At 43.8% G+C, this 72,089-nt stretch overlaps 2 protein-coding genes and 2 long non-coding RNA genes across 5 annotated transcripts; all 4 read left to right on the forward strand.

The window, feature by feature from the left end:
* Window positions 1-40,013: 40,013 nt before the first annotated feature.
* Window positions 40,014-49,245, forward strand: LOC112559792 (dendritic arbor reduction protein 1-like). Of its 2 annotated transcripts, none has more exons than XM_025231197.1 (4): window positions 40,014-40,144; window positions 45,090-46,323; window positions 46,516-46,575; window positions 47,051-49,245. In XM_025231197.1, the coding sequence occupies exons 1-4, from the start codon at window positions 40,106-40,108 to the stop codon at window positions 47,236-47,238; spliced, it is 1,521 nt and encodes a 506-aa protein (XP_025086982.1). In that variant the 5' UTR covers window positions 40,014-40,105; the 3' UTR covers window positions 47,239-49,245. The 2 variants fall into 2 exon arrangements, with proteins under 2 accessions (XP_025086982.1, XP_025086983.1); XM_025231198.1 differs by lacking the exon at window positions 40,014-40,144 and adding an exon at window positions 41,809-42,466.
* A 12,584-nt stretch (window positions 49,246-61,829) lies between these two features.
* LOC112559264 lies at window positions 61,830-62,283 on the forward strand. The gene is made up of 3 exons (XR_003098308.1): window positions 61,830-61,915; window positions 61,992-62,108; window positions 62,233-62,283. It is a non-coding gene; the product is annotated as an uncharacterized LOC112559264 (long non-coding RNA).
* A 1,286-nt stretch (window positions 62,284-63,569) lies between these two features.
* Window positions 63,570-65,982, forward strand: LOC112559565. Its single transcript, XM_025230896.1, has 7 exons — window positions 63,570-63,660; window positions 63,796-63,907; window positions 64,021-64,250; window positions 64,990-65,118; window positions 65,286-65,360; window positions 65,475-65,635; window positions 65,838-65,982. The coding sequence occupies exons 2-7, from the start codon at window positions 63,901-63,903 to the stop codon at window positions 65,980-65,982; spliced, it is 747 nt and encodes a 248-aa protein (XP_025086681.1). The 5' UTR covers window positions 63,570-63,660; window positions 63,796-63,900.
* A 49-nt stretch (window positions 65,983-66,031) lies between these two features.
* Window positions 66,032-67,097, forward strand: LOC112559269. Its single transcript, XR_003098309.1, has 3 exons — window positions 66,032-66,218; window positions 66,635-66,717; window positions 67,042-67,097. It is a non-coding gene; the product is annotated as an uncharacterized LOC112559269 (long non-coding RNA).
* The last annotated feature ends 4,992 nt before the right edge of the window (window positions 67,098-72,089 follow it).

Consider the following 72,089-nt stretch of genomic DNA (forward strand, 5'->3'; position numbering starts at 1 on the left):
CTCCTTTTATTTTAGTATTTTTTTTATTAATTTGCCAGTTTATTGTTTATTCTTGTTTGTACTACTGTAAGCTGTTGGTCTCACACACACACACGCGCGCGTACAAACAAGCGAGAAAGAGATATGCATGGGAGGATGGAAACACGAACTGATAGTGATAGGAAGTGACTGAATAGGGACACAAGGAAAAAACAATTTTTGAAGGAAACATGTTTTGTTCTTAATTTTGCAAACACGCACACACAAACATTTAGGCATGCAGTCTCTCTCTCTCCAACACACATGGACGGCGAAGGTGAATGCGGAGAGAGAGAGAGAAATATGGGAGGAAGTCAAACTATATAAAGCGAAGAACCGCTGGCAAGAAAAACATGTTTTCTTCCTGTTTTCGCACAGCGAAAGAAGCCGGCCATGCTAGGTTTTTGTGAATTAAATCGAACAAACAGTTGCTGATGCTTCCAGGCTGACGCCAGGCAAGGTTTGTGGGCGCCACACACGTGCCAACACGCACGGCACACGCACAGCAACGCGCGGCACGTGGTCCTGACGCTACACACCTCACACCTCACTTCTCTCGGTTAATTGTGACACTCGTTATCACATTTCTTGAACTCTGTGTGTATATGTGTGTCTGTGCTTGTCACAAAGTGTGTGTGAACACGCTGATGTCTGTCATGTAAGTGAATACATTTCTGAATCCTCCTCTGTGTGAGCGTTTACACATCCACTTAGTGTGGTATCTCGTGCATTTAATAATTAAAACAAATACCAGCGATAATCAGTCAGGTCGCTATACATTAGGATGCAGCTGTCAACGCACTTCTGTCGAAAATTTTTCCCGACAGGCCAGCAATAATTTCGCAACCGCCAATAAAAATTCTGCATCATGCCATTACGCACGTCAGCGCCCGCCTTCCACACAAAAATAAAATTAATAAAATGTATCAGAAGGACGATGACCCGACGACCTCTCCTGGGAGTTGCAGTGTTTTGGTTGGCTGGAGGGATAAAGGATGTAGCTCAATCACTCGTCTATTCGTACTCATTTTTTAAAACTTTTAGCGATAGAAAAACCATCTTGCGAGCTAACCCACGTGACATTCTAAAGATAGTTGTCTTCATTTATTTTGCTGTTATTAATATTACAAGTTCCTGGAGGGTTTTCAGTATTATGTCGATGTCGGATGAGGTCAGAGCGGCCCAGAATTAGCGGAAAGTCAATCAAGACACACGATGGATCGACCTGGATGAACTGTGTTCGTTTGCAGCTATCCAGCCGTTAAATTTGTGGGCTGGTTTGTTAACGGGCCGCTGGCCCTCAAATACCGCGAGTGTGCCCAGAGAGGCGGAAATGACAACACCTCATTAATATGTATTAGTCAGGGTCAGCATGGTGCAAACGCTTGAGTAGTAAATGGAGCGAAACGAAGAAGAAAATAACAGAGAAAAAATTGAAAAGAAGTGAGGGATGGAGGAAATGGGAGGGGAAAGAGTGCGAAAAAAAGATCATCAGGAGATGTGTCTTAAGTTCAGAGGGAAGAGAGAAGTCAACAAATCGATTCGATGGAGACATCTCTGAAAGCGAGGGGGGGAAATCACTGAAGCGTGTTGGTCAGTGGGCGCTAATGACGCTGCAACTGACATAGATGGGATTTAATCGATGAGAACACTCAGTGCACCGCGCTGTCACGTGGTAGAACGGAGACCGTTACAGCCACGCATGGTTCGCTGCTGACGGGAGTTAACTCTTGTCACAGTTGCTGAATAATGGAGATGAAGGAAATGTGTCCTCACATAATTTTGAGCTCCAGACTCGCAGTGTGATCAGTGTGACAAGGTACGGCCTTCAAACGTCTTTTGAAAAAGAAAACTTTGTTCCCACCCCATCCTGGTCTAGAGGCATACAACACAAAGGACAAAGTAGAAAAGCCGTTTCTATCGTAGCACTCATCTTCCACACGACCAGCGACTGCACGCCCCTCTGCCCAGCCAAAGAGAGTTGTCTTCCCTTCTGAGGTGAACAGCAAAAGATGAAAGCGATGACAGCTAAGAACACTATGAGAACACCCAGAGATCGATGAAGACATATCAACGGCGAATAACGATGGCGATCGAGTTTTCGGGTACTCGGAGGCGAGTCCATGTGGAGTTCAGACTTGTCCACCGATGCGTTCATCAGGATCGACAACTGCGGGTTTCTTTGTTGAGCATGCTGGGAAGACATGACGTGGGTCACGTGGTCATCAAACGGGTACAAGTGATGAGTTCTCCATTTAATTCGAAGAGGCACCAGACTGAACAGTCCCAGAGGCATGAAAGTCACATTTAATCAAAGGGATAATTAGAAAATGAAGTCAAACATTTCCTGTTCAGGATCGAATAAAGTTTGTGTGCTCTCCCGTCATGTGACTACTGACACATCAAAATACACACCGACTCATGCACCCACCCGACACTACTGACATCGACAATCAGAGACGCAATATTAGAAAATGTTGTTGCAAGTAGACTCCAACAGAAAACAAACCTTACTTTTGTTTATCTGGCCGTACCATGATATAAACAGTGATGAGTGTTCCGTTGTTTGTGGGGTGAGAGGTCACGGGAAGAAGTGCGTACAGTCCAATGCTCAGCAGGAAAGAGCGATCTGGCGGTGATGTCAGCATGAATTTAGAGTTAGAGACAGAGAAAGCGAGAATATTCCCTGCAGGGAAATGTATTGTCCAATTCGTGAAAACCTATTTTAATTGAAATCATAAAAGACAAAAAGACAGACAGAAGGAACAGAAGAAAACCCAGAAAATAAAATGAATTAGGGGAAAAATAAAGAGAAGACGACAGGGATGCTGCTGCTGTTGCTGATAATGATGATGATCGACCACGATTAAGAAGAAGTACACAAGTTTCTGTTTCTGAGAGGAGTTTAACTTTTACGACATTGTTTTTCTTGATTCTAATCATTTAACCTGAATCTGTGAATGTGTGAATTCAGGCGCCAAGTGTAGACAACAAGGCAGTGCCGAGGCAATAATAAAAATACTAACACTCATTTTTTCTCCTTATCAGGGAATGATCACGTGACCTGTTTATTTCTCCAAACGTACACACAACGTGCCTGTGACGTAGGTCTCCGAGCTCGCTCTCTCTGCTCGAATCCTTGATTCCTGTCTGCGAAAATATGGTTGGTTCCTGGTTTTACCCGGAACTGTTTTCCAGGATATGCTTGGTAAAAAATGTTTTTTTTTTAAATGGTTTGGGAGAGCGGGATGGTGGAGTGGGGAGAGAGTGCTGGGGGTAGGTGGGATGTGGAGATGGTTGTTGCACACAGATGACAGCATCCACCGTGGGAGTTAGGAAATGAAAGCAAGGCTGGAGAAAAAAAAATCTGAGACGGTCTGTGTTCACGTGCGTGGAAAAGTTAAATGTGTCTGGGAACGTGGGTATGTGCGTCTGTGTGCGCGTGCCTGTATGCACGTAATGTGTTGTTGTCTGCGCACCTGGGTGTGCGTGCATGTCTGTGTACTTGCATATAAATTATATTGAGTGTGCAGCGCCATGTTGAGGACGTCACGTTGCCGGAAGAGTAAGCGGACAGTAAGCAGTCACGTGACCAACTGTCTTCCCACAACAAGTCGTTGTTTGTTTTTCAGCCTCTTGACAATGGCCTTCATCCGGGACACGCTGTGGAACGAGAGGAATGCGATACAAGAGGGCGGGTGAGTGGGTGGTGGTGGTGATGGAGGTTCGGGGGAATGAGAGTTTTAAATGGACTTTGATGTCCTTGGCTGTCGGCGTCAAGGGATGGAGAGTTGGTGGGGTGGGGCATGGGGTCGTCTGGTGGAAATGTCTGGTAGATGGAATGGCTGTGATTACGACGACTCGACAAAAGCCGTCTGCGAGTTCTAAGACCTGTAGACTCCAGTTTAGAAATGGCAGCGGCTGCAGTTGCTGCTGTTGTTGCACGTTGAGTTGGATTGGTGACACGTCATCAGCTGGAGGAAGACGGACATTGGCGTGAGGAACGAGTTTCCTGGACATTGCGATGACAGTTGCAAACAACATTGTAGAGGGATGGGAGAAGCACATCATTAATTGTGGACTTGGGTTCGTCAGCGAGATGTAGAGCAGGACGCATGAAATGTTGAAGGAGTCTAATGGTGGCATTCCACAACCTCTTCCTCCTCAGCCCACGTCTGCACTAAAAATATGAAGACATATCTGCACATGTGATGTGAAATACAATTGGAGAATCAACAACTGTATCTATACTTCTTCGAAAATTTTCTTAAACAGGGACTGCTACGCCAGAATTAACAGAACAACCGATCCTTTTTAATAAATTAAAAAATGTGTGTATAAAATACTACAAAGACCCCTACAAGTGCAAACAATCTCATTTCTTACACTCACATGATAACAAAAATTAGCATAAGTGCAACAGGTGCAGACAATCAGTTTGGCAAAATGGCGGAGACGGTTAATTTAAGAGCTGATCGGCGTGGATAGAAGCAAAATCTGGGAACAAGACGGGGTTATCTGTCCTGTTATCAGGACCACGAGGTTGAGAACTGGAATACACAGAAGAAAAAAACCGCGTGTTTACCTGGTGCTATCGAAGTCAAGTCGTTTTTGTAAAGCATACAAGTCAAAGAACTCTGATAATGCAAACACAGAAATAGGAACTACAGGGTTTCGTAATCCTTATCTTGTTTGACTGTTTGGAGGACTGAAGGTGAACAGTCATTGCAAGGTCCATCATTTGTTCTGAATTGAGCGTTCACTGCCGAGCCACGTGAGCCGCTGGCCAGATAACCAACAACTTTTTGTAATAAAGAAATAATTTAACAAGGCCAAATTTCGATGTTGCTGTTTATCGACATTCTCTCTGGGGCCCAAGGTGCTTTGCTCCTTTTTTTGTGTGTGTCTTTGAAGTTCTCAGACGCTTGCACGTGGGACCGAGGAGGCATGCGCAATGACAAGGATACGACTAAACTTTTGCGCGTGGAGTGAAAAGATGATGAGCACTGAGTTGTCCACGACGAGGAGTCACTGCGACTGTCGCCATGTTGGAATCCCACATACAAAGACAAAATAAATAAATAAATAAGTTGAACTTCAGGACAGGCTTTATCAGTCAGTGACCTGCCCAAGGACTCTTGTAGACCTCCACTTATTTGGGAGACTGTTACAGCCCATAAAGTAGTAACCTTGAAGAAATACAACCGTTTTCTATTTTAAGATAACACCATAAAATATATCGTCCTTGAAAGATCCTCTAGCTTAGAAGATAGAAAAGAAGAAAAAAAAAAAGAAAAAAAAAAGAGTAAAGAGGTAAGGAGACTGAAAGCAAGCAAGTTTTAACTTTTACAATTGAAAAACTCTAGAATAAATGCAAAAGTGGACTAACTAAAATAAAGCCTCAAAAAAAAATAAAAAGATTTATGTAGAATCCAATCCTCACATCATTATTTTGGGAGAGTTCATACCGACAGATTTAGAAAAAAGAATTATTTTTAGAAGCTGCAATGGCTTGTTCTTATCTCGCGCGCATGAGTTCAGGCCATTGTGACGTAAGTTGACCCCTGTCGGGTCACGTGGACACTGGGTTTAAAGACTGAGTCATGTTGTCTTTTGGAACACGAGACTTCGGTCCTGATGTCACATGCGAACAGTTGTAGGACAAAGATAGATGTGACCTCCATGAGACACCGAGAATCAATTTTATGATGAAGACAACAAAGTCGCGAAAAAGAAAAAAGAAAGTTTTGTCTGTTCTCTGATAAATATAAAAATATATTCTTATCACAGTAACCTTAAAGTGCAGGCACTCAGCACAACAGAAATTGGTGACAGTTTTCGCCCAGAAGACATGATGAGATAAATCTCGTCCTGTAAACAAAACGTTGGTTACTGGAAGCCATGGTGATGTCCACTTTGTTCCTTCAAGAACTAGTGTTCAGCGTCATCGCTACCCCGTATGTACACACTAGCGAACACATGTATAGTCTGGTCCCTTACCTACTAAACTTACACACGTTGTCTTGTACAACAATTAGTTTGAATAAGTTTATAAGACAAGACCACCTAAAACTATTTGTATATACACGGCTACCACCTTTCTTTTTGTCAATAAGTGTTTGCATCATTCATCAGGAAGAGACAGAAATAGCTGGATGCAGCAGATCGTGAAGAGGAGACAGACAGCAATGCACATTATTTTATCTTCCGGGCAGCAATAGGTCAGGGACATTGCACTTCTGGATGAACGCCACAGCGAGAATAAGACTGGTGTGGCAAGTCTCTTGCATTACTATTTCAAATTCTATTCATGGTTAGGAAAGAGATTTACTCTAGTTCGTCTCAGCGACAAATAAAATACCGGAAGTGTTAACTTGCTCAGTGACTGATAAACACCTTCAAAAGTTCAAATGAGAAGACACATAGGGAAGAGTATACGATGTTGTAATGTTTTCATTTCAGGAATATGTTGTTGTTTGTTTGACAACAAACGCGACCATCACATCGCAAACGGGCAGATCGCTCGCAGGTCAGGAGGTCAAATTGCTACATGTGACATGCCAGAACCTTGCAGGACATTTGTGTACAACTTCGTTTGTTGATATCATTTTATTTGCGCATTTTCCCCACCTCCGAACTGATGTTATTTCACGAATTCTCTATCGTTCATTTGCGCAGTTGCCAGCGGTTGTCTTCATACCACGTGCGCAATCGTCCTTCGGTACGTTGATATCATTTGCACAAAGGTTCGCGTCGTTTCTCACCGTTAGTGACGTCATACGTGGATTTGTATCGTTGAGTGATGGCGTCTTGTGTGAATATTGAGATTCCTCCATGTGGCATCGTCTCAGTTGTCTAACGGTACGAGCCCTCACGGCTAAGTACATATTTCTCGAAAACAAGAGCAGTAAAGCCAACCGCTAGTGTGCTGACAATAAATGACAGTGTGGATGACGAACAGGCTGCGGTCTCTGCTTCGGTCACGCTGGCTGACGAGACTCATTGACCTTTAGCTGATGAAACGGATCTTCTTCTTCTCTTCCTCCTTGTCATTCGTCTTTCTCCTCTGATCTAAGTTGAACAAGCTTCAAAATGAAATGGGTGGAGAAAAAAATCGGAAAGTATAACAGGACAAGAGTAAGACACGGCAAGTTTGACAGACCTGACCGACTAAGTAGCCCCACTCGCAGACGCTGCCATCTTTCACTGTTACATTAACATCATTCTTGTAAGATTTATTCCTTTGTGGTCTTCTTTTATTTTATTCTCTTATTCGTTTGATGTTATACGTCTTCTTTTATTCGTTTGGTGTGTGTAACATCACGGTTTTCACACCTGTCTAAAACTATGGGTACCTCGGGTAAGGTACATTTATTACTTGTCTAACCAAAGAAGTTATTTGTAAGACTAGAATTTTAAAGTCTTTTTTTTAAAATTAGGGTTAGCTCTATTCAAATCCCGCTTCTCTGTATGAAAGAGACCTCTCTATCTTGTTTCTCTGCCTGAGTGAAGAACAGAACGTAGGAGTTGTAGTAAAGGATGTGGGTGCGGAAGGTGTTTTGCGTGGTAGTGATATCCATTCACAGCCGACAGGGAGGGTGAATACACAGCGCTCATCATGCAGCTCAGCGTGGGTAGCGGCGTCTCGCCTGGCCGGTCACACAGACCGTCCTGTAGCCGCCTGCTCCTGGGGACATGCAACCGAGGTTTCGCTTCCGCCGGGGGTAATCTGCTCGGCATTCCTGGCATGCCGGGAAAGCGTCCGAACAGTAATGGGCTCGCAGTTTGGCGCGTGAGTCAGGGTCCTGGTGAAAGGCCACCCGTCTGGCCGCCGGTAAGTGTGTCACGTTGACCTGGAAAACCGCTCGCACAAAGCGGATGTTATCTGCGTCACAAGCCGCGATCCTGCGCAGTTGTGCTGGAAGTGGGATGCATCCGGGTTAAAGGGCGCAGGGGAAACAAGTAGAGTTAGTAGACAGAGAGGGGCACACACACACAGACAGGCGCCGCCGCCGCCACGTGAAACAAGTGGAAATCACCATAAAAGGTGACACTGACCTGTTAATTTATCAATGGTGAAATCTGATAGCACTTCCGCCAGACGCCATTGACGGTAGCCGACTGTCGTGGTTACAAATGACGAAACAAAGGTTGATGTGAACATCAGGGACATCGGGTGTTCAACATGCTGAGCTAATCAAGGACGACCCTCTATGATCTCAGTTCAAACTAGTTTGTTAATACACGTGCCAAGCCAAGAAACCACGAGATAAGGTTTGACGACTCGACACTTGTCCGGTTAAGGACGACCGTTACTAACTGTCACCTGGAGGGCGCACCACTCTTCGTTAAGTGCGCCACGTGATCGTTTCTCGGCTGATAACAACCCATTTTTTTCCACACTGAACGGTTGCTTCCCTTTCATTCAAACCTCTTCGTTTCGTCTGCCGATAATTGAAATCATTGTTTTCCTTCCTGACTAAATGTAAATGAAACGTAAACAAGACGAAACGAAAAAAAGGGGGTTGGGGGGTTTGGTGGGGAGGAAATGGGAGGAAACACAAAGCTGGGATAGAAGGATTAAAATAAAATGTCATACCAGCTTTACTTCGTTTACTGATATAGCTCTCGTGAACATACAACGCCTGAGTTGCAGCCTCATTCTCTCATATTTCAAAGGACATCATCACATATAAAATATGTAAAGTTCACTTGACAGATCAGTGAACAGGAGGTGCATGGAACGGTCAGCTTCTAGCATGCGTCCCGGTGTCATGTGCTCAGAAATCCCCCTTGGCTCAGAAATCCGTTTCTATATGATGCAAACGGCTGGAAATCTACATTGCACTTATTAAAATCCCCCTGGAAACTTTTTTTTGTGCACGTGCGCGATTTGAAATATAAACAGCACATCACTTTCGATATTGTGTGCATACAGAGGCGGTTTGTGAGGAAGGGTGGATTTCTGAGCTCATGACACCGGCTTGCACGTGCTGTATAACAACCTCGGTGGTGATGATGATGATACTCAGGGTTCAGCCAGTCCCTTGAGCAGCGAGTTGCAGGTGGATAAAGGCCTTGACACAGATCAAGGTGTGTCTACTGTAGTCAGCAGCAAGGGAAGAACTCGACAAACATGTTATAAACCAGAGTTGCCTCCCAACTAGAGCTCCAGCTACACGTCAGTTCTAATGTACCCGGGGTATTCACTGCTTAAATCTGACCACTGACGGGTGCGACGCCAGTTTAGTTTAATCGACTCAACCTACATCCCTCTATGCATCTAGATAAATAACATAAACATAAATTTTTTACAGCCCTGAATTTTTTTGTCACGCATTCCAGAAAGGAAGCAGAGGTTCTATCGTTATCATCGAGAAGACCGAGTCAAAGAGTAAACAACTTTATCTCCCATTATTGACCTTATTTTTCTGTTCGTATTTTGAACAGTAAAAAAAAGTCTTCCCCTCTGATATCAACGGATTAGTCATTTGTAAACATTCAGATAGACCTGTTGATATCTCCGCCTCTCTGTTGATTTATGCTAGAAAGTACGTGCGTGCGTGCGTGTACACGTGAGTTCCCGGCCCTGTGGGAACGAAATGACTCGAGAATAATAATAATTGTGTCCTGTTGCACCGTGGTTTGTGTTTAGTTTATTATCGTCGCACGTTTCCCAGAACAGACCCTTTTCATCTCGAGAAAGATTTGCCAGGACCGGTAGTCACAGCGAATGGGGTGAGACACGCGTTTACTGTTGTGACCTGTGACCCCGAACATCCGTTCTTGACCTGAAGGACGGGAATATGAGCATGTTGCTGTCTAGCCAAAATTTGGGGTCTCTGCTGTAGTTCAGGAACGTGTAAGGTAAATAAATAAATAACAGTTTCTGCGGGTCATATACCGAAGATGATGGAGTACGTGCACCTAGCCACCGGAGCAGATGATAATAATATTCAGCAGAACCATTCCAGAAATATCGCACCGTATTTTTGCACCTCATAATCACCAGGACCTGCAGGGGGAACAAAATAGCGATCCACTGTCAGCAAGTACAGACAACAGAAAAGGGCATCAGAGCCGCAGAAACATCCTGCAAGTTCAAGAAGCAGAAACGTCTGCTCGTTAAACGATTTTTGTTCTTCTCTCTCCCCCCAGTCTATCCGGATTCCGTCCAGGACACGCCGTGTAGTGTGGGAAGCTTGCCCTGGCACGAGCACGCGACATCTTGTTTGGGCCAATCTGCGAGTTGCCTCCGCTTGGCCAACAGCCACGTTACGTGCTCACAGTACGAGTTATCTGCCCCGGAGCTCGTGGCGCGGAACTTCCTCCATTGACCTTGGGAGGTTCAGCGGGTGCGCGACCTTTGTGAGGTTCAAGAATCAATCGTCGTACACTTGGCTCAGGAACAAAACATTGGCAGCACCAACCTCCTGTAGCGCAGGTTGTCGTTTTATTTTCGCGACTCAAGCGCTTAATGTTCTATTATACATATTTATTATTTATTATTTTTTTTCAGCGGCAGGGAGTTAAGGGTGTAAAGGGGCTAGGGGAAGGGAATTCCTGCTGATAAAGAGTCCAGGTTACGGAGGGGAAAAAATTCGATCACTGGTCTTTTGTTGCCCTTTCAAGTCCAAAAGTGAATCAGTGCGAGGCTCGCGATGGAAGAATAATTGTTTCTAAACAGTTGAGCAGCGCGCAGGATCGAGCGTTGGGAGGGATCGAGGGAGGAGGATGTCGAATGATGTTCGTCACACCACACGGGCAGTGCGCCGCTTTGAAAAGACATCGTGAAAACATGACCTGACCAAGTGCACGTCGACACGGCCATTAGAGTCCGTGGGGGTGTGTGGAGGGGAGGCGGAGCACAAGGGATGTGGTCACGGCGGTCTGCTGCGATAAGTAAGTGTTCGGCTTTTGTAACGCTGACCTCTGACCTCGCTGTAGGCTCGTGAAGCGACACACGTATCGCGCGCAAGCAGCTGTGCGAGGTGCATGACGTCACCGCTGCACGCCAACTGCGCAGAAAAGGGGGGGGGGTTGTCGTCGTCAGGCTTATATAAGTGGGTGTGACGTCACCGAGGTGAGTGGGTGAGAGGGTCGCCGGGTACAACCAGCGAGTGGAGCGAGGATTGGATGTTCGGTTCCTAGTGATGTCATGAGTGACATGACATGATGGGGTTGGCACGTTTCATCAAGGCTATGGCCGGTGACGTGCGGACTGTGTTTGTATTGACTTCAGAGTTCTGTTGAACTTGAGATTATGCTTATGTTTAAGTTTTGTCGGTCGTGGTTGTCCTGTAGGTCATCAAACTATTTACAATAGAGCGTAAAATATAACCACCCAACCGACCAACTACTGCAGCTTATTCTTCCCTCTTCACCGGTACTGTTTAATATCTTCTTGGAGAACATCATGTTCGAAGCTCTCCACGACCATCTTACTTCCATCTCAATAGTAGTAGACCTATCTGCAACCTGTGCTTTGCAGATGACATAGACCTGTTAGCAGACACTAACAAAGAACGGCAAGACTCACCAACACACTGACAGACAGTTCAAACTTATATGGAATGAAGACCAGCATTGAAAAAAAGCAGTTACGGTCAATGACAGGGCAAAGCAGAGACTTATATGCACGGAGCTGGAAGAGGTAAGCAACTACAAATACTTGATATCCACGCCAGATATCCGCATCAGGATCGCAACAGCAACAGCGGCAATGGCTAGACTAGATAGGATCTGGCATAGCCATCAGGTTCACTACCAAGTAGAAGCTGTACAAATCCCTGGTAATGTGCGGATCCTGCTTTCCGGATGTGACACGTGGACTCTGCTCACAGAGACGGAAAGGAGAATTACGAACATCAAAATTTGGACTGGTCGTCTGTACAGGACCTGCTGACTGTCGCCCACATCTATCCATGTGATCCCCCAACCATAGATGCCGGTCAAGGGACGACCGACTGACTCTTCACTGTACAACATCGATTACATAATTTTGGTGTCAGAGGGTAGACTTGAAAATGATTGCGCGAGTGAGTACTGGAGAAAGCAAGTGAGCTCAAGCGTGCATGCGTTCTTGTCTCTCGGTCGCTCAGTCCATCGGTGTGTCTCAGTCTACATCTGCAAGTTCGTCAAGTACACTTCGTTTCTTCTTACTCAGGCACTTTGTATATAAATATATTTTTATTCTTCTCCACAACGAATATAAATTCTGTCTGATCACTTCAAGAGCTGGCTCGAGAACGCCACTCGTTGCCGTACTGAAGTCAAGGGTCCCGTAAGGATGCCTACTGAGTACAGACAATTTCTTTAGCAGCTGCAGCAGCACAGAACATCCTGGAATTACCAATGACACGCATTTTGGCTCACAGCGGTGCCAGCCGGTGCAAGGAGACAAAAAAAGTTGTAAAAAGTCGAAGTATTTGTACCCGGTGTGCCGAAATTCTGTGCTTGACGGCGTGTTGCTCATCAGTGAGCAGATCTTTGCTCCCAGACGACCTCTCCATTCAGAGTGCATTTCCGAGTCGATAGGTTTGCACTCCGTTGCCAGAGAGGAAGGGAGGGAGACTCGTATTCCACAAACAACCTTGACTTTAAAAAATCAGCTGGTTGAGCACCATGGGGAAAAAAAATTGTGAGTGGAGCAACTCGATCAACTCGTTGGTGTACCCCCCAGTCCCGAACCCACCCCCTACCCTCTCTCTCTGCCTCTTCGACAATCACTGCGAACCATCTAGAGAGTCAGCTAGTGCGAATCACAGAGTGAAAAACATGGGGAAAACCCAGAAGGTTATGCTGTAGGTACACTCCATACTCCATCGTGCACTTCCCATCATGCTTTGCCAGCCTCCAGCTGCCGCAGCAGCCGTCATAACACGCGATGTACGCTACAGGTCGCCGCTTCTGGCTTGTCGCCAGCTCCAATGCGGTTGGGTCTCGCGGCGACGGGGAAAACCCCCGAAAGATGATGCTGATGGGGATCAGGGTAGATGGGGGCGATGGGGGAAACCTTTGGCCCTGTATGGCTGGCTGGCTGACAGGCTGGTCATCATAGTTCTGTGAGTCACTAGGTGCATGCGTGTGTGTGTGTGAGAGAGAGAAAGAGTGAGAAAGAGAAGAGGAACAATCTAAAGAAGGAAGAATAGCAAACCTTTCCTAAGCGAAATGATTGAATTTATGGACATAACTTCAGAGAATTTTTTTTATCTTACTGCTATTTGAGTCTTAACTCAAAAGTCGCCAGTCATATCTTCTTCAGCAACCTTCCTATCGTACTGATTGGATGATTCTTGTCCCTCGTATTTCGTCCAGTCATTCCTTTCCTAATGTCCTGAGTAGATGAGAGAGGAAGAGAGTCTGTGAAGATATGTGAGTTGTATGTGATCTGTGAGTTGTCAGTGGTTAAGCTCCATCAGAGGTCTGGAGACAGCAAGGCCTTTTACGGCCCGGCAAGACCTGACAGCTAGGATTTTTTTCAGAACATCTTCAAAAATGCAGCTGCCACAATGTCCGTGAGCAAGATCCTTTTCATAGAGCGCTCTCAATCCTTCACAACCCGTTTCCTTCATTCCATTTCGGTTCTTACGGGGAATGTGCTGCTGAGGCTGCTGCTTGGAGGCCGAGGGAGTAAAGGCTGCTACTGGAACCGGAAGCTCCTGCCTTTCGGCATCAAGTCCTTCTTGTTGGCGCATCGCTGGCCTTGTGCGGTGTTCCTCTTGGAATACTACATTGTCATGGATACCCTGCATCCTCCTCCTCATCATCATCATCATCATCGTCGTCGTCGTCGTCGTCATCGTCGTCGTCCTTAGCATCAATAGTAATCGTATGGTCCTCTTTCTATCTTTATTATTTCAATGTCGCTCTTTCCAAAGAGATAAAGCAGAAAATGATCGTCCAGAAAATGGTAATTAGCTTTGTCACAGTTTTAAAAGTAGAACATTGAGCCTCTGAGGTCATCACTCGGCCACTGCGCAGCGCTGCTGACCACGTCATGCGTGACGCTTAACTTCCGCATTCTCAGCAGCGCTGTCGAAAGCGAGGCGCTCACCTGTAGCCCGGGTTCTGCGCAGTCTGGCAGCCTGCCCGCTACTGACTCAGGTTCGTGGCGCAATCGCTGATGACGATGCCGTCGCTTCGGGGGTGAAACGCAGACCTGCGTGCGTCACGTGACGATTGCTGGACCCATGGTCAGAAGGGGGTGGGGAGGTGTGTTGGATGGGGGAGAGGATGACAATATATTTTTGTCTTCTGTTCACGTTTCACATGTTCAGGAGAGACGGAAAGGGGTGGAGCAGCGTGGATTCCTGTGCCCCCGGTCAGTGAGGGTTGTGTGTTGTGAGCTGAGATCTTGTATCCACCAGAAGAATCACACAAAGCCCTTTTTTTACTGGACTTACTATTTGTGAAACGATGAAAGGTTACGAGAACACTAGCAACCATCGATAAACTTTAAAACAACTCGCTGTCTCGTGGTCGGCTTCGGTGAAGGTCGCACTAGGAAAATGTTCTAGTTTAATTTTTTAATTCTAATAATACTTTACTACATGCATTGTCTATTTTTATGGCCTTGTCCGAGGACTCAGACTGATAAAAAAGCCTTAAAATAATTATTTTTTAAAAATAAACTAAAATAATCGCATAAAGAACGACGCTTCACCAAATACTTTATATTTTTAAAATACTAATTCCGTCCTTATGGCGTGAGATCATAACATGTACGCAGTACTTTAGTGAGGTTGTCGTTATCTTCGTTATTATCATCGCCATGAACACCAGGTCAAGGCACTACCGTCGGCTGTCTTAAAAAAAAAAAATCTACACCCACAAAATTTTGCAGCACAGTTACTTCCCGTGCTTAGACACGTTGCCTCCCCTCGATCTAGAGCACTTGGCTGCGCCACGAACTTGCTTGCAGAGGATTTTTTCAAGTTAAGTACTAAAACGAGTCAAGTGTGTACAAAGCTTCCGGTTTAGCAACGTTTCATCTTAACTACTAGAACGAGACTACAAAGCTTCCACTTCAGTCATATTCATTGTTAAGGTTCGCCGAGACTGACAGTGGAGAACTTCGCAAGAGGCTAGCGTTGGTCTCGGCAGACAGACAGCAATCCACCTATACACGTCAGTGGCTACGTGAAGAGGATGACGTCACACGTACCCGTACACGTCATGGATGCAGGGCCGTCGAGAAGTCAGCCCGGGCCCCGGAGTAGACGACCTCTCCAAGCCCCATGTAATTGCAATCGCAAATTAGTTTCCAAGTGTGTAATAATATGTTTACAATTCGATTGTGAGTATCATTCAGTAACGCAGTAATACACTGCAAACATTAGGAAAACTGACACTAAAGGGATCGGGCCCCCTTACAGCTGCTGTGGTCCAAGTACACCAGACCCTCCTATCCCCATATCCTTTCTCGTCAGGCCTGAATGGATGTAAAACTCTGCTGTGGGCCCGGGTACACCAGACCCTCCAAACACATCCCCCTTCTCGTCAGGCCTGAATGGATGTAAAGCTCTCTGCTGTCACTCGTTCGACGGCGTTGGTCTGTCAGACGTGATACGCCACCTGATGGCGTAGTCCAAATCGACGTTCCCGCTCTCTTCACCACCACCACCCCACCTACCTCACCTACCCTCGACTAAAACCTACCCTGATCATATCGGCGGTGTTGCTGGTGTTGGTGGAATAGGAGACAGGCGGCAGCTGTTGCAAAGGGCCTGCGACGTTGACAGATCGGTACACAGATGTTGAGACCTTCATCGCCGCTCGCACCCTCAGCTTCTTAATTACGAGTAGTAGACCTGTGCGGCTGATCATCTACTGACATCCTCACACGTGCTCGTGCTTGGCAAACGGCATGTCGTCAGCAGCCACAAACTCCAGTGCTTTTATCATTCTTTCCTTCTTATCTGCCCTTGCCATGTTTACTATCACCTTCTTCTCTCGAGTCTTCGGCAGTCTTTCTTCTTGCTTTAGTTCTTCTTGCTGTTCTTTTTGTCTTTCTTTGGTACTGATCCTGAATTTTCAAAACAAAAACAAACAAATAGTCTTTACAGAGAATGACTACCCATCCTTCCTGAAAGTCTGGAATGAGGAAGGAGATAACAATCTCTTTTAAAATGTTGTATGTCAGAAAGGATGCATTTCCCTGTTCGACGTTTTGTTTATTCTGTTCGTCTCTCACATATTCCACATACCCACCCAACGTATGTCTTCGCAGCCGTTAATTCAATTCTGCCTCACTTTGACGATAACAGACAAGAGCTGACCCTGAGTTGCTGACGTCAGCGATAATAAAATTCAAGTGTTATTTTCTCTCTCCCTCGTCTCACCTCTCCTCTCTGCCCTTCCACTTCTCTTTGCTCTCTCGGTTCCACGGGCAGCGACACCAGACACGTGGGGTCTAGATTCCCTAGAATGAAATTATCTCCCGTGCGTGAGTAAACCCCTCTCTTCCCAACCCTGGTCGGAAGGTGCATGGGTCTTACCCTCTGCAGGCTCCCACCCAGTCAGTCCAGGCTCATCTTGTCAGGTTCTGCAGGGGCGAGGTCACGTGGTGAGTCAGCTGTCAATAAAGAGCCAATCGGCGAAGCGAAATTCCTACTTCTCCTCTTCTGTCAATTCTTGGTCTCAAGCTGCATGTACATCAAACACACTCACATTTGTCCAAATGTCTAAACTGGATTTCTAAACAACAAATAATACTTTGCTTTGTGCAACAATCATCATCATCTGCTGACTCTTCTTCCTCTCAAATGAGTAAAGACCTCGGAAGAACGTGTCTTTTGTGCCCAGTGTCAAAACAAACAACACTTCACTATAACGGTTTTATTTGTTCACTTCCTCTGCCTACACACACAAATGTCTCGCATAAATAATGAACTAAATTGATGCTGGAAATTAATCATTTTTATCTTTGCTGTAGAAACGCTGTCACTGATAAGAAAATTAAATTTCAGTTCTCGAAAAAAATACTGCCATCCGGATTGAATGTTTTCGATTTTCCTCGGCCATCGCAGACTCGGGTGGAAGGGGACGTTCGTTCTCGGGTGACTACCCTTGGCCTGCACTCGTGAGCTGAGAATTAATTGTACTCGATTTATTGCCCCTAGTCACGGCTGCTGATAAACACACGGGGGATGGAGGGAGAGAACAGACCAATCTAATAACCGGACAACCAGATAATGTATTTTCCACACGGAGCAGGTCGGGGAGGGATGGATGGAGGCGGGTCAATCCTGTCTTTTTGCGCATGTCGGGAGAGAGAGAGAAAAAAAATGGCGTCCGCTTCTCTCCGGGAGACCAGGAACAAACAATTCGGTCAGAGTTTCAGCTGGCGAGCGTGTTGTGGGAGTGAGTGAGAAAAATGCGAGGGCACTCGGTGCAGTTTCCCGCCACCCACGCGTTTCGCCTTGTAAGGTCGCACGAACAAGGCCACGAGACAAAAAGGGGCAAAGATGTGGAAATGGCAGTTGTGAGTTACTGCCTTGGGACGCGAGGTAAATAATAATAATAAAAATGTGCAGAGGTGCTTGGATGGACAGGATGCTGGAGAGAAATTCTCAGTGAAGTCCTTGTTAGTTGTGACAATGCCACTGGTTGTAATAAGAGTAAGTGGCTTCTCGGTCAGTGAAGTCATATCCTTTGGTGGAAGACAGAAAAGTCATGGAAGGAAATGAGACAGACATAGAGACCAGAGTACATTAATTTCTTCCTTTACAAGTGTGTGTATGCACGCGTCCTTAACAGGAAGAAAAGATTGCTATTTCAGTATTTTATTGTAACTTTATACATGACCACTACAATAGTAAAAATACAATAAAAAGAGACGGAATGCACAAATTTATCATTATTTTCGCATTATTACCATATTATTCACGTGTGAGTCATGAAATAACTATAAAGGAAAGAAGGAGGGAGAAATAAATACAAAATAAGTGTAAAAGATCTTCAGAAGGATAAATCAGGAAAGACTGTAAATACAGAAAACAAACAAAAGTCAGACTCTAACAAGTCAGTCCGCTAGAGCACCATGACTGAAAAAAAAAAAAATGACACCGATGTCTGTCTAGTGAGGAGATAAGGCAGCGAGAGTGAAATTACTTCCCCTTCCCTCCCCCCCCACCCCAACCCCAGCGTTGTCATGACTGAGCCAGCGCGGACCCAGTGACTCAGCAACAGCTGATAGCTTGGCACGATGTGTGGGGCGATGTGCTCCTGTACCCCTCACACCCCACACACCCCACAACCCACCCTCCTACCCTATCTCCGGCCCTCCCCTCCCATCCACCCGTGCCAAACACATCGCGGCGTGGGTGTGAGTGTGTTTATTCTTGGCGTCGTAAACGCAGCAACAGCCACGGTTTTGTCAAACAAGATCGTAGCGATGTCGGTATCCCGACAAACCTGCTGACATATTCCCTCCCTCGCACAAATGTGACTGGGGACTTTCTTTTCTTTCTCTTTTCTTTTTCGAGAGGAGGGGAAGAGAGCAGCGGTGAGGTTATTTTTTTTCAATTCGTGTAGCTACAACACGTGGAATGAAACACAGCTGCTTCTCCACCCCTTAGTCTTTCTTCTCTTCTTTTCATGTCTTCCTTATCCATTAAAAAAAAAAAATGTCTACAAGTATAGTTCCTACATCTCATCCATCTCTGAAAGAAACTTCTATATATCCCGTTCCGGATTTTATTTTTTATTTTATTTATTTATTGTAGGAGGGGGATGATTGTCTCTTTATTCTCCTCCTCTATCCTTATACAGTTGGCTGGTCGCTTGGATTGTTGTTTACTTGTTTGTCTGGCTGTTTGTGCGTGTGTGGGTAGTGTCAATGAAAATGGAAGACGATGCGGACATGTACCACAGTTAAAGACACCCGTTTGTGAAGAGACAAAACGGAGTCTAGGGCCTCGACTGCACTTGTCAACCCAGCGGTACATCAAACAACGACCTGTTACAACATAGATAACATCTGCCTTCTCAAGAAAAAGTCTTTGCTGCAGGGACAACGTCTAACAGGATGTTATTCTCGACAGTGTGACGTAACAGGACGCGCTGATGCAACCGCAGTAATGGGTACAAACAGGATGTCTCGAGAGGTCCAGGCCCCCGCTAGAGAGCGACTCCATTAGTCTCAACAGAAACACGTGTATCCAGTCCTCCAATCAAAGCATGACACAATGTGACACGTCACCGCCATGGTCTAGCTCTGTATGTCACAAATCAGGGTTATCTAGTCTACGAAATAACACTTACACGACGGTTTTATTACGATTTACATCTACAAGTGTCACCTGGCAGGTAGGGCTGTAACTGCTTTACACACAATGTGACAGGACTAAGCACATTTGTCAGCCGGCCAATAACTAACTACATCAGACCTTTAACACAGCTGTGAAATTGTTTGACAAGAGGCAATAGGGCTTGTCACAACTGTCACAGGGCTTTAATCAGCTTACACAAAGCTTTACACAGCTGCACCAGGCTGTCTTTACTTTTAGACAACAATTATATTATAATGAGCACGAAGGTAGTTGGCAAACATTTGGACTTGGTCTGCTTCAATATCGAGATAGGAATGTTTTTGTTGAACCGTGATGAGTTCGCTAGCAACATGAAAGCTTACTGTTGGGAATTAAACACCAGTCAGTTCAAATCCCGTCATGGGGACGTAAAGTAATTTTGTAAATCGTTCTGTGCCCTTCTCCTCTCCCCAACTTTCACTCCTCTGAGCTTCATCGCAGGACGGTTCTCGATTTGCTTATAAGATTTAAAAAAAAACTGTATTCTCTCACAGTACTACAGTGGTGTAAAGACTCATTTAATGCAGAGCTCTCCAGTGTTTGGAGATCGTATTTTCCATCTTCTCTCACAATAGAAAATCTTTAACTTGTTTTCCATTCGTTACCATTATCTCAACGATCCCGTTAGATCGCTTTCTTTACAAAGAGTAAGGGTAACTTTAAATAAGTGTTCCAAATTAAGCAAGATTTACCGATTTAATTAAAGGTCATGCTTTCAAAAAAACCATCGTGATTCAGACTGCGTCACTTCCGGTTAAGCAGGTGAGACGCATCATCAGTGGAGACAGTAACAAAGTATCATAATAATGTTGCCGGGATCCTACGACGGTGACCGCTTAGTGCACCCAGAATAGAATGTGATTTAGGGCTAAGGAAGCCTGAGCTCGAGCATCACTCTCCCACCTCCCTTGTCCCGTAGACTCTCCTTGCTCCCGGCACAAGCCTCGCGAGAGCAGCCCGGGTTTTTATTCTGAATTTAATCACCCTTGTAATTGACGAGTGTCGTGCACGGAACGAAATTTATTTGTGTTTGAGCAACAGCGGAAGAAATAATTAGCTTTATCTCCGTAAAAGCTAGCCAAAACGCCATTTTTCTTGTTCAAAAACTCAAACGTCTTGGGAAAATTGTTGTTTGTTTTTTTTTTTTAGTGAGGACTAACCCAGGTTAACCAACCTTATATCTAATGACATAACATGGATTCTCTACCCAAGTTAAACAAACTTTTTTTTTTATAGGAAATCTAGGTAATTCGAACCTTTTTGGGAATTAGAACCTTTTCTCAACCTAAGCTCGCTCACAAAGAAAGCAGAATGTTTGTCTAACCCTCGACAAGTTTGACGAAAATATTTTCAGCTTCTCCGGGATGTTCGATTCACCTTATGACTATATCACTGGGTGTGGAGGGGCTAACATTTAGAAACTTTTTCTTGCAAATGTATTAAGTCACTTTTACGATGTTCATACATCTTCTCGTTCCTGTTCACCCCAGTGGAGCATAGGGCAGCAATACATATCCTAGACCAGAAGTATACAATAGAATGAATGTGATCTGGCTATCAAACAAGAAAAGAGATGGGTCACACCCTGAATACATCACACCCAGGATTTCTCGAGCATATACGTACTTTACATAACATCTAGACTACTTATATACCATAATTTAGGCTGACATAGTAGGTCAAAAGCTTTATAGAAGTCTATGAATGCAAGGTACAATGTCTTTATGGTGTGTATATGGCGTTGAGACATAGCAAACAGAATAAAAATGGGGTCTACTGGTCTTTTCTAAATCCTGCTTTCTTCTCGTGTTATTGTCTTCCACCCAGTAAGACAAACGCCTGTTTAGAAGGAAACTAAATAATTTACTGCAGACGCTTAAGGGATATCTATTTATCGATGTCTGATTCATACATGCTACTTTTCTTGTGTAGTTGTTGTATAACATGATTATGCCTCAGGATAAAGTCCGTTTGAGAATACATGGTTCAATAACTCTATAAAAAAGGGGAAATAACTTCGGAAAATATTTAAAGATCTTTGGTATCAGGCCATCTATGCCAGCAGCTTTTTCATTTTTAAGATGTGTAACCGATGATGCCACGGCCTCGGCATACATTATATCTTCATTACTTTCACTGTTGCAGATGAGGTAAATATTGTACCTCCCAATCTTTATCGGGTTAATCTGACCCAAATACTGCACGGAATTAGGGCAGGGAAATGGGTTAAGGTAGATGTGAGGTAAGGATCTCTGCTCAGTGAGGTTCAGCAGCTGCTTGCTGTTAGGGACTTAGCAAGTTCGAGAATAATTTTGCACTCAGTTTAGCTGTCAAAGGACACTAGTTCCTGGACTCTGAACGTAGAGGAGCCCCGCGTGTCATCAAGTCCATCAGGGAGAGATCGCAGCATAAAGAGCAGCTTGTCTACGTCACCATTTTGACCTCTTTCTGAGCGACGTCGATGATTGGTGGATTGTACTTCACGAACGATAAAGGAGTAATAAGCTTCGTTTAACGAACTAATTAAGCTTAATCATCTAAAAAATCTGGTTTGGTTTTGAGTCGCAGTTTGTGATATGTGTCGTGTCCCAGTGAGGACGTCCGTCGACGAAGGGTTTGACACACGTGGGAGGCCTTTGTCCAAACAAGATGTCCGCAGCTGTCGACTGCAGCTCTCATTTCGAGCGCAGATGGAGAGCTCATTAGGGGATGTTACTGGACTTGTGTTGGTCCAATAACGCAGCAGCATTGCACGACCGACCAGTGTTAATAGGCTGCATTGACAATAATTAATAAATATTAATCAACGCAGGAACGCGGGATGCATCTGCCCATTTTTTTTCCTATCTAGGATTAAATCGAGACATTTATCATTCACTCCATGAACACTGGAGAAGATGTACGAGCTCGGCATGAAATTACTGGCAAGGAATTTGCATACAGCTGATCACAGCAACTGCAGCTTATGAAGAATGGTGTGCAGGAGCTGTGGTGTGTGCGCACCAAGAACCTCGTCCTTTGTGTCGAGTCTTCGTGGTCTGGACTACCATCAGCCTCTTACAGGAAGTGTGGACAGTGACAGTCATTTGAATTTCATATTCATATTTCATATTTCATTTGTCATATTCTCGTCGGATTTCTGAATACAGTTTGTGTTTTCCTGCCTGAATGAGCTTCTGATGTTTTCATACAATGTTGTGCATTATCTGTGCTCTACAGTACTTATCTAATAAGCTGTACAGTAGTTGTACATTATCTGTACGGTTCCTTATAAAGTTTACTCACGCTGTATATTACTGTAAATGTTTATCCACTACTCTACTGTAAAATACTGATATAGTAAACAGACATACCCTGACCTATCATCTTTCTTTTCAAGTTGCCAAACCAACTTCCTTCACATGACTGTCACAGTTGCTGACCTACTGGCCTGTGTCTACATGTGGTTCCGCCTCTTGTCCAGAAAACAGAACTTTTTTATTTTCAGGGTTGCAGCAGGGTACAGGTCAGGGTCAAAAACGTTCATATGTTGATGTGGGTTTTTTTTTGTTTTTGTTTTTACTGTAGCGAGAGGGAAGCTTGAAGACGGCGCAGACGACACGAAAGCCAGAGTGAGGTGATGAGAGAGGACAGATGTGAGTGTTTGAGTGGAGTTGTGGACATCTCCTAATCACCAACATTCTCAGGCGTTGGGTCACAACTGGTTTCGGCAGTCGTTGTATATCGTCTGCCGTTGCTCAAAATAGACCGTGGTGGCAACAGTCGTTGTTTGTGTGGTGAGGGATCACGTGATACGCGGGAATGGAGGGGAGAGATGGGTGGGAGGGCTGCTACTGCTGCTGTTGTTGCCATAAGTCTGGCGCTGGTCTTGCCCATTACAGACATACTGTGTCACCAAGAAGGGACAAGGGGGTGGTTGGTGGGGGAAGGGGTGAGGGTGAGAGGGAGCCAGGTCAGGCCGGACTTCCCGTGCGCCTCGTTGCGCAGTTCGAGGCGACCTGATCGTTCTCTAGAGTGGTGAGTGGTGGCTGTATTATTAGCATCAAAGGATGAAGTGGCCCAACAGGCGGTCACTGGGTCAGTGATGGAGAGCAGGCAAGGAGCTCCGTGGGAACTGCAGCTGAGGAAATATCATTTTGTTCCTCTTGCGTATGGCCAAAGGGGTAAAACCAGTGCAACTCATTAGACAGGGTTTTTTTCTTCATTTCAAATTGATAAGTACTTCTGATAGCAGACATATTGTGGCGCAGTTTAGCTCAGCTTATGTTACTTTGTTGGATCTGAACCCTTTATTTCAGTTGGTAAACTTACTGGACGCTGGGGATACTGCATCTACCAACAAGTTGTCCTGATGATCATTACTGTACATTGTATAACATTATCTTCATCAGTGAAATCATGCTTATGATGTAACTTCAGAGAACATCTTCGAAGACCGAGTAAAAATATTTATTGTTTTATTTCTATGTACCCAGGTTCAAATGTCATAATTCTTTTTACTCTCTCCACCACCACCCTGCTTTTACGCACACACCTGCATGATCTATCTTTGCTTCCATTATATAGACACCCTTAACTGCCCAAAATAGAAATCTTCCAGATGAATGACACCCTATTATATAATAGGTAGTTAACAAAAATAATCCGTATAATAGCTTGAGCTGCGTGTAAATGTATGTTTATGTACATATATGCGCATATATTTATCTATGTGGAAAAGAGAATGTAGATGTGTGTGCGTGTGCTTATACACGTATACCTGTACAAGAGGGGGATGTACGTATTCATGTTTGTCTATTTTTGTGTATTTGTGTACAGTATACATTTCTAGTCGGCTGTGTTTGTGCTGTGGGCTGTATTTCCACCCACTGACTCAACCTCTGACGTCAGATCCTACTTTCTTCGTACCAGGCTATATTTAGTCTCTTAGCCCCTTTGAACTCCTCCGACCTATGTGTCCTTTCCGGGTGTCTGATCTGCGTGCAGCACGTCACAGGTAGGTGATCGTACCTGTTTGTTGTCTTCTCCACAACAACGAGGTCTGCTCGGGATACGTCACGCTTCATCGAAGATAGTCGGAGTAAACACTGTCACGTGACAGGAGGCCGTTATCGAACATCGTTCGACAGGTTTAGACTTAACATGACTGGGAACAATTAGGAGATTAGACAGGTGGTGGTTCAAAAAACTAATCTCAGAATGAAAAAAAAAATGAATGAACGAGAGACATGTGACATGACGATGGCAAAGTGTTGCTCGGTCAGCCACTTGGGGTTCATCAAGGACAGAAATTTCACCGTCACACCCATGACTACGCAATTAAACAGTGGAACTCAGAAGAAGCCTTGCCAGCTCTCATGATTAGCACGAAAAGCCAGAGATAACGAGATACACAGAGAGAGAGGTGGGGGAATTATAGGGAGGGGTGTTGTCTTGACCGAGCACTGGCCAGTTTACGTGTGTTGTTGCCCTGCTGTCCTTACCTGATTTTATGAAGTGGTGTGACGTGTCACGCTAACCCTCGACTGTCTACCGCACTGTGTAGGTGTGTAGGCCTTTGGTGTCTTTGTGTTTTAGGATCTGTACTTAACGTTAAAAATCATCACCGTGGCGTATCACACTCTTGCTTTCTCAGTATCTGTTTTGAGGGAGGATACCTGTCCCCCTTACTAAGGTGACCAGACGTTTCGGGAGCGAAAGCGGGACACGTGCCGATGATGGTGTCGTCACCGACAAAAAACGCCGAAAAAAGTGGAAAGGGCCCCCCCTTTTATTATTCAGATATTCAGTATTCAGATTTTTAAAGACAACCGGGACATTTGATGGACTTCCAGAAAGCCAGAAAGCGGGACATTGGGCGTCCCGCCCGATATCAGGCGGGACACGAGGTCAAAAGCGGGACGTCTGGTCACCTTACCCTTACCCTCCACCACCACTGCACCATTGGTTATGAAGCTTCTTCGCAGCATCTCGGTGTGCATCAGCTGTTGTACGAGCGCCTAATTTTCATTTTGTTTGCCTGATGTTGATAAATGACACTGTAATATATATATATATTCTTATCTTAACTATTATTAATTTTTCTGACCAGCTGTACTGATACCGCAATATCCTTCTTTTCCTGTTATACCTCTCGTTCATTAATTTGTGTCTTCCGCTCTGAGATTCAAGGTTCTTTGAACCTCCATCAGTCTTATCTCAGAGCGGATTTCTTGACATTTCTGTCATCTTCACCGAACGTTTCCTTTTTTTTTTTTCTTTCTTCCTTTAAAGTTTCCGAAAATATTCAATTCTTTAAATTTTTTTCAAAAGTTTTTTTTTCGTCCATACGTCCCAGGAGATGGGAGTCAAGGTTTCTGCAACTAAAGCGCTACCTAGCAAAAAGAACATGACCTCTGACAAAAGAGGTCAAGGCCACGAGCAGGTGTTCAGAAGGTGTTCACCTCCAGTCAGCTCGGCAGCGCGTGCATGATCCAGGGTCAGGGCGGCCACCAGCTGTTACCGACTTCTTAGAGCATCATGATCACCGGCATCCGCTAAGATCGGAGTTAACACCCACACGCCCACGTATGCACAAACATACATAGACACAGACAATGCCTGCATAGACAGGCATGTACATAACATTTATACCTACAGACACACGTGCACTTACATACCTACCACGTACACAATGCGTATACAAATACAGACAGGCCCACCCATTTATCTCCGACTACCCCTTCTCCACCCACACACAAGTACAATCTACCCACCAGTCTACCACCTGTGCCTGTATGCCGACAGGTGTGCACAGTCTCACCACGTTTCTAAAGCTGTTGGAATGATCTTGATAGCAGAAACATCCGCCTCGAGTGCAGTCCTATCTGCCGATCAACTCTCTGTTTACGCAGTTCACGGATCTGTCGCGCACTCCAAGATATCGCGGAGGGTATGTCACCATCGACCAAGCAGAGGGACTCTTTGGGTTTCTGCTGAGCAAGCATCAGTTTACTACATCCGGAACACAGCGACCTCGGGTGCAAATACTAATGAGTTGTGACTGGGCTTCACATGGTTTGCTAGCGACTTCATTTTTTTACTCAGAAGGTAATAGTACCCGTCATCAGCCGGTCGGGTGTTGTGGTGGTCTTCTCATATCCGCTTAATGTTGACTTCGTCACACTTCGACTTGAAGGGCGATGAGAAGATGTATTGACTGCAGTGGTGCTGACAATATAGACAGCGACACAGATGTCAATACTGTTGCACCAGGTGTTGTTTGCGTGAGTGTCAAAGGCGAGGGATTTATAATTAGTAACCACAGCTGTTTTGTACTTTAAATAATAAAAATGTTCCATTCTTGCACAATATTCTGCTTCCAAAAGTGACCAGGTACGTGTCTGGATGAGTTGTAACGTGCTGAAATAGTGGTACAATGTGTGAATACAAGTTTTACAAGGGTGAATGCTTTTTAGAACACGTGACATATTTTACACTCTAGAACACATACAGAATACAAAGATAAAAAGAAATGTTCAGAAATGAAGCACTGGCTTAGAGTGTAGAGCGCGGGCATTCGGTTCAGAGATTATAGTCGCAGAAGAAACAAGAAAGAACAAATAAACAAACAAAAGAAGGATAAAAAGAAAAAAGGCGGGTGCAATGTTTAAGACTTGAAAAAGAACAATAGAGAGTTGTTAGCGAGGTGTTGTTGCGGCTCTATGGAGGAGTAACAAGCAATAAACATAAAGAAATGTTAAAAAGTGTGAGGTGTAGAATTCTTTCTTCTATTAGGTCGTCAAGGCTATACATGAACATGTGGCCAAACAAGGTCCTCAGGATGATAGCTATGGACAAGATAAAATTCTGGACCACTACAACATCCTGTCACGAATATCACTCATAAGGTTCTCTTAGCGTGTTGACAACATCACTTACAACCAAGTTATTGGTGTTGAAAACTTTACAAATTCGTCGTCCAGAAACTTTTGAAGACTGGTCTTCTGGACTTGCCTTTGACACTAGCGAACAGCTGAAGCTCTTATCACGGCTTAACAGCTCGTCTGTAAAGGATATGACATGAACGCACGCACGAACGCACGCACATACAGACAGAAAGACATACTGATGTCGACAAACCCTGTCTTGTGTCTAGGTCAAGATTTCAACACCAGAGGGATCCTCGTAGGGGATGGGTAGCAAGCATCCACTTTAATCGAAAGCTGTAGCCTCAGGAGCAGGCTGTATGAGAGATCATATTTTTCTTACTTATTATTTACTCATAAATTTATGAAGCTGAGTGGCCATTACCAAGCGGCGGTGGAAAAAAAACTACTTAATGAAGCAGCATCGATAAACATTTTACACGCATCAACGCATGAGCCAGCAGTCGCGCGCACACACACAAACATACACAACTAGAGATAGCGAGGTGTGTTCTCTGATGTCATTGTTTGTACAGTGTAAGTCAAACAATTCTCTGTTCAGTGTATTGAACATTTACACCGCATGGACTCGTAGAGTCGCCACACACTGCCTGACACACCGAGCAGGTCTGGGTGTCGATGGCCGTTATTATTGTTATTGTCCTGGGACGTGAGAGCGCGCGCCACCACGCGGACCCACAGTCGCACGTCTCACACGCCGCCAGCGGAAACTATTTCCGCCTCTTCACCACACAAGTGATATTTGTGACTGGAATTCCCGATCACAGCACTCGCTGACCTTTGTTGTGGAGAACTGGGTGGGCGGGCTGGGGAGAAAAAGATAAGGTAGGGAGGGAATGAAAAGAGAGGGAACAACAACATGCGGGTGTTGTGAATATTTTAACTCGGGTGGTTGGTGGCGCAGTGGGTATAAAGCACCTGTTGCCACGACAATGCCAGGACAATGACAAAGAGGGTGCAGTGGGTTCGGATCTCGGCTCTGATACTCTTCTCTCTGGATGTGATACGTGTTTTTAAGACTGAGCCCTCTAGTGATTTTTTTTTCAGAGTACACAGGTTTCTTCCACCATGTGTCTATATATATATTGTATGCGCGCGCTTGCATGGTGTAAATGATCCTAAGCTGGATGTAATGCTTGCTTAATGAATGTGTGGATTGGTGTTAATGATAAGAAGGTTCATTCGATGCCTGCATAATCTGCGCTTGTTGACCTTGTGTGTGGGCGAATGCAAAACATTCTCAGCCCGCCTGGAGTGGGAGAAGGCGCCACATAAAACACACATTAATTTATTATGTCTGCGGTTGTAAATATATTCGCCTTGCAGACGCTCAGATAACAAACAACATCAAGACAAAAACACTAACTCTAGTGACAAGAGAGGATACAGCAGCCATAACTCGTCAGGTCCCCTTCTGAGTAAGTCCTGCAGATGGCTTCTAAAAACCATTCGGTAAACACAATTTGTCATCTGAAAAAATACCTCAGACTTTAAATAGAGAGCAGAGAAATAAATATTACAGAATGTACTCTGAGTCTGCCGGAGGTGCATAGGTGCCCTCACGTGTATGTAATAATCTATATATAGCACAAAAACACACTAACTGCTTGCACGTACACGGACATACACGCTCGCATGCACATCCTCGAAGAGGTGTCGCGCCTGGCAGGATCCACAAAAGGAGGGAAGGCGAGGGTGGGGGGGTAGGAGGTGGGTAATTGCAGGCATTAGCATTAGCATTCCTCTTTATCCAGTCGTCCTGGACGATAAATGCAGCGAGAAGCTATTGGTGTTGCCAGCAGCTGACATTTGCCGACGAGAGAAGTGAATGCTAGCGCCACAGGCGAATGTGAAGAGAGGGGGAAGAAAGAAAGAGACAGAGTTTGTGTGTTTGTTTGTCTGTTTGTGTAGTGTATTTATATTAATATGAGGGGGAGAGAGGGGAAATATGAAAGAGAGAGAGAGAGAGTTATTTATGAAGCGGATACACCAGAGACTAAGAAAAAAAAATGTAAGCATAACCTCAGGACTTGATCCTTAAAGTATCGGGCTCAGAGCAGATGTTACACCAGACCTGATCTTGAGTGAAGGTTAAAAGTCACGAAAATCACAATTGAATTCTACCAGGACTACAATGTGTAATAAACTAGTTGTTGTGTCTACGAGTCGGAAATTTGGAAATACAGAAACATTTTGCTTCATGTTAGGACTGGTTAGTGCGACGATGAAAAGCAGGCTTTTGTATTTACTTTTTTACCTTTAGGACCAGTTTGGACTGGATTATGATTAACACGTCAAAGACCAACTTTTTGGTTTGGTTCTAGAAGCATCAACCAGACAGGTCAAGCAGGTTCTCACAGTAACACCAGATGTTTACCTCAGCTTGTTCTTTTTTCTTTTTATTTATTTATTAGCAGTCTTGAGTCTTGTATAGTGAGTGGTAGGCACACATGCTATATATATACACACACACACAAAATTCAGGAATAATGAAAACGCAGACATAAACATGTAAAAACATGTGAAAGCTCCATGCACACATACACACACGCACGCATGGAGGCAAAGACAAGCAGAAGGAGAAAGAGAGATTGATGGACAGAAAGAGGAAGGAGAGGGTTAATCTTTCACGTCATGTCCAAAGAAAGGTTCACGGCAGGTTATCGTGCAGTCGGCCCTCCTTCATGCAGTTGTCAGAGGCACACGACTGATGACAGATGACCCTGGAATCCAAGGACCGATAACCCTGGCATGGATATGAGATGAGACAGACACCTCTAGAACCAACTCTCGTGTTTCCATAATGTGTTTTATATCATGTCATCGTGACCCGATAACACGGCCTAGCAACGTGTCTGCGTGGTAAAGAAAAGCTACACTTACAAACAAAACTTTGTCTCTAATCATGTGTTTCAACGAACTGGTGGACAAGTGCTGTGACCTAGCTGGACTGGTCATGGCACTATTGGCGGCATGACAGTGGTAAGGACATGACAGTGGTGGTGACACGGCGGGTCACGGGTGGAAACCGTTTGCTTCTTTCCTCCCGTCTGCATGGCGGCAAATCGTCTCCCTTCCTGCTGTTTACATCTCCACTTCACATCCTAGTACCCTCACTGTTTTGACAGTTTTGAATGTCAAGGCGCTGACATATTTCCATAATGATGATGTTAAGCAACTTTTCTCCTCATACAATCTGCGAAAATTATGACAAAGCAATTGTATTGTGTGCGTGCGTGTGTGCGTGCGTGCGTGTGTGTGTGCATTCTTAACCGGATCTCAACCTGACCTCTGCGCTACCTGGGCTCCCTCCCTCCCACTTCATAAAAAAGTTTCGATAAGCCAGAAAGGCCAAAGGTCATGGCAGTACAGGTTTGCTTCATCCCTAATGAGGGGCATCATGACCCGCGGTGGTAGGTGGTAAGTGCCGCAGCAGCATTCCTGCTGGGTGGATGTTGGTTGAGGAGATAGAGAGACTGAGGCAGAGAAGAAAAACCCACATTTGCTTTTTTTATTATTTTTTTTTTACAGAATAACAGGTAGGAGAAATAAAAAAACGCGTTATCTCAAATGAGGTTCAACTATAAATCATTATGACCAGTCTCATTGTTGTAGACACCTGCAGCCATGGAAAATCGAAACATCACAAGCGACACTCAGAATCACACACACACTACAGGTTTACGTGAGAGTTACGTGACAGCGAGTAATTTAAAACTACACAAAGTGAAAACAGTCTTCTTATAATAACGGCTACATTTAATTACAATTTAGTTTTCACACTTCAGCTGATCATCATCTTCATCACATTAATAGTGCCCATCTCCATCACCAGCCGGACTCAAAGCACTGTACATACAGGCGTGCAAGCTCACCTTTGAGGGCAGACATCAAATGCACCTAAACACACAGACACAACGCACAGCAAAATATAAATAAAGTTGACTGAGAGAGCGGTATGTAAAAGCTCCATAGGGGAGGAGAAATATGTAGCCGGAAGGCACGCCTTCTCTCAAGCATTTTACATGGCAGAGAGACCAGAGATGTTAGTGCCTCTGTCAAATCAAAGACTAGAGAGAAATATTCGTCCTCGGTTTTGCACTGAAAGACAGGAAGAAAGGAGGAGAGGAGGGATTAGAAAAGAAGGGGGAAAGTAAAGCCGCCGGAATTCCCGATGACGACCACCCCTCTTTCCTCCCAGACGTCTACCACTGTCTGTCTGAGTTCCAGCACTCAGTCTCATCATAATAACGGCAACTGGGTCAAGAGCTTGCTGGCGGCACAATGGCTTCGTCCCTCGGGTGTCGAGGGTGGGGGATGCACGCGCGTTCCAGTTTATCTGCCGAACGTCAGAGAGGCCGTCATGCAGACCCTCCGCTGTTGTCGATCCGAATGCAGCTTTATATTTGCTTTCCATCATGAACAGTAATTTTATGTATTTAAGAGCAGATCCAGATGGATGAATTTGCACTAAGAGTTCTATCGATGTTGTAAAAATGAAAGATCAGCTGTTGCACATGAGAGGGGAAGGGGGGTGTTGAGAAAACAAACCTTGCCTGCATGTTTGCTCTAGCATCAGGATTGTTGGGATCCTGATCCTGATCACTAGTGCGTGCAAATCGGCGAAACGTGTGAGTACAAGGTCCGCAACACACAACCTTATCTTGGCGACAGGCGCTCATACCACTGAGCCATCGGGCCTACAGATGTGCACATGACGTCAGATACACAGATGACGTAAGGCCGGCGTGTGCGACTGCCTGGTGGGGGGCTGGGGGAGGGTTGGGTATGTAAGGGGTGGATACTGGTACCCACAGATACAGGCCTCTGCTGACCGCTAGCGAGACCTAAGAGTTGAACAGCACAGACCGCCGTCCATCCGTACAGTGGCCAGAGGAACTTTCTTGGTCTGGCGCTGGCTGCCAGGGATGGGGAAACCCCGCCAGACAGGGAGAACAAATTCTACCCTTTGTCATCTGCCCTAACCTCATCCTCCCAGCCACCCTTCCCGTGTCGGAGCGGAACAGGTCAGAAGGAACTAACCCTAACCCCACACATCCTGACACCGGATGGCATGTAAGTGGGTGGGTAGGTCTCCGATTCGATCCTGTCATTTCAACTCGTTCGTCTGTCACGTAATCATCTGGCTGAGGTGACTTAAGTTTCAATATTTCAAGGCTGAAAATTCATTCATTCAACTGGATGAAACAAAATATTATTCCAAATATAAAAATATTTGTCTAAACAAAATATTATTCCAGGAAAAACAAATTAAGCAGAAAAAGGGGATGATTATCGAGGCAGTGACAAAGAGATAGAGTGTCCATGTTCGCAATCTTTTTTTCTTTTTCACCCCTGTTATCATCATCATCGTCGTCGTCGTTTCGTGGCTGCTGCTCTCTGATAATGACAGTGTTTATGTGCTTATATTTCTTGGGAATGTAGTCAGCCCATCAATGAAAATAACCGCCGTTTTCAGAAAACGAGTAATCGCAGGGAAAGGATTCATTAAGACCCTCGTGTGCGAATTCCCGCATGACGTCCACAGTACTGACGACCCCGACACATCATAAACTAAGTTCTGCAAGTGGCTGTCCAGGTTCGTATCCGCATAGCGTCCTTGTTTCGAGATGTGCAACTATACTCACGCTCCACGCCGTGTCTGGTGCAGCGAGTGGTTCACTGTTGGTGTCCCCCTCTGTGCCTGTCACCACTCTGTCACCACTCTGTCACACAAAGTTATCAATGAGCTGTACACGCGGAAGCCGGAAATTGGTCGGGTGGAAGCAGCGGGACGGACGGTTAGGCACATGTGACGATTGAAAAAGGTCAAGGCGGACCTTTAGGCACGTGAAGACGTCCATGATCATGCTGCCATACGGAAGCTACTTCTTCTCAGAAGGAAAGGCCAAAGGTCGTCCTCTTTCTTCGGTTTCCTGCGAAGCTTGAGTGTCAAGCGAATATCGCGAGTCTTGTACAGTACAGGGATGATAGCAGCTCTTGTGACTCCGAGCATGATTGCAATGATAATGATGATACCGGAAATAGTTCAAGAAACAATCACACGAAACAAGAAACTTTTGCTGTGAACTTTTTCACAGAGACTGGAAAAGGTTACATGGGTGATTCAGATACAGACTCTCAAACTCCAATGAAAGCGACATTTCCAGTAAAGTTCAAATGTTACCATCTCTCTAGCAATTTACTTGTAGTGAGGCTTCATTCTTTGGCCAACGATGGATGTCTTCTTTCGTACGGAAGTACATCATCAACTTCTGTGTTTGTAAATTCATAATTATGACCAAGAAGAATTTCCAGGTTAGGAATCCGGGAGAAGAAGGTATGACTGACAGAGGCTGCTCCATGAAGACCAGCAACTAAGCAGATATGCTGAAAGTTAAAAAAAGGAAGGATGGCGTACATATGATCATATCATACTTTGTTTCTTTGCTGGTACATGCCTCACCTTTTCTCAGAGTCTCGAGAACCGCGAGAGATGGAGAGATTTGCATGTAAGTTAGCGGCCAACTCCTTTCCCCTTCGACAACACACCCTCCCCCTTTCTAGAAAGAAACCCAAAATGAATAAAAAAATCTGAACGACTTGGATATATTAGGGAGTCGCTTGTGAAAAGCTCGACGAGAAAACAAAAACAACAAACTATAATGTGACGGTTTGGATGGTGGATGGGGAACGTTATTATTATTTTAACTAGCCAACAACTAAATGACGGCAAAGCATCCGGTCCTATAAACATTCTACAATATCACAGCCTAACCGAGACGAGATGTGAACCCAGGACAACCGATCAGAACTGACGAACACTCAGCCGTTACCCATCCAAACCACCTGCAACTCGGGCAGGAAGAAGAGAGGAGCAAACGCCTGTTCAACAAAGCCAGTGGAGTGCGTTCTTTTGAGCTGAGTCCTCAGAGCAGACAACAAACAGACTAGACATATTGCAGACAGTAATTACAGATGGGTTGAGGCGTATTGAGAGAGCGGGTATGGGGGGAGGGCTGGAGGAGAGAATGGCGGAGGAAAGGCATACAAGGGAAGGCGCAGCCGATTATCCAGGCAGTAAGTAATCAAAAGGATGACCTTTAAAGTTGGTGTTTACAAAAAGTGACTAGCAACAAAGCTCTAAGCTGCGAGTCGGGGGCGGGAACTGAATAAGGGGGGATGAAGGCGTGGGGAGGGGGAGGAGGATGAAGTTGAGGGCTGATTAATTAACACCCGAGACACGTACCCGGACGCAAGCCGGAGCACCGGGCGCGTGACACACGACAAGCAGACGACCGACTGCAAGTAGAGATAACCCACCCCGAACGAAGTACAACGGGAGGTAATCCAGAGAGCAGTAGGTCCTGTAGGGTAGGGGGTAGGTCTGGTACCTTGAAGCTCTAGGACCTAGGTTTTTGTATGGACGATTACAGCTCAGACTGAATTCAGTCTCGGAGGTTTAGTGGTGAGTGGAAGGGGTTAGGGTTGTTGGGGACAATCTGAAAGGGGTGTGTTCGTCATCCACATAAACACCCATGACATGCGACGACGAGGACAAAGAGAAAGAAGAAAAGGAGGAGAAACAATAACAACAACAAACATATAACAGCTGTGGGAGGTCCTTTCATACCCTAACATTTGTGTGTGTATACATGTAAAATTTTAAAAAACACTCATTTAAATGAAAAAAAATTCCTCGGTTATCCTTTGTGGTAAAGAAAGTAACATTCTAGACATGACATCACATGGAAAGAAAGTGTACAAGTGTCTGTAAGCTTTCTTCACCCATTATGTGACTGTGTGACTGCTTAACCTGTTTCCCTAACCGTCCACTGTTCAAATTCTGTTCAAGGGTGTGACATTCAGAGTGTCACGTGTGAAGGACGCGGAAGTCAGCGTGAGTGCGCGCACACAAACACACAAACAAACACACACGGTAATGGCGGGGGCTGTCCACATATCTGTTTTCAGTCCCTGCTGAAATTCAGCCTCCTAGTAAGCAGGTATGTCACAACAACCCTCCGGCATCTGTCGGCATTTTTCATTTTTTGCCTCCCCTAAAACCTCCACGTCACTGGATGCTTACAAAAGAATTCGTAACATAAATTCGATAAAATACCTAAGCCAGTGAGCAAAAACATGGAACATGTGGTCACCAGCTCCCACAAAGGATGGTGTCAAGAACGACAACTCGCATCCTGTAGACGACAAGAGTTACCTGCCCTGCACAACGCAAGGACGTGTAGAGGGCGCCTCTGAGGCACGTGTTGATGGGAGGCGCATCTTCTTATCTACCTTGCCTGAAAATATCAGTTTGCTCCGCACACACAACAGTCCGCAAGTGATAAAGGAGTGATTAGTGCTGGTCCTGATTTCACGGGATGAAAGAGAATGTATCCTGTTTGTTTATTTGCTTGTGGATGTTTTTTTTTCTTTTGTTTGCTTTGTTTATTCAGGTCTAATCTACGTTGTAGAGATTACGAGCCAGAAAATTCGACTGGCAATGGTAATGCAGCGATGAGTCAAGCAGTGATACACCCGGGGTACCTTTGACTCCAAAAGCGTGAGACAGGTGAGAAAGCGACGACGCAAAGGTCTGAGTGAAGAGAAGAAGCGATGTTCTCGGTATAGTAGACATACATAAGCAATGAGCTCTGTGTCCACCCGTACCCTCTCTCGAGTTGTGGTAAAGTGTGCTATAGCTTACAACGACGCTAGGAGACAGGAACACAAATTTTATTACTACTCACTACTTGTGTGTGTGTGCGCGCGCGCGTGTGTATGCATGAGTCCGTGTGTGTGTGTGTTTTATAAAGGGGAGGGAGAGAGATAATGTGAGCGCACGTGTCGAGTATACTCAATTATTACAAGTTGCTGTCTTCCACTAGTTTTTGTTAAAGAGCAACGTGGCAAACCTCTTGTGAAAGCTTACTGAGAATCTTAACTTTTATTGCAGCACGTGGAAAAAAATCACACAAGCTATCTTTATTTAAATCTTCTTTATTTTCTTGTTCTTTCCATCAAGTACTTTTTTTTGACAAAGCTTTCCAGGGGTTATCTTCCCCACGATCTCGCTTTCATCACAGACATCGCCACAAGTGAACTGAGGAGGGAGAGGAAGAAAGAGCGAGAGACGGAGACACAGTAAGACAGAGAGGGTTTACAAAAATAAAGTATGAGTGAGCCAGCTTCGGGATGCGACGTTACAAACCGCCTCGCGCTGCCATTGGTTGCGAACCTAGTGACGCAAAGTGATGACGTCAGTTCCTGTAAGCAGGAGCGTGCTTTGCTCCAAGGTCGCGGCAGAGAGAGATAAACGAGCGGAGCGAGCCACAACGCGAGGTTATAACCGTCAGAGCCGGGGCGACAGACTCATTGCCTCTCTCTCTCCCCCCGAACCCCTCTTCCCCCTATGCCTCCCATCTCTCTCTCCCTCGCCTACCAGGCAAAGTTTGCTATTTATAGCACCGAGCCCTCTCCTAGCCCACTTATTATCTCTCCCGTCAGACCACTGCAGCCACACATATTTTATAGCAAATAGTTCATAAATTGTGCAAACTCCAAATTACGATTTATTATAGTTTTCCAGTTAAATAAACGCAGGAAGCCCCACTTGCACATGTTTCTAAAACTTAGAGCTTTTTTTAAATTAAGTATATTTAGAATTATTTATCGAAAATCCCTATTAAGTCATTTAGTTTGAGAAACCTTTTCCAAGTGGTATTCTATGTTAAATTTAAAACAGCCGATTTAAAAGCGACACTGTAAAGATCAAATTCAGTTTCAGAAAAGAACTCGAGTTGATGATCAATAAACAAGACCAAATGATGAAACAAAACGATGAATTGTTTTAACCTTTTGAATTTAAATAAGCCGAGATAGCGAAACTACTCAACAGCTCAACTCGTATATTATTAAAAAAATAGTTTTTGACACTGTGACTGTTCATTGATTAACATGTAATTTTTTTTTCATTTCCATTCTATATTTTAACATACATGTACTCCTCTACATTACTATGAGACGTCTGCAAAAAGAAAAATAAAACGAACAAACAAAGAAACAAAAAACAAAACCAAAAAACTCAACTCTCGTCTGGGCAGTGGTCGAGTAGTCTTATCGTAGTGGTCGAGTTGGTTTGTCGCGTCGTGTCACGTGAGGATCTATTTACTCTCTGAGGCGTTCATATGTTTATTTATTATGCTATTATATTGAATTTAACTAGCAAACTCTCCATTCAGTATTTCATTTACCTTTTCGGCATTTTTTTTTTAAAGGAATGAAAGTTCTAAAATTGTTTGTGCAATGCGTGTAGGACCTTTCTATAAAATTATTTAAACAAACTAAGGACATAAAAATGTTAAAAACACAAACGTGTTGTGCAATTGGACCCAAACTTGAGGTTTAAAAAAATTCAGTTACTACCACAAATTGTCAAAATGTTGACTAATCTCACCAAGCACTTTTCCTGCCTCGGGGTCAGAGGGCGATCTCAAGTCACAAAGGTGGGCAGGTTTGTCGGATGTCTTCGTCCTCTGGCATCAGGCGGGTGGTGGAGGAAATGCGTTGTTATTTACAAGAAGATGCAAATGTAGAAAAAGGAGATAAATTCGAGGATTCTTTTTTCTTGGGTCTAAAAATGTATCTGGAGGGCAAGGGACTGAGTGTGTGAAGGGTTGTAGATCGAATTTAATTATCCCTAGTTTAAATGGTGCGAAACTTCACTGTCGATTATTGAATGGATGAATGAGTCTAATTGGACATTTCAAACGTGCGTTTGTTGCAGTGTCAATATGCAGTTTCAATCGAACTGTCAATAATGGCAGGGTTGTTTACAGTTGTATTAAGAACAATGAATTACACGGCATTAAAAACAGCAGAACTGCTGCAATTACCCCAGAGGTAGAGTGGTCAGCTGAGACCCACACACAGCGCTGGCTGGCTGATAAGTGCAAAACACACAGCTAAAGTGATCAGAAAATATAAAAAAATTAGCTGAATGCTCAGGGTTTAGCCATCCAGTTAGCCAGTGCTCCGGTCCTTAGAGGTGGACTGTGGTGGGAAGTGATAGTCGAAATAAATGGCGCTGTGGTGGCAAAGATGGTTATTGATGCCTGAGTGTAAAATGTACACCTTCCAGAAGACATTCTGAAACATTGCAGAGAGATTGAGAGAGAGGAAGATTAATAGAAGTTAGAGGGAGGGAATGAGAGTGATGGGGACTGACAGAGAAATATTGAGGGAAAAAAAAGACAAAGAGTAAGACTGAAACAGAGAAGGATTGAAAGAAAAATACTGAGATATATAGATGATATATGTATATATAGAGCAATTACGCTGACCAGCCCAGGACGGACAGCGGCCAGTCCGGACTGTTCATGTAGATTACTTCCGGGTCACGGTTGAGCGGTTCTCCTCTGGTAAACACATAAAGAGAGGCGGGAAAATCGACTAAATAAATACAAAATCTTCGGCCTCGCTCTTTACCCTGCTGCGATAAATGACAAACACCAACAAAACAATTGCAGCAGTTCGATTTGCGAGTGGCGGGTACATGTGACAGGTTTGTGGCTGCTTAATGCACCTCGCATCCACAGACAGCCAGCTGCTCAATTTTCCACACCTGGCGCGGCCATGCCTCATGCGCCATATGCAACTGTAGTAAATTAATTTGTGCAAATAAAGAAGAAGTGTTTTTCGTTCATTTTCGTCTATCTTCATGGGTTGTTTACTTGGGAAAGCAGCCAAATGATGAATGTTTTTGCTTATTTTTATGTTGGGGGGTGGATGGGAGGAGAATGATGGAGCCAGAAAGCGGTAGATTTATTTATTATGCGATAAAAATATTAGCAGCAGCAGCAGCAGCAGCAGCAGCAGCAAACGTCGTCTGAAAAAGCAGCGGCAGACACAACAATGATATTTAAAATGGTTGCTTCGCAGAAGGCATGTTATGCAACACACAGAAAAGACATGTTATGCAACACAAGGAGCTGGAAAGCAAGGCGAGATTAAAGTTTACAAGGTGTAGAGGTCTCCTCGCTGTTCTCGCGGGTCCTGTGCAACACTGGGGTGGGAAGGGAGGATAAAAGAGAGAAAGAGAGATGGTATGGAGAGGGGAGAAGAATGAACTTGTCCAAAGCTTTTGTGGGACTATAGGGGAAACACGCAACAATAAAATTAAATGCAGAAATAAAAGCATGAAACTTGTGAAATCATCATGCAGATCATGAAAATATAAAAGATGTTTCCTAAATCATTCTTAATCAGTTATACTCTTCTCTGCTGAAAAGACGTTAGTAGCCGGGGAGAATCGGGGAAAGTTGGTTGGGGGAGGTGGAAGTGAGGCATCTCGGAGAGAGAGAAGAAAGTTGGCTGGTTGCCGTTAATACGATTTCAAGTGCGAGCCGCCAGACTGCGGTACCCGACAGACAAGTTACCGGGTGTCTATTATCTGTAACCCCTCAGTTCCCCACCTGTGCTCGTACGGACTAGACATTTAGAAAGAAAGGAAAAACGTGGCAAGCAATCCATCTCCATCCATCATTTTTCCCGATCTATCATGGCAAACGATCGATGGAGCAAAAAAAAAAAAAAAATACCAAACAAACAACACACACACACTCGAAAGAGTGACGGCTGCGACAGAACATCCCGCGAAAAGTCTCGGTCGAAAAAATAATCATTAACATGCAACAGGTTTTTCCCTCCCGTCAACCAATCAGCAAGCGCCCTCGGTGTGCGCTCGCGAGCGCCTCGCGTGCAGACTGGACGAAACGACAACAAGCGGGAGAACTGCTTCACTCCGTTCCTCCGCAGCATAACGTTGCACTCGGCAGTCTAGGAATGCCGCAGCTGTGTTCTTCTGAGACACAAGTCCAATCGGTAACGTCCTACTTTTTAAATTAACATAATCTTGGTCATATACATTTAAATAACAATCTGGTCCATGCAAAATGTTTTTTACTTTACAATACTTTTACAGAATCTTTATTAGAAATTATAAAAAATTGAAAAAAACTATTTATAGTATGAATATTATTGGGTTGTTAAAGCTTAATAATTCTATTTTTGCATCTGATTTAATGAAACTTTGGACTGGTTTCTTAATTTACATTAGTAAAAAAAAGCTGGCCTAAAATTACCTGGCCTTATCACAGATGCAGATACCTTTTACCTTGACTGAGAATACTTGTGCAATCTATGGTGACTAGAGGCTGACCAGCTGTTGCAATCGATGTCCTAATGATTTAGCAAATAGTAAAAATTATATCGGAGCGAAACCAGAAGTAGGTTAAGTGTTCTCCTCAACACTCGACTGAAAATCAAGTACTTGACCTATTTTTTTTTTTTTTCCTGTTCAGTCTTGAAATGTTCACTGGGTATTACGAAAAGTGTTACACGATGCGCACGCGTCTGTGCGTACGGGGGCTGGTGGGGTGGGGTGGGTTGGGGGTCACCGGTACTCGAGTGCAAAGATTAGTAATGAGGTATCAGCATGTCGCAATGGAGAGACTCACCGAGGGCTTACCATGGCTTACGCACGGCGCACATTTGCCACTTTTTGTTGATTAAAAATAATGTACCCATTTGGTGAATATTTCCTCCACTACTACGTACCTGAAGTTTAAAAAATTTTAGGATAGGAAGGACCGGAAGAAGCGGGGGCGATGAAACGCTTGTGGTAAACGACCGCGTAATGAAAGAGACAAGAAAGATGAAAGACAAATTGAGAGGCAGAGAAGGGGAACATCATGAACAGTTTTTGGGGGATGACTTTCTCTCACTGGGTGGAGAGAAAGAGATGTGTCATCAAGGGCGTTTTATAATCGTGTCCAGAGCTGCACTGGTATTTTTAGAATTGCCCCAAGCAATGTAAACCCTTGATCTTGAGACGAGGGCAGTCACGTCAACAGCAGCTGTTACCGACTATGCTACCTGTCTGTCTGTCTGTCTGTCTCTGGCCCATGCTGTTATGGTTTGTTCATCAGTAACCATCTAGCAATCTCTGTCGTTCCATCTCCAGCTACTCAACTATCTGATAATAATGTATACTCATGGAAGTGTCCATGAGATGGTGTATGTGGTAGGTAAAAAAAAAAAAAAAAACTGTACCAATCTTAATAATTTTTAAAGCTGTTTACTCAAAGGTAGTTTTTTAAATCAGTCATGGACTTGTTAGATAATTCAAATGGGACTCAGTAATCTCCACATTTGAATGGATTTCGAAATGGCGAAACTACATCCCAAAGTTTCTAGATGGTTGAATGCACTTATGGACTTACAGCAATGAAGGTTTTTCTTATGTCGGCGCAGGACAACTACGTGAACGACTTCAAAGAAGATTTTGAAGTTTGCTCGGTGTGTGGCTAAGTTCAAAGTTCTCCCACGTTCAAGACGCGGAAACGGTGTGTTTGTGGAGCCGAGGTTTAAAATAGGCCATACAGTTGTACAATTGTACAACGCCTGCCATTTGCGACGGAGTAGCCAACGACAGGTCCCAAACCCTGAATGATTGACAGCACGTCGGTGGAGCTGGGGGGACCCGTCTTCCAACTGCACTGGAAGCTTCCACTGACCTTTGACACGATGACGTTAGCATGACTACGTCACTCGCCCTGGATGACTGAGCGGGAGGTCGATAGTCTTGTTTTTCTCAAACAGTTTATTGTCACCCCTGTGATATATTACCGTCCCAACAGAAAAGATTCACGACGGTTTAAAAGCTTCGTGGAGCTACACACCAGCAGCGGTGTGTTTTCCGCTCGACATTTTGTCCGAGCGCACGCAAAGCCTCGCGAGCCTGCCTGCCCCGTGAGAACGCCGTGGCATGCCATATATGGCACAAGCTCCGCCCCTCGATTTCTTCACGCGCCGTAAAGCATTTATAACGCGATTCATTCATGTCTAGGCCACTCTCTTCGTAGTAAGCATCGCGGTGGGACGAGACCTGCGCAAGTTCAGTCCGAGTTCTCACGGATTTGTTCACTCACTACCTGTTTGTAGCGGATATCATCGACACACCTACTCGGATCTTTGTTCACCAGTTGGAAGATACTCATCCCGTCTGCTGTTACTTGTTATGGCTGATAGTTTGTGCTTCTATTCGCCCCAGTCAGAAACTTTTGGCGACCAGATCGTGCCAGACACAGATGACTGCTTTCTGGCGCCTGCCGATGTCTCTCACTCGCCTACACCGCCAACCATGTAAGTGTTCATCTTGACTTAGAAGTTTGGAGTTGTTAGATGTTTTCTTGTTTGTGAAATAACATTTTATCTGAACTTTTATCAGATTGTAGTCCGTGGCGTCCACGAAATTTCAAGTCGTGCTTTCATGTGTCCGCACTTCAAGTTTCGAGGTCAAGAAATAACGGTAGCCGCATGGCTGACGGGTAGCGAACACCTGCTGACAACCAGTCGCCCACACAGGTCGCAAATTCAACCAAGCGTGTCAAACAGCTTTTATGTGTAAAGATTCTCGTTTTCGGTCACTGTTCATATAACGACATGGACTTTTAAAGAATATTTTATGAAAAATAACAAATTTTGTTAGCAAACTGACATCAAGAGTTGTCTCCCCTTTCTGACGATTCTTCAGTCTTCCCCTAACTACTTTGTTCACATTCTCGTTAATATGAACAAGGATTTTATAACATGTTATTTTGTTTTCCATTCTGCTGAGGTGATAACTCTTTTCTGAATTTATTTCCGCTTAAACAACGCGAAATTACTTGTTACCGTTACCTCAACAAGGTAATTTGACGAGATTTCATCACGTGTGACGTGTGTAGAATTCAAGTACACGCGCCAAGTGGGGTACAGCGCGCGCTAGAGAGAGTACGTTGCCAAAGCATTATGCGCTGTAGTGCGGTGGATTACCCAGTTCACAGCTAGCTTGCGAAATTGTCTTTCCCCTTCATCACCTCCTCCTCCTCCCACCCTCCTTATCTTGTTGATTCACGTATTGGTGTTAGCGGGCTCGCACTCGCACCGAATGACCAGACGGCGATGACTGGGGAAAATTTCATTCACCGGTGTGCTGTGCGTGGGTGGAGGAAAAACCGCCGCAGCGCGTGCGGTCTGCGCCCTCCTGTCGGACTCCGAGCGGTCTCGACAACAATGTCGTTAATCAGAATCGACTCATGCTGGGAAACGTACGGGCTCGGATAGAGAGAAAGAAAGAAGGAGAAAAAAGGTTTGCGAAGAAAACAGATCAATAGTTGACATTGTTGTGAACGGAAACGTGGTCATTTTTTTTTACAAGTCTTTAGTTCAACGCGATTTATTTTCAGTGCATGCGTCTTGAAACTGGATACGGTGAGGACCACCTGCTTGTGAAATGCCGAGGCCGCCATCGCGGGCTTCAGACGTAGGGCCCCGTGACCTGTATAATAATAACTCCTCGCGCGCGCGGGCTGGAGCGTCGCTAGGGAGAAACAACAAGAACCGCAGTAAACAAACCGATTTGTTTCTTCCGTCTCCTGCCGCGTTCTGTTGTTGCAAACTTGAGTCAAATAACAGAACCCAGCTTTTTTTTCTTTTCTTTTCTTTAAATTTGCGGCGTTTCCGTACAAACGAATCGCCAACAACTCAGCGGTGGGTGACTTGCTGAGACCTTGCGACCTGTTTTGCGTCGCTTCGCGCAGGTCACAGTTCAGCGCGTCAGTGACTCAGCTGTGACGTCAAAGGCGCGCGCTGGCCGTAAACACGATGGAGCGATTGTGTGAGTGTAGGTAAACAACTTGTTACCTCACGTAATCTCATTCGCTGTTTACTAGGGAGGGGGAAATGAGCTGAGTGATGTTGACGCGCGAGCATGGCCGGAAGTAAACGTTACTTCAGAGAGAAGGAAAGAACGAGGGAGGAGGATATTTAACGAGGGAGGGGAATATTTATTATAGCTGCACGGATTCGCTTTCAAAAGTGCACCTGCTCCGCTCTTCAATCAAATTTGCTTCCTGCGCGGTCCTAATTAACTGTAAAAGACAAAAATAATCGTTAACTGCTTAAAAATGTTCTCATGGAAGCCTCTTCTTGAATATGTTCGCGATCTCTGACCACAGCTGTTTTCTAGATACTAGTATGGGGGGTTCCTAGTTGCTCCATGTCCTAGGTGTGCAAGTAGTTTGGTTCTATACTCTGCCCAGCTCTTGTGATCTACTGAACAAAAGAAGAATGGTCAAGCCATCGTGGAGTAAGGTGATACTAGAGGAAATGTTCGCTCACATTAGTCAGCGACCAGCCTAGCAACTCAAGGGTCACAGCTTTGTATGAAGATGTTTCTGTCGTGAAAGAACGCTGGCGACCAGCAGTAAACGAGTTAAATAAACTTGTTTTGCTGTCAGCGCCGAATTTTGAAGCGACATTTAATGGCCTTGTGTGGTTTCGCTCCTGTTTATCCTGTTCTGGCAATAAATCAACTCGTGAACTAGCTAAAAGAATTCGTCTCCAAGCTGAAGAAAAAACTTTTTGTTTGTTTTTCTTCCCTTCATTTTAGAAATTATGGTCTCGTCATTTTTCTAACCCCCCTTTTTTTTAATGGATTTGCTCGCCAAGTTTTGTGAGACGTTTCTTTTGTTTTTGGTTGGCAAGTGGACAGCTTAGAAATAGTTAAAAACAACGAGACCAGAGCAGCAGCTGTCAGTATTTGCTGAAGAAATGTAGAAGACAGTGTTTTCATTATGTCTTGCCTATATTTAAAGAAAATGTCCTTTTTCGTGTGCCTTCACTTCCCTCGTCTCTCATTCACGCTCAAATGCTCCCCCCCTCTCCCTTTCTCTGTTGTTTCTGGGCAACGCTTAATAAACATCCTTGTGGTTTTTTTTCCCAGGTGGTAACCGAACTGGAGAAGTACCTGGACTTCATCCAGCCCCAGACCCCAGGGCTCAAGAAGGCTCGGCGCGAGAGCGCCTCTGTCATCGACGAGTTTTTTGGCGAGCCCAAGACCCTCGACAACCTTTTGGGCAAGAGCAGCATCTTGTCGCGCCACCAAGCGGCCGGCGATAACTTCCTGGCCATCACGACCACCCCTTCTACCGTCACGACGACGACGACGACCAAGATGCTGGACACGATGGACAAGCAGGCTCTGTTCGAGCAGAACGTTCGGCGCGAAAGCTCCTCAGTCGTGGAAGAGTTCTTCAGCTTCGCGGAGCCTGGGGACAAAATCCTGCGAGCGGTGGCCGCGCCTCACGCGTTGTCGTCGTCATGGATAAAGCGGGAGCCCGCGGAGGAGAAGGACATGGACGTCTTCGACATCACGTCCACCATCTACGACTCGGTTGTAGTTCCGGACCTCGGCAGCAGCAGCAGTGGTCTACCAGCTGCCGGCAACACGAGTTCATCGCTGTGGGAGGATATCAGCGCGAGCATGAACGTCATCGACAACGTCGAAACCCTCGTCGCCTCCAGTATGGGCACCACCCCCTCCTGTTCTGGCAAGGTCAAGGCTGAGCCCATGGACACTAGTGACAAGCCTTCCTGCGTGTTTAGCAACAAGCCCTTGTCGGCACGGACTCACAATGGAGGACTTGTGATGCCCTTCTCATCTCAGAGTGGTGTTGCTGTCCCCAGCCCTCCCTCCTCTTCCTCCTCCGACAGCATCAGCATGAACAGAATGGCCTACCAGGGGCACTTCAAGTCTCCATTACATCCCCAGCATCAGCATAATCACAACCACTTTGCCTCCCCCACCCCTCCTGCCTCCAGTTCCGCAGCCGCAGTGGTGCCCTGTGTGTTCCTGCCCCCGACACCCCCCAGTTCGCAGCCCGCCAGCCCCAGCAACGTAGACTTTACGGTGCGGAGGACGCCACCACCCCCCTATCCCGGAATGGTGACGTCAGCAGCAGGGGCCGCCGGCGTGCCGCAGGGGAATATTCCCCGGCCCGTGCTGAGCTGCTCTCCCGCCCTCCCCGTGCCCTTACCCGCTATGCCCTCGTCCTCCTCTGTCCGGGCCCGGCCCAACAAACCGCAGAACACGCACCCCGGGTGCTCCACCATCAAGTACAACCGCAAGAACAACCCAGAGCTTGAGAAACGAAGGATTCACTTCTGCAGCTTTCCAGGTGAGAATCGTTTAGCCGCTACATCTCTCTACATCAAAAATAGCAGCCATGAGCTAAGACTAATTTGCCTTAATTATGGTAGAAAAGGTGAAAAATGCTGTTTTTTAACTGAATTATTTTCATGTGACTCTTATTCTTTCTCAAAGTTCAGAAAAACTGTATTCTTAATTTCGCCTTTTTTGTGTTTTCCAGGCTGCAGGAAAGCTTACACCAAGAGCTCTCACCTGAAAGCACATCAGCGAATACACACAGGTATGCACTCTGAACTCCTAATGTGGTTGAAAGAGAACTGAGTGTAGGTACTAGTGGCACAAGTAGGCAATAATAAATAAACATCATCAGAACTAGGGTTTTCGCCTCTGGTACCTGCTGAACATTATTGGTGTTAAAGCGACCCCATCTCAAACTTTGTAAGAGTTCACGGTTTTTGACCTTGTTGCGAGGCTCGATCCCACAATTTTTCAGAAAGCTTTAAATCCTCGTCGCCCACTTGTTTATCAGATCCGGACAGGCAGATAACGTGTAGTTTGTATCCAGCTCACCTAAATCGTTCACTTATTTCTTTTCAACCCAAGTTTAAAAACTAAAACGGAAGTAAGAGGGAAGGTGGAGAGAGAGAGGGGTGGTGGTATATACGTGGGAAGAAAGATAGATGTATGACTGATAGTGACTATCTTCGTGGAGGATATCTAGTCTAAACGCGTTTTGCCTTGGGGTTGTGTTCCAGGTGAGAAGCCCTACAAGTGTCACTTCACCACCTGCCAGTGGCGGTTCGCACGCTCTGACGAACTGACTCGCCACATACGCAAACACACCGGCGCCAAGCCGTTCCGCTGCAAGGTGTGCGAACGCAGCTTCGCTCGCTCCGATCACCTGGCGCTGCACATGAAACGTCACGAGCCCAAGAGCAAGTAGCCTGCACGTGCAGAAAAAAGAAACGAAGACTCGAACGGAGGTAAAAAGGTACGGCAGCCCAAGCTTGCTCCGCGAAGCTCGGATCCGGTGATGCGTGAGCGACGCTGGCTGCTCGTCCATAACAAGCGATGATGACGACGACGACTTCCCACTCGCCAACGGACTTATGACGTCAGGCGCTTGAGTGACGTCATGTATTTTTAGGGTCTCGAGGCTCCAGACCTGGAGAGCGATACCCTCATCCCCGGACTGAGATCGAGCGACTCCTTTTGCTCGTTGACTGACTGGCCAGCTGTTTGCCAAGCTGATGCCAAGCTTGTTTTAGCGCCGTGCTGGACTGGAACTGTTCTGAGGAAACGTGATAGGCGCGCGTGCGTGTGTGTGTGAGTGAGAGAGAGAGAGAGGAAAGAGCTTGCTTCAAATAGTGACTTTGAAAACTGATGCAAGAGTAGAAGCACAAGTTGTTAATTGACTGGAATCAACCCTATGTACACTCCCCCGCCCCAATTACTCCTCTATTTTTGACTTGAGGAATGTGGGTACATGTGATGCGCCTCGTTCTCAAACGTGACGACCGTTATTGTCAGCATTTTATTGTGACCCTCCACCCCTGCGGTGTGTGGACATATAACCCTTCAATACCCCTCCCCCAATCCTTTTTCTCTAAACCTGTAAAAAAAAATATAGATGCTACTGCCAAAGGGACTCACATAGTAGTCACACCGTATGGACCATGTTGTTGTACGCCTTGGCACTGAGATCCGTGCCCAGATGGCACTTATTTATTAATTTTAACTTTAACAAAGAGTTTGACTTGTTTGTGAACCTGTAGTTAGACGTGGGTGCACGTGCAGCCAGCAGTACAATGGAGGTCGTTTAAATCCAAGCCTTAAATATCAACTCCCGTCGGGTCCTGACAGTCATCGTGACTCAACCGTTCGCTCATGAGGTCCCACGTGATGACGAGTGGTATTCGGCCTCGGTATCCAAATTCCCAAGTCAAGGAAATGAAACGATCACATTAACAAAGGTGGAGAACCTAAATAATTATGGTCATATAGACATTGGGTAATTTAAATTCAACCCGCTCTACGTCAATCCCTTATTTTTGTATTTTGTTTTAATGTGTGCTTTTTTTTTTGGCTTCTTTTTTTCTTTTTTTTTAACCCGGGAATCTTTTCAGACGAGTCGTGTTTCTCGTTGTCATGGTGCTAAAAAGAAACAGATCAAATTTCATCATCTTCGACAAAAGCACACGCCCACATACACACATACGATTGTCCCTTCATCTACCAACTCAAGAGCTGTGTCTGAAGTGGTTGCTAGCTTAGATTATCTTCTTCTGCTGCTTCCGTGACTTGTGGCTGTGTCCTGCTCATAACACCCATTCGAGGTTGTGAAATTTTATAACAGTTCTTTTCTTATTTCTGTTGGTCGGCTAACATTCGCAGATCGCCTTTTATTTTTCATCCACGTAGGAGCTAAAACTTGTCCATGTTGGCTCCTTCCACAACCACCACCAGCCCTCCCTTGTCACACAAACTGCCTGCTGACCGAACGCACATAATTCATTGACCTGAGGATGTCTTGACCTCAACAGCCGGTGGCTGGAAGAAGGACATGTGTTCGTTGCCATCAGTCGGGCGACAGTGTGAAGACGAAGTCCACGTGTCTTTTGAAAGATGATTTTGTAGTCATACACATCTGTTGTTCCCTTCCCCAACCCTGCACTGTCACATCGTTACTGTGTGGTGACCCATCACATCACAACATTGTGATTGTTTCTACCCAGTCGTCAGACTTAACCATCTTCACATTGTCAATTTTTCCAGTCTAATAACAATGCATTTGATTTTATTTTTGGACAAAAAAGGATTTATTTGCGGTTGGGTTTCGTATTTTTTATATAAAAACATTGTTCGACATGCACGCCTTTATGGAAAAAAGTTTATGTGTATATATATACACACACATATGTCAATAAATCAAATGTGACAAATTAAAAAAGTGATGTCTAATCATGTCTTTGAGGAATGTATTGGAATGAATGAGTGGGTGTGGTTAAACTGTTGTGTCTACAATACTATTCACACAAACTAACAGCTTTACACTCATTACCCAGAAAGACTTTCGCCGTTCATAGAACCAAAGTAGCTATCAGAAAAACATTTGAGCAAACAAGATATCTTTATAAACTTACCTTGGACCGCTACTGCTCTGGAATACAAATCTGATGTTGATGACAAAGAACTGTTGCTGCACAATCAGAACATATATCTGCATTCATAATACTGCATGTTTTACTTTATTCTTTTGAGTATGTTCATGCTTCGGTGACTTCACGGTGTCTTACAGGGGTTTGAACACAGGCTGCTCTGTCCCAAGGCGGTAATGGACCTGAATTGGGTTACTAAATATAGACCTGAGCTCGCCGAGTGCATGAAAGCATGGAAATGTTTGCTACCACCATCATCAGATGAAAATCACAGCAGAATAAGCTGCACAGATCACATCACTGCTCACGGCATTTCTAAAATCGGATCTCCAAGTTCATGGGAAAGTAAGGAGTACAACCGGAAAGAAGCTCGGTGAGCCGTGTTCATGCGTTTGATCAGATAGTAAAGGCCCGGCCTACTCCCCAGGACACGTCTTCCCGAGCTTGGGAACATTATTTCGCTGAGCATGTGTCATCGAGTTTTACTGAGCATCCGTGGGATTCAGCAAGGTGGGATCAGCAGGACAACTGACTGCCCTCACGACAAAGAAGCGAAGAGCGCAGCACCAAAGAAAAAGGATGAGCCGCCAGACAGCAGACCTCGGTGGTGGGTGGGACGTCGGAAACAATAGCTCAATGAACGAAAGAACAAAATAAAGAAATCATTTAGGCTAGTGAAGGGTTAAAATAATGTCTCGGGAAGAAATGACACAGCAGATCGTAAATGTTACCGGGATGATCGGCGATCGTTTCGACTGTATTGTCGAACTCTCAAATGCAACTTCTCGTAATCAGAGAAGTGGAAGAGAAATTAAACTAGCAAACAAGGATGGGTAAACAAGAGAGAGAAAGAAAAAAGAGACTCAGACTTCATGCAGAGAATACGTGAGGTAATTGAGAGTACGAAACATTAACGGACCTCAGATGTCCAGCAGTTAACCCTTGGTATTAGCGGAGGCTGAGAGAGCAGATCACTAGATGGAATCACATCCGTTGGTGGGGGTGGGCCCCAGCAGGTCACTGTTAGCCACTCACAGTCGCACTCGTGATGCAAGTTTCACCGCTAGTAGTACAACCCGGAAGCTATTATCACGACTTCCGCTTCATTTTTGACTTCAAGCACTTCCGGTAGATCGACGAAAGGGGTCATGAACCATCACTGTCGGTGTGGCTGGGAAGTGTGTGTGTGTGAGAGAGAGAGAGGATGAGTATTTGCATGTGTGTTTGTGTGCTTGCCCGCGCGCATCTATACAGTACATTCATGCTGGATGCGGCGGATGGAAACATCATTAAGATGGCTATAAAAGAGCGGTTTGTGTTCTTGCTTCCAAAGAGATTCTGTTAAAGACCGACTCCGGAAAAGTCATCAAACAAGAAACAATCATAGACTGCAGAGCTCCAGACGGAGATGGCTAAACATATTTTTTTTCCCCGGACACGAAAATGAAAGCTCTTTACTTCGCATTTGAGGCCGGTTCTCATATTTCCCTTTACCAGCATTCCATCATGACATCTGTAGATGAGAGATGAAGAAAAATGCCAGCTAGCAGCGGAGGAAACCCATCTGTACAGACAGAACCCACCTTACTCAGCATGTTGCACCCTGACATAATCTCTGTACGATGATTCTTGCTACTTTTGTTTGTTGAATTTGAGAAATTTATCTTGAAGTAATTCTCATTGAGTTGAAATATCTTTTCTCCTTTTTTCTCATTTTTTTTTCATTCATTCATTTATTTGTTGATACATTCATTGATTTAGTCATTTTTACTTTCTCTCTCTCTCCCTCGAGTGATCATACACAAGTGCTCTCTCTTGCTCATAATCACGTGCTCACTCTTTCTTACTCACACACGTACTCACGCATACAAACACGGAGAAAGACTTGTGAATGAGCATGTCATTCCTGACTGATATCCTTCAACCATTCTTGTCCTTTACTGTCCTTTCTTCTCTTTCTTTCTCTGAAGTGGGAGGCAGTTAACGAGTCACGTGCACAGCAAACTCTGTCGCCTCTAATAATAGCCCAACATGTCTAATTTGGGATCCGCTGAGACAGAAATAGCGCTCAGTTTCCAAACCATCGAGAGTTTGTCGATGTAAGAAGCTTGTTTATTCCGTGCTTGAGATGTTCAGGGATTTTTTTTGTGTGACACTTGTTTTAATGGCCGCTAAGAATACCAGGAGTGCAAGTTGGAAAACATATATTCATGATTCATGGGTTTGTAAGCTATTTTAAGATATATTTCCTTCTCTAGAATTCCTCCATCTCACAAAGAATACCCATTACAGTCCTTACACAACGTTTATCGCGGCCAATTAAAAGTACATGAGGAATTTTATGTCCTGGAATGTCTTTTGGGGGGGTTGCTCTATGAGAGCTTATATAGGATGCAATGGCGCTCTCGTCAAATGTCTTCTCATCGCTGTGGGCCTGATGTTTTGGTTTTTCATTTCTCGATTTAATTTGGACAGTTCAGACATTCCCAAAGGCATTGCAATCTCCTTCATACTCCCCACCTACCAGATGTCTTCGGAAACTGGCCAAAGACAAGCTGTCTACAAAGTATACAAACTGATATAAGTACATACATATTCAGTACAGCTATATATACACATGTAAACATCTTCAGTATCATACAACTTTGGATGTGTATGAACATATATAAGAGCTGGGTATACATTCGATGCTCTATAACCCTGACAGGGGGAGAGAACAAAGTTTGTCCAGGGAACTCTCTTGTTTTTCTTCTCGCGACCTCTCGCTGTCAGCTGCTTGTCGTCACAGTTGACCTTTCGCCGACAGTCGTGCGACCTTGAGGAGGACAGCCGTTGTAAACAGCCTTCGTTACCAGTTACTGGAATCCAATAAACAAACCCAGCTTTTTTTGGTCCCCGGCCGCTGAGTTCCCGTTAACCACGGGCTCGACAACGATGTTTCAATGGTCATATAGATATATTTGTTTTCTATTGCTTCCCGGAGTCTTCGTGTCAAAAACTTAGCCCTACCTTAGTAAATAAACTGTTGTTAAACTATATTATTGTTCTGGGTCTTGAGGCATTTATTATACAAAAGGAAGTTCCTTCTACCGCAGGATGTCTTTCCTTGTTTTCTCTGATGAGTTTCAACAAAGCAAAAAATTAATAAAAAATAAATAAAAAAAAAAATCGAGTTACTTCGTACAAAACTAGGGTGATTATATATATAAAAAGAATCTCAAAAATTTTATAATAATATATCCTTTACTTACTTTCTACTTCTTTCTCACACACACACAAACAAAAAAACAAAACCAAAAAACCAAACAAACAAACAAACAACAACAACAACAACAACAACAACAACAACAACAACACACAACACAAGAGATCTCTGTTGTGATTTGAGAGTTGCCATGGCATCAATCAAGGGGTACATCCAAGACACATTTACCTAACGTGGCTTGACCGCCACGCACCCGTCTGATCGATGTGTTGCCGTTTCTTTGACGCAGCAAGCTCCGGCTGCTGCAGCAGAAAGCGGCGATAAATTAAAAATAGAAGCGAGGGTCTTTACTCCACTCTCCTGTGCAGCGCCCTGTTTCAAAACAGATCGATGCTGCCGTCTGTTATGATTGCAAAGATGTCTTATCTTTCACTTCTGACCGCTTTTTATATTTCTTTTCTCACTCCACCCGATTAAATTCCCATCGCTCCCTCTTCACCCTTCCTATTATCTCTCTCCACCCCATCCTCGATTTCACGTCACTAATCTACCTCTTTTTTTTTAAAAAAAACCTAATATACTAAGGATTTTTTTTTTTACATTTTTATCTTTCTCCGGTACATGGCATCACTGAATGACAGTAGTAAGTACAAAAAAGTCGATCTCTACCAGAGAGGCTGGCAGTCTCAACATACTCGCTTCCTGGCGAAATGATTTTTTTGTAATTATAGGAAAGAAGATGTCTTGTGTCGCACGCAAATGTCTGATTATGAAGTGCGCGGAAGACAGAGAGAAGAAAACAATGCGTCAGTGGCTGAGGTCTGGTGCGTGGAGAAAGGCGATGAGCTTCTGTCTTCTCAACGATTTCCTTTGTGTGGCATGTTTGAGCAGCGGGCAACCAGGCAACTGCGTCATGGCAGGAAATTAGGAGACAGGGAACTGGAGTGAGGATCAATGACTTCCACAAACCTCACATCATTGCTTTTATAACAGGGTTTATTTGTTCTCTTTGTTCGTAATAAGCTTCTCCGATTGTTGTTGTCTTTTGACTTGAAATAAAGAAGACATGTTGATGTTTTGACCGCCATGTTGGCAGTCCTAATGTTTTTATGGGCTGTTAGGGTGAAGGCTTTTAAGAGATCAGTAAGTCTGTGAAAAACCTATTAAAAGTCTGGTCTTGTCAATAAAGATTTCAGCAGTTGATTTCTATAACCACAGTTAAGAAAGAGGCATTGAAATCCATCATTCTCTGTATCGTTGTCTGCGTTGTCCAACGACGAGAGTGTGGTGATGGTGGGGTGGCAGAGGATACAATCACTGTGGTGATACCCGTAACATCACTCACATGAGAAAGTGTGCTAATTTAAAGCTTGCTCGGATTCAAAATCAAAGACAAAAAAAACAAAACCCCAATAAAAAAACAAACAAAAAAACAAAACAATAAATAAAATAAAAAAAATAAATAAAAATAAATAAAGGAAAAAAGAAATAAATGAAAGGCGTCCCCTAAACTGATTCAAGGTGGCAAGTCCTGTTTTCAAATAAACTACATCAGCTGAATCCTTGACCAGGGAGAAAGTTCTCGCAAATACTTTTTTATTCTGAGGTTGCATCAGCTTGTCGTAGGTCTGAGGACACGGAGTACACTTCTCTCTCTCCCAGTACAATACGCAGATTCGGTGCTGCGCAGTTGGGTCTGTTCCCCAACTTTCCCACTGTACCACTAATGTCTGACTACCTAATGTCTTATTTCCTGTCAGGAAATTTGTCTAATTAAATACCCTCAGGAGGAACTGTGTCATGTTGTGTTGCCAGACCCTGCGATGGCAGCTGTACACTCTGTCATCACCACTTCATTCATCCAACCTGAGGATCAAAACACTGTAACTCAATACAATACTTTATTTTATAAATGTTTAAGTCAGCCACACAGTATGGTGGAAATGTCAGTGTATGGTTGACAATAAAAACAAAGCATTGTTATTGGTTTTAGCCGATGATTGAAACTTTATTTAGCTTTGAATAAGTAAATAAACAAATCATAGAAAAAGAGCATGGAGGACAAGTTAAAAAATTGTTTGACTTAGCGTCCTTGCTCGGAGTTGAGGAAAACAACAGATACGTCATTGAGTGAAGCACACCTGTACTATTGATTGTTATGTAGCACATCCACACCGAAGGATGAGAAATGCTATCAGTCTTTGTCCAGAGAATCCAGAGGGCGACACAAGGCCATCATGCTGATACTTTTCTCCAGTCAGCGCAGGTGGTATTTGTCTTTCTGTTTTCACTTGTTATTCCACTCAGTTTTTTGTTTTTGGTTTTTGTAAGAAAGTGTATGATCACCAAACTTGTTGTCGACTCAAATCATTTGTATAGTGCGTTGTATCGATGTCTCTGACGATGTTCACGCTGTTGACTGACGCCAATGACGCCAACAACCGCAGTTAGTTCGATAATACCATCCTGACGAACTCATCACACACACAGTATATATCTGTAACCATATGAGGTAACTGCGTACTTGTTTTTGTATTATTGTTATTAATCTCAAATTGCCCACGACATCATTGTCACACAGAAAAGACTGAATGTTCCCCGAAGGCTCTATCATTGACAACCTGAGTTAATATATTACAACTAAAAACTATAAGATTTATAGGATAGACTGCAACGGACAGAACAACAAGGACAGGTGGGAGTGGGGAAGGCATGAAACAGACCGAATGAAAGAAGAATCAAAGAAGAAACACAAACCATTCAGTAGACGAAGGCCATTTCATTGAAGACTGTCAGTGTCGTAGGGGGACGGGATTTAATGTTAGCTTTTCTTATTGAAGCCCCGTATGATGACTTAGTCCTGCACTAAGCTATTCTAGGGGAGGAAAGTCGGGTGGGGGGGGGGGAGCTGTAAGTCTTGCAAGTCAGAGACCAAAGAGAGTTCGATGAGTTCAACGCCGTTCAAGAAATAAACACCAAGAACAGTCAATGAAGGCCACCATTCCTCACAAACAACCAACCTCTGCAATAACAAAAGGACGAAGTAGTAAATCATTAACGGAACAGAAATATGCTTTAATGAATGAAACAGTTAATTAAATGACGTTGTTGTCGTCATGGTGATATCCTGTGAGCGGAGGCCGTCGCTAATGCCCTCGGTGAAGAGGACGAGGAGGAGGAGGAGGAGAAAATGGACCTCGAGACATCCCGCGCTGTTTACAAGCACCGCCACTGACGTCATCGTCTGTTCCTGTTTGCACCAATCGCAGGCGGCGGCTTAACTTGGCACCACTCGAGTCCAGTAGAGGGCTCTGCAGCAAACAAGTCGTATTTGGAATAGGTGTTTCCATTCTTAGCACACAAGCGCCTTTTCCAAGGCATGTCTTCTTTCTTGTGGCAGGCTTGAGTAAATATTTCCACCTCAGATGAGCTATTTATAAACGACACACTCCATGCTTACTCCATCGATCCATCATCCTGTGTCTGCGCATTTGTTTGTCAGTCTGTTTCCTGTAATAATCGAGACAAAGGCAATCAGATAAATCTGAAAAGGTACTAATAAGCATATCAACATCAACACGCACGTAAACAAAAACCAAGCGACAACCCTCTCCACCTGCGCACGCGCGCACACACGCACACCTTAGCATATATTTTTTATCCACGAGACCGCAGATTCTAGAAAACAATTTATAACATGTTCACTGACCTGTAATGAAAAAAAAAGAAAATATTTCCCTTTAATTATTTTGACCAGCTATCGTGATAATAATTCACCTTGTGGTGCGGCGGGGGCGGAGGACGAGGGCTGTTTGTGTGTCTATTTTTATCATCTTGCCCCTCGAGCAAATCGTAACCTTTCCCAGCACCAAGACAATCAGTGTAATTATCTTTCATTACAAAGCTAATTCCAGAACCGGCGTGTTGGACGCGGCTGTTAAAAACAAGCTGACACTCGATATTTCGAAAAAAACACACAAACCCACAACAACAGGGGGAAAACAAAGTTAAAGGCGAACATGAGTTCATCTTAAATGTCAGGCCAATGTATGTTAATACATTGTCATCACTTACTCAGAAAAATTAGCTGTGATTTTGTATTTAAAAAAGCAAATTTCTTTTGGATGAGTTGGAAGAATATGTATATGAATTCTGACTTCTGAGGTTTGCCGTAGCCGCTGACAGGGCTAGGAGCAGATGGTACTAAGGCGTTGCCATAGCAACAAGCCTGATTCTGTAACTTCGCGGGAATAACACCTTGACCGTTTTTTTCAAATCTGCAGGTGAGAATCGCGGTGCACGAAGTCTTGTAACCCTGTCGCTCACATCATAAAAAAACCTCGTGTTTTGTAATGAACTCAACCCAGTCATCTGAAACTCATTTAGTATCCGGAGTCGGCTTTTAGTGTGTTTTTGTGTCGTGCTTGCTGGTCTGCAGGCGAGCCAGTGTGTGTATCTACTTGACTGTCAAAGGACGATAGCCTATAATATTTAAATAGAGTATGATGTTACCACGTCCGTTAAACAGCGCACAGCGACACAGAAAAAGGACAGTTGCACAAAGGTTCAAGGACATCTGATAAGGTGTTTTTATCTACACTTCAATCCTCGTTTCATGCGTCTATCCCTGTAAGAACTACATTACCCCCCAACCTCCTCCCTTTAAAAAAGAAACAAACGAAAACAGCTTTCCCAGTGGAGATGTTCGGAAACTCAACTTTTTAGTTTGACTGTCGATGACGAGGCTATCTGTAATCAGTTGGCCCTCCGCAAGTGACGGGGGAGTGCGGGGGACACACTCGCTCGATGAGCCGCAGCCGCCACAATCCAGGAGGAGCTGCTTGGGTGGCGAACGTGCGTGACCAAAACATCTATCATTTTTTGTTTGTTTGTTGTTGTTGTTGTTTTTTGTTTTACTTGAAAACCATCACTGCACCACACTCGCTCATCTCGTGGATCGATGTGCCGTCGAGTGATGGACTGTTAGCTTTTACTGTGCCTCTGCTCTGGATACTGGATATAAAGTGAATGGAGAGAGAAAGGAGGAAGAGAAAGTGTAAGGACGAATAGATATCTGGTCGGCAAGAATGAAAACTCTTTTCTCCACCTCCTCCATTACTCATCATGTTTGTATAATCATTACATTGCTTACACTTGATATTATTACTTGCTGTCTGTAGGAGTGGATGAGTGACTGGCTGATATCTGCTGTCTGATGAGTAGGGAAGTCGATGGCTGATTGAAGCCGGTTCGATGCCCGTGGAGCGCAGTTAGGCAGAAGAGCTGAACATCAACTAACAAAAACCTAACAAGTGTTGTCTCTAGCTCCTCACACCTCAAACCCCAAACATGTTCTGGGACTACCTTTACCTGTCTGATGACAGGACGAGTACCTGTGACAATCATTTGTTGCCTCGTGATGTCTACGAGGATGTTATTGATGAACTCCGGTGGCGTGCACTTTCCGCAAGGATCAATAAAATATTGTCACGTGCCACTAGTATATATACACCTACACTCAAGCGGTACCGTTGCCCTAAAATAACACTTGTCCCATTGTCCACCCCTGGCAACACTCCAACCGACACCTGCAAGGTAGGTACAGAGCTACTCAGCGTCACGCTGTTTACTTGTTGATTCACGCAAGATCAATAACAACACACAAACCTCTTTTTAGGACAAGCAACACTCTGGTGACAGGCGGCGTGTTTGTCAGGTTATTTTTCTGGCCCTCGGCTCAGTTTAGACGAATTTTTACAAACGAGTACACAGCTATGAGGAAGCTACCCGATCTCTCCTGGACAGACGCGAGAAAAATACGCTTGGGGGAAATGGATGATGGAGGATGGAGGAGGAGGAGGGGAGGACGGACTCTTGCTCATCAGGCGACAGGAAACGAGAGGGGTTTCGCGAAGCCGAAACTAAGAGTGGAAATAACACGTGACCAGAGGAGACTAGCGATGATGAGGATTAGCTTCAGGCTAATCGTGATCATCTCTCACCCATCGTTACAGCAAAACGCCAAGCGTAGTATTGCTCCCTTGTCGGTGTGAGTGTGTGTTGGGAGGGAGGAGAAGAGGAGGAGGAGGAGAGCTAGAGATGGTGTTGGGGAGGTAGTCGAGCACTGACACTATTTTGACAGATTTTGAGAGGCGGGGGTTGAAAGGTTGAAGGATGAGGGGTCAGAAGTCGTGACGTGACGTTTGACACCCGGCTGAAGGTGATGACACAGAGTATGATGCTGACGATAGCGAGCTTGAGTTCGAACCTCAAGCAGAAAATGATGCTACGACAGCTGATCAGACCTCACTGAGCGACGTGGACTTAGTTAATATCGTAATTGTACTTTTTCTCGTGGTAGGGGTACACAATCTGTCCATTTGGTAACCGGTATTCGTGGCTGGTAAAGATGACAAAAGATAAAAGTCCAACGACAAAAACAAACGCCACAAACCACTCGTTCCACTCGCCGAGGACAAGAGAGCAAACACCACCACAGATATTAATCGCTCGACAAGAGCTCATCCACTCAGTCTCCAGGATTCATACACGGACATGAAGGATGTCACCTTGTAACTGGCGACGACATACGATCAGTCTGAGGGAATCGCGCCTAGACACGAGGACATCGCGCAGTACGTGACGACACTACGTCAGTCACGTAGACAAGCCGTTGGCCAGCGCTGCCCGATGCTCCGTGCGCCGCTGGCCATAAATCCAAGCAGGACTTTGCTTCTGTCTCAACAACACGGGTGTACGTCACCCGGCGAGACCACGTGACTAGTCTTGTTACTTGTATTTCATGGGAAGCACCTATTGACCCGTCACGCGCTGTGAAGGGGTCGGGTACAGCAGGTCTGGCATTTTATTCCTTCTGGCAGAGAAGATGGCGATACATTGTGCCAGGTCTTGCATTTTGTCTTTCTTCGCGTGCTGAGAGAATTTCAACGGCAAATCTCGCTAATCGTGTTTATGTCCGGTGTAGATTGCCTTACATTTATGTACCCACAAATTTGTCCGTTACCATTTTCTTCCTGCCTCTTTTATGCCCCACCCCATCGTTTATCCCAACTCGCACGGACTCAGGATGTGTCTTTGTGAGAGCACGAAGAGACAAACATGTACAAAGGTCAAAAGGTAGACTGGAGGAACTAGAACAAAGATGAAGACGTACAGATGGTAAGAGGAAGAAAAAGATGATGAAGGTAGGGATGTGACGAGAGGAGAGGTGGATTAAGTCGATGTGACAGCTCGTGACGAACGAGCAGGCGCCTGCCCCTTGGACGTGCGTGACGCCACCATTTGAAGTGACCTGGGTGTTACCAGGGTGAAGGACACTGGTAGACACGGGGACATGATGTTGACTGGTTAACGGACTTGGTAGACACAAAGATGAGGAATATTGGTAGACACAGGGTGACAGACATTGGTAGACACAGGGACATGATGTCGACTGGGGGACGAACTTGAACCAGGAACGTTGCAAAAGCATCTTAGAAAATATTGCGACGAACATTTAGAGTTCAATAACCTCGTGTGCAGATGTCTTCAAGGGGCCGCAACACGTGATGCTGAGTTATCTTCCTGATATGACGGCAGATGGCACGATGAAGGTGATCAGAAATATACCCCGACTCCCTCCCCGCCAGTGTCATGTCCTTGAGGCACACTTGACTCATTGCAGTGAGTTGACAGATTCGACACAGGTGACAGATTATGAATAGCAATGAATGTCAGACGGCGCCCCTCGTCCAAAGCCGCGATCAGCACGGCCTTCTGCCTTTGAAGACTGCCGGTAAGTGTTCGAGATACGCACAACCCCCAAGCTAAATTCACCCAAATGTTTGATGTCAGATGTTGGTCCTTGATGCCAACGGGCCATCTGGGCCGGGCGCCAGCACTTAACTTTGGACATTTTTTTTTAATCGACAAATATGCAATAGGTCGGTGTAAATTACTGGCGTGTATGTATGTTTGTAATTCCGTCTGCAAAATTTTGACGAGCACGGTGCTGACAGAATCGTATTTTGACATGCGCAGTCCACACTTCGAACAGACTCGTCCAGCATCATCCCATCTCGCGTCAACCACCAACGTCAACCGTCAACATGAGAACGTCAAACGTCCCTTTATCAGCTTCATGTACAACAGACTCTGACGTCCCTTCCTCAGGGACGTGAAGTCTCGCTCGCGCGCCTTTCTCTTTTCATCGACTCGTCGCCGGAGAGGACAAACACTAGCGCCATCTGTCCAAATGCGAGGTGTTCTTTGGATGCAAGCAAGGACTGTCTCGCTGTGACTTGGGGGCAAGTGTCTCCACTGTCCTGGAGGCCGGCGTCAGCTTCGCGGCCTGGGAATGGTAAATGTCAGCCGCGAGCCTGCAAAGATGTTTCGGAAGGTCAGGAACTACGCAGAAAAGCCGAGAGTCGCAGTATTGGCTGCACGTGCTGTTTGTCGGGGGCCAATGACCTGCGGCGCTACAGGTGTGAGTGGACGGTGTGTAAAGTTTATTGTCTCCGCCGTTATTCATTCTTCCCTACCCTTTCTCGTGCTTGTTGAAACGAACTGAGCTCACTGCAAAACGGAAGACCGCTACATCATCATCGTCATGCATCATCATCATCATCATCATCATCATCATCATCATCATCATCATCATCATCATCATCATCATCATCATCCACCTTATTGTCCTGCTCATGACGAAGCTGACTGTATACGGAGTTAAGCATCGTCGACTCACTCATCTTCATCGAATGAGCCCCACCGCGTGGTGCAATCCCGTTACGCTCGAAGTTACAACCAATAGAAACGCACCCTTTTAACTATATTTATATCCAATATGCCGTGTTGTATTAATGGATCGATACAGCACAGACATCGTCAATTTTGTTTCGCATAGTCGAATTCATAGATATATAGAAGAAATTGAGATTGGTAAAAAAAAGTGTTATCATAAGATATAATTGCCTTATGTGAAAAAGTATTTTTATTAAAATCTATTCTCTCAATAAAAAAAATTGTGTTATCATAAGATATAATTGTAGTTTTATTAAAATCTATTCTCCCAATTTCTTATAAGTACATATAGTTATGAGGACCTTTTCTCCCTCTCTTATTTTTTTTTTCTTTGTTCTAGATACCAGGATGCATTGATACATAGGTCATACTTCCGGTTTCGTGTTGTCATTCCTGGATTCTCGTGCACAGTACACGTATAAGGATTGTGATAAAATATAATTGCCTTATGTGAAAAGGTATTTTTATTAAAATCTATTCTCCCAATTTCTTGAAAGTATGTATAGTTATGAGGACCTTTTCTCTCTCTCTTAGTTTTTTTTTGTTCTATATACCAGGATGCATCGTATACATCGGCCATACTTCCGGTTTGGTGTAGTCATTCCTGAATTCTCCTGCACAATATAAGGATTGTTTATATTTCTTATACAGGTAAGAAAAATTCGTTTTTGAATGTCATATCTCGCCATAGGCACCCACTATGAACTTAGCATTGCACTGTTGCTGTTTCTGATGTATTTTGAAACTTGTATTTAGTTTTGGTATTCATGTGTAGGTACAATGTTTCTCAAGACCAAAATAAAAAGCCCTCCCAAGGTCGTTAGAAGATGCTGAACCCTTGACAGGGCGATGGGTAACCGTTAAAGAGAGTAAGCCAAAGAAAAGAAAGACAGTTTCTGATGCTCCCTCCCAGCCAGACACAGTTATTGCTGCTTCCTCCCAGCAACCGATCCCGACAACATCATCCATCAACGTTGAGCCTATGGCCGTAGGTATGTATGAAGGATCTTCCCTTTATGAACTTTTTTTTTAGTAAAACGGTGACAGTTTTATTTTATTTATTTTTCTTGCTTATTACTATTATTATTATTATGAGAGAGTTTTGTCCCTTCGCCTAGCAGGCTGAGAGGATCTGCTCTCCTTGATATTGTTTATGTTTTGTTTTGGTGGTTCAATTTGGGTAAAAGTGTTGGACTATTGTGTTTATATACAGTTTTTGCTGATTCCTCCCAACAACCGATCCCGACAACATCATCCATTGATGTTGAGCCTATGGCCGTTGGTATGTATGAAGGATCTTCCCTTTATGAACTTTTTTTAGTAATACGTAGACAGTTTTATTTTATTTATTTTTCTTGCTTATTACTATTATTATTGTGCAAGAGTTTTGTCCCTTCGCCTAGCATGCTGAGAGGATCTACTCTCCTTGATATTGTTTATGTTTTGTTTTGGTGGTTCAATTTGGGTAAAAGTGTTGGATTAATGTGTTTACATGTGCTTCTGCTGCGTTTTCACCCTTTACTGTCGGAACGCAGCGAGTCCTCTATTGTTCTTCTTTCTACATCTTTGTTACTATTTTGTTCTACATCTGTGTTACTTTTTGTTAACTTGTTGTACATCTTTGTTACTATTTGATGATCTTGTTCAGCACAATACGTTGGCCTTAGGGTGAGATGTTGCTCTTTATAAATTCCTACTTATAATTATTAATATTATTATCAACAACCTCTCCCATAATGCTAGCCCTTTTTCACATCCTTCCTTTTGCAATATCATGTTACTCTCAGCTCTCTTTGCAAATTTTGCATTTTTATCATTATTTCATCGGGATCTCTGCCTAGTGTACATTTTATTAATGACCATCGGTCTGATTGCTATATTAAACCAGTGTCAAAAAATGCATACACAGGATTGTTAAAAGTAATATATTTTCTTCTCATAATTGTAGATCTTGAAAATGGAGCAAGCTCTTACTGGAAAAAGAAAGTAAATCGTGCTGACAAATGGGAAAAGATACGACACGAACTGCTGGTTGTGCACACTGAGCTGTGTGCTGTTCCAGATCAAAGCCAGTGTGTCTGTTGTGGCTTAAATTTACCAACAATTCCGCTGCTTGGATTGTAGCAGCAATGCACTATTCTGTGAGGAGGACTTTGTAGAGCGTCACAAGAATGCTGCATTTCATAGTCCAGAAATATGGAATGTAAGGAACATTTAGTATTTGGGGTTTGAGGGTCAACCACACCTGCAACAAAATACTTATATGGACTTCATGTTTGACAACTTCATTTGTACATGAGCGTTATTAATGGATTTTCTGTTTTGTTTTTTTCCCTAGGGATATTGTTTTGTGCCATATGCAGCCAACTTGCCTGTTTTTGTGCATAGCAATCACAAGGTACCATCTTGTGCAAAACGTACAAGGGAAATCACTGTGATTGGAATGAGAGGTAAAAATATAAAAGTGTACTGTAAGAAGAAAACAAAATGACAGTAAAAATTATGTTCTAGGTATGGTATGGTTTGCTGCATCATCAATGAAAACATGCTTGTTTATGTCTAGGTGGCCCACAGCTGTTTACTTTTGAATTCTGCTCATGTGAGAGTGACACAGTCACACTACTACGCCATCGCCTTTGGGGTTCTTCCCCAGAAATACCATCTGTGGCATTTAAACTGGATGTCATGGAGTGGTTGCGTGCATTAGTGCTTGAATGCCAGGTGTCAGTTAAGGGCTTTGTCGATGCATTGGCAACCCGACTTAGCAAGATAGAGAGCATGAGCAGCAAGAAGGTTTGTTGTGGCCTTTTTCAAATGTGTTTTCCATTTCATATTTGTTATCTATACAGTAGTAATTAGGCACTTTTATGGTACTGAGAAATTTGAATCACATAATGCAATGTCAGTCCCTGGTCCATGTTGATATTTACTTAGAATGCTAGTAATATAAGTTTTTATGCTTTTAACTGGATGGCTAATAGTGATAGAAATTAGTTGTAATTGTTGGCTATGGAGTGAGGTTAAAGTATATCATTATTTTCTGCTTGTCCTTGATTTGCAGCCACTTTTTTTTATGAAACTCCACATATAATTATGTTTTACATGTTTCACTTTAGTCATTTTTTATGAGGGGATATCGGAAAAATGGCCAGTCAACAATACTGATGGTGCATGGTAATGTGCTGGAATTAGCTTTTGGGTGATCCTTAGTTTGAGGTTTAATTGCATAATTGAAGATTTTTAGTAGCAGGCGCCACCTGTTTCACAGGGTTGACTGTTGATGGTTATTTAATAGTAATCCATTTTCTTCATGGAATACATAGTGATTCAGGATGCAGCCCACACGAATATTCCAAATGTTCTTATTTACCCTGTGTAAATTAGCAGCAGCAGGTGCTCTGTGTGAATGATTGCATGTGCAATGCTATATGTGTTGACTTACAAAGTTTGCAGCACTTATGAACTGATATAGACGACTCATTCACTGGCACACAAACTTGTTTTTAGCATGTATTTTTTGCATGTATTGCAGGTTAATGGAGTATATCAGGCCCTAGTAACTGATGCATTTACAAAGTACATGCACCATGAATACCAGTTGCAGCAGCTGCAACACATTGATCCAGATCTTGATGATGGAACTGGTTGTCCTGCCTGCCATGTAAGTTTTTAATATTCAGGAAATAAACTTTAACTATTGCAGGGTAGCAGAGGCTTGTGGATGCCATTTTTTTTTTTAACTTCATGCACCAGATAGTAATAACAGTGATGATGGAAATGTATAAAGGATGTAAGTACCATACAAGGAAATTGTTTTGTCAAATATAGGTGGCCAAAGAAGACATTGAGGTTAATGCGAAAGACCCTGCAACTGATGGAAGTCAAAAAGTGTTGTCTGAAAATGTGAGTATTATTTGGGCTGTTTCACTTGCGTTTTTTCTGTGCTATTCGCATGTGTGTTAAGGAAGGCTTTGTACTTAGTAGTTTTTTTTAAATTTTGATCTTAATTTCTTTCAGAACCTAATATTTTCATTTGATGCCAACTTTGGCCTATCACGAAAAAAGTCATCTGGCAAAAGCCCTGGTGAGGCTTTCCACACAGGGCGTTACTTCCTGGACCAGACAGAAGTAGATGATTTTGTACAGAATTATGTCTGTCTCACAAAAAAGGAGGTGGGGTAAGTTATTTAGAGTTTACGTTTGTTTGGGATTTAAAGGCTATTTATTATTTGAGATCACACGTGGAGTGGTTAATCATTATTATGTTTGACATGTTTACAATATAATTTTTTGGTATAGAAAGGCATGCATCAACAGGTGAGATTGTGGTGTCGGATTCATATGTTGCAAGACTGATTCACTCACGTCATTGTTTTACAGGACTGTAGTGACTTTCAGGCAGGAAGCTACAGGTCGAAATCCAGAACAGATAAGCTGGATGAAACAGCTGTGTTTGGTTGTGCCTGTAGCAGGCACGAATTCCCCCATCGTTTCTTTCAGCCTAAAGCACGGTGAAAGGTTGTAATGGACTCATTTCTTGTTGACTTTGTTTACTGTTTGAGCAGTTTCCATATTTTGTGTTCTTTATGGACATGGTCATGAATCTTCCATCTACAGCACAAATATGCAAGCAATAATAATAAGAAGGTTGTTTTCAGGTTGGGATATGCTGTCTGCCTGATGGAGAAACTGCTACAAGAACATCCGCAGAAAATCTCCATCATGTATGACATTGCATGTGTTCTATCAGCACATCTGAAGGTTTTGTGTACTTTTGTGTACTTAAAATTGTTATTGTATGTATGTGTGTTTGGCAGATTCATGGTGTATTTACTGCAGTGAAGAGTTAAGAATGGTTGTGTTGGGACTAATTTCTTCCCTTATAGGAGAAAAGTCAGTGACATACCTGAAATGTTTTCAGTAACAAGGTACTAGTTTGCTCATGAGTAGACCTGAGCATGAAACATCCTTCTAATGAGACATGGGTTCCATCATCATAAATGAAGCAGTTTGGTGACATGAGCAGGAGAGACCTCCAGTAGCAGGGTGTCTTTTTTGTGAACTCATCATTGTCACAGACTGGGACTTACAGCTGGCTGAAACATATCTTTAAATAGAAGAGTCTTTGATACCACTGGTTTCTCTTTCATTTATTTTAATAAATAATTATGTTGCAGAAAGCAACAGAGGAGAGCTGGCATCAAGAGTACAATTCCTCTTGCCTATTTTCCACAGCTTTGGTCATAAGATGTCATGTCAGGTAACATCTACAAATAGGACCAGATTTTGTCATGTATCATAAGCCAAAGGATCCATGCTCACTCAGAATGAAGGATCATTTTTTTAAAAAAGTGTATCACTGTATCACCCAACAGCAGCAACAGGAAGTAACAATGTTACATAAAAATCATTGTGCTAACACCGGAAAACATTAAAAGAAATGAAAATTGGTGAATAAATGTGAAAACATAATCAAAAACAAACGCACAAAGGTAGTCAAAAATGCAATGACTCATTTTCTTGTCAGCAACAGTCCAGTGGTACATTTAGGTCTTCATAAAAAGCTACAGATAATTTTTTACAGCTAGAGTATGGCCCACGAGCAGCAGCTGGGATAGGCCTGACAGACGGCGAAACAGTTTGAGCGCCTTGTGGTCCTATCTCCGAAAATTTTCAGCAATCAGCAAGATGATGACGCCACAGAGGAGAGTAGATTTGCTGACAGATGCTCTCCTCCACTATGCTTCAAAGTTACGCAAGCGATTAGGTTAGTAAAAACAATTTTCCTGTTTTGTTTTGTTTTGCAATGTGTTCCTTCATTTTGTTTGATGGCAGGAGGAACAAGCTGTATGACTCATGGTTGCTGAATCCATAAAAGTAATAGGAAAGTTTTATTATCATCCTTTCTCTTCCTACATTAATTTGTACTCATACTTGATCAGATTAGTTTGTCAAAAAAAAATCATATATTTGTGTATGCTTAACAGGCAACATCTTGCGCAGAAAATGGTGAAAGCCGAATCCACCAGTGAAGCCTCATCAACTCAGTTTCAGGAGCTGACACGCTCTTTTCAGGGTAATTAGGCATATTTGTTTTTGGACGCTTGTTTATGAAGTTGCGACAAACCTTCCTCTTAATAGAGGATGACATTTGTAATTGCATATATTTTTGTTTTTCAATTAACAGAACCAGTGGATGCTGCGAAGGTTTTGCAGTGGCGAGAGGAAGAAAAAGCAGCATGCAGGAGAAATGATGGTATTTTTGTAGTATTTTTTGTCATTGTAATATTACAGTAAGAGAAAAGGTGATCTAAAATAAGCTTCTCTAATTTTACTTTTCCACAGCCTAAATATGCACTATGTTAAAATTGGAATTACAACAGATCAACTTGACTTGTCTGTGTCAGTTTTTTTCAAGTCTGTAATGAATATGCCTTTTCCTTTCTTGCCTTTTGTCAGTGTCTTCCAATGAGAAGGACAAGTACATGCTGACCTTATTTGAAATGAAATAAATGCCAGTAAGTTTTTCTGTCCTAAAAACATGTCTTCGCTCTGTCCTGTAGTCAGGCATGGCAAATTTTGTACACATGCAGCCAAGTTATGTCCATAGCAAGGCTTTTTATGTTTGTAATCATTTAAAAGAATAAGTTTTTTCTTTTCTTAGCAGGGTAAAATGTTTCATTTTGTGCTTTCATTTGACCTGTTAAGGTACATATAGAGGAGAGAATAAGTGTCAGATCCATCACAGCATGCAGTAATAGAAAACTGCTATCTTGTGCAGGTCAGCTTCTGCAGCCTCAACAGGATCTGATGACAGCAGGACTGAACTAAGTGCGTACGTAGATTTTTTTCCCTTGTGGTGCTCACCATATGAAACAATAACTTTGTATGGTTGGTCGACTTGTGTATTTATAACATGAAAGGATCATCTGAAACACAGGATTAGAGGTACCAGTTCTATCAATAATATACAGTCCTATAACTGTGATATTGCATGTACAATGTTATATATAATGTCCACATAGACTGGCTGCAAGGTAACAAGGCTGGAAACCAGTACGGCTTTGTGGCGACCTTCAGAGGACAGCAGTCAGTACAGAGAACAGCTGACATCATGTTGTCAGCAAACGCAAGCTGGTGCTGGAGCAGATGAGATCAGTGGCTGCAGAAGAAAGAAGCTACAGTCTGATGCAGCTTGGCAGAAAGCTCGTGAGTAAAACATTTCATTTCCCAATGGTTTTTACAAGGGTGTTAACATGAATTGAGTCAATCAAAGTACTCATGGTAAAATTGTAAGTAGCTGTTCCTCCTACTTTGGCATGCACGTAGAGAAGGAGAAATGTGGAATTGTTGTCTTACATTGGTATCAAACACCACCATATTCTTTTTCACTGCTCTATCCGAAAGTAATAAATAAGCAATAAAATGAGCAAAACATAAATAAACTTAATGGACGTGATCTCAAATTTTCAGGTGGCCAGGAAGTGGGCCAAGAAAATGAGCACAGTTGTGAGCAGACACAACAAAAGATGAAGAGTCTGCTCACGATTTATTAAAAGTTTTCACCTGTTGAAGGTCAAGAAACCCTGCCTGCATAACACATCCAGTTTTCTGCGCAGATGTTGGCTGACAGGGGCAGCTGGGTATAATGGTGAGTGGGGTCCCAGAAACATCATCATTAAAAAGAAAAGTTATTCAGCTAGTCTATCTGAAATCTTATGATCAGATGTACTGAAGAGAAATGGGCTGCTCAAAAACAGATGCAGCAGCAGCTCATTCATGGTATCAGTGGAAGCTAAAGACAGTGTCAGGAACACCTTGAAAGATTGCAAAGTACAACTCAGTATGACCGTGCTGCCGTGCCTTAATGTTTCAACATATGGTTCCAGTTTGGAAAATATTGTTAAATGACTTAGAGTCTTTAGAATTTGCTGAGCTCACGCACTTCCTAAGCCAGCTTCGCAGTTCTTGTCAGCGACATCATACTGATGTTCTTTCTGTTGATACAGAAGTGCAAGAGCTGTCGAGCTGGAACTCGAAGAAAGTGCTGTGTATGCTTCAGCAGGTGTGAATGAAAATCGGAGGAAGACTCAGCTGACAAAACGAAGATTCTGAAAATCCTGGATGAATGATATATCTGCCTTCTCAAATTTTATCTTAAACATGTGCTTTTGTCATCATATGCATTAAATCACGGTACGGCTGCAGTGAACTTGCAATTCTGGTGGTAAAATAGAACGCAAAGTATCTAGCACACAAACATTGATCCAAAATTGTTGTTAAACTAGACTACCTGGAATGATTTTACATTTAAATATTTAATAACAGTCTTCCTGCTTCTCACAACAGCATATTTTGTCATTCAATTATTCATTTAACTCATTTCTTTTGTATGCTGATGTTTCCAATTCCCACCATACACCCAGCTTCCTCTGTGATGTAGGTGTGCCTTAGAAAATGCTTTATATGTAAATTGTGATCGGATAATTTTTTGTGTATATTTTGTATATGTTTTTGCTTGCTGTGATGTACTTCTGGCCTTGTAACCCCAATTTGTTACATTTCATGCTATTTTCCCATAAGTTTGCCACACCTATATAGATTGTAAGCTAGAGACATATTCGTTCAGATTGTTTGTGTCATTATTGACAATTTTTTGTGTCGTGAGTGCATTTGTACACCACCTTTTTTAGTAACTGTCAATTACTGAAATATAGTGATGTCAAGGGATCTGTTCAATGCACAGGGCAAAAACACCCCCAAGACGCTGACCTGCCTGCCTGCAAAAACCCCTGTCCCCCACAATTCTCTTTCAGTTTTAACTACTTGACAGTATCAACAAGACTGGCCAAAATTACACCTTTAGTAACACATTAAATAATAAACACATTCTTACAGTCATTTGGCAAAGTGTGGCACTGATGGAAGAAATAAACTTGGTGTCTGCACAGTAAACCCGAGAGCACAGTGTTCTAATTTCTTTTGGTCCGTAAACTCGGTGGAATGCCCGCTGAGATTGCACCTGCATAGAAAAGTTATTTTCTACTTTTATTACATGTTGGGCGTTAGGTTTTGATTTACAAGTCTTGTAAGAAGACATTAATGTCCGCAGGACTTGCAACTATTTAGTCCAATCGTGAACTTTAGCTGATGAACTTGTGACATTTGAAATTATTATGGAATTGTGCCAACTGTAACTTTTGAACTGTGAACATTGCTTGATTAGTGAGTGGGAACTTTAAGCTGTTGAAATTGTGAACATGTGAATTATCACCATGATGAACGTAATGAGGAAGAATGACGACCGAAAGCTAAGTTTTAATATTATATCTGAATAATGCTTGTAAATATTCCTTTATATATATATATGCGCTCTTTGTTTAGTTAATTATATTCTTTTAACTCATACTTAAGTATCTCTATGGAATGAATGTGTTCGCAATTATGGTGTGTGGGTGTCACGGACCAGTCCGTGCCTCCTGTGTGTTGTTTGTTGTTTCTTTTTTTGTTGTTTTGTTATGTTTGTTTTTTTTGGTGTATATAACCGTGTTTCACCAGATTTGGTGGAAGAAGTGAAATTGTTTGTATGAATTATTTGTGCCTCCTCAAAGAGGGTAAAGCCACGAGCGATCTCGTTATTTCTTTTATTTGAAGAATGCGCATGTCTGCGGTTTATCCGTGACAGTGGGCGAATGCATGATGCAAAAAGTTTATCCATTGCGCGCAGGGCCACATTCAGTCCATTACAGCGACCCCAACCAGTGCATAAACATTATTTTATTATTCGCAAATTATAACTTGACAACTTTGTGAAACTTGACAACACAAGCATGAGTAACAGTCACAGAAAGTACGCAGAATAAAAGTTGACAATGTCATACCATTTGACAAGCAGTATGGATTAATGCAATTGCACACATATCATTAATCCGGCGTTCGTTTGATAATTTCTAGACATTAAGTATTTATCATTCAGGGTTCATTAGAGCAGAGGTGGCAAATGGCGGCGCCGGGCGCCCAGGCCCGCTCTCGAAGGGGCCCGCGCTTCAGCCCCGAGGTCGTGCTTTATGACTTATTGCTACATGTGTTAACATATGTGACAAAAAAACGCAAAAACAAAACTGACGTTCAGAAAACACTTCTAAGTTCTAATTAGCAAATTATTATAACAAGCAGTTAATTAAGTTATCGTCACCATATTATTTCGCTTAAGAAAAAAACCGCTACTGTCAACAAACTGTGGAAAGGTTACTAACAATAAAACAAACACTAATTCCTGATTATTTCGCGAAATTGATGCAGCCTATCTACTTGTATATAAATCAGCTGCTTCCGGCATCATATCCAAAGGGATATTGATACACGTACTCCATTACCGCCCCCCCCCCGGCCGCATGGATGGTCAGCCCCCAGGCCCACGTATTCCTAACGCTGCCTCTGCATAGACTGCAGCTCGTGGAAGCACAAAAGTAATACTTACAGATTTCATAAACATATTCATATCCGTCAAATGGGGGCCTTCCTACCCTCATGGTTCAGGGTGCATGGTACGCTACTACCATTATTCGCACACAGTAGCGTTCAGAAGTCGCACGGTCGCGAAAGGTTGGCCGATTGGGAGTCGGCCAAATT

This window comes from Pomacea canaliculata, linkage group LG3, assembly GCF_003073045.1.
Source record: "Pomacea canaliculata isolate SZHN2017 linkage group LG3, ASM307304v1, whole genome shotgun sequence".
Taxonomy (NCBI): domain Eukaryota; kingdom Metazoa; phylum Mollusca; class Gastropoda; order Architaenioglossa; family Ampullariidae; genus Pomacea; species Pomacea canaliculata.

What these genes read in the sequence shown, in the direction of transcription:
- LOC112559792 (XM_025231197.1), top strand. Translation starts at nt 40,106, where the DNA reads ATGCCGCAGCTGTGTTCTTCTGAGACACAAGTCCAATCG. An exon ending in TCACTTCTGCAGCTTTCCAG is followed by an intron (nt 46,324 to 46,515) that starts GTGAGAATCGTT and finishes TGTGTTTTCCAG; the next exon opens with GCTGCAGGAAAGCTTACACC. An exon ending in ACATCAGCGAATACACACAG is followed by an intron (nt 46,576 to 47,050) that starts GTATGCACTCTG and finishes GTTGTGTTCCAG; the next exon opens with GTGAGAAGCCCTACAAGTGT.
- LOC112559565 (XM_025230896.1), top strand. An exon ending in AGAGCATGAGCAGCAAGAAG is followed by an intron (nt 64,251 to 64,989) that starts GTTTGTTGTGGC and finishes CATGTATTGCAG; the next exon opens with GTTAATGGAGTATATCAGGC. An exon ending in AAAAAGTGTTGTCTGAAAAT is followed by an intron (nt 65,361 to 65,474) that starts GTGAGTATTATT and finishes AATTTCTTTCAG; the next exon opens with AACCTAATATTTTCATTTGA.